A 72,089-nucleotide genomic window follows, 5' to 3' on the forward strand; every position below is an offset into this window, starting at 1 on the left:
CTGGGTCACTGGTTCAGACTCCTCCTCACTCATGGTGAGTTTTTATGGCCAAGGGTGGGGTGGGCCTGGACAGAATTCTAGGCTCCTTTTTTACCAGCTAACCTCAGTCAGGCCTACACCAATCCATCAGAGATGTTCTAATATTGAACCTCAAAGAATAACAGCCAAGTACTCAGTCTCTTTCCTCTTTGGAAGTTCTGAAAAAGTATTCACTTCCTGCTGCTCAGATGTCCTAAAACCTGTGGAGAGGGACCATATTTGTCAAGCAGCAACAGCAAAAAGAGTCCTACTAACTAATCCCTTCTCACAGACTATGTGACAAGGACCACTAAAATGATTCTCCCTAAGGTGTCACAGCTGCTTAAAATAGAGGCAGCTCAAAACTTTTGAATATCATCTTAACTAAAAAGTATGGATTTAAATTATTTTTTTAATGATAAAAAGGACTCTTTACCTTATCTTTTCTACCACTCCCAAATCCTGAATATTGGTAATAAAAAATGTTTCAATTATAATTTTTTTCCAAGGCAGCCTCTTAAAGGTAATACTCCTAAGGCTAAACGTGGCCAGCATTGTAATTTGTCTCTCTTACCTCCCTGCTCTATTCCTTCCCCCTGTTTCAGCCTCTGTCCATCCCCAGGCTACAGGGATGTTGGTCTCCCTCCCAAGTCTCTGTTCTAGAAGCAATTATTTGATAAAAACCAACTTACTCTGATAAATACCAACTACTGACAAGATTTTATGAATTTCCCATCAGAAGAGCATTTTTAATTTTATTTTTAAATTATATTTTTATTGATTTCAAAGAGGCAGGTAGAGAGAGGGGAGAGAGAGAGATAAACATCAATGATAGAGAATCATTGATCTGCTGCCTCCTGCATGCCCCCTACTGGGGATAAAGCCTGCAACCTGGGCATGTGCCCTGACCAGGAATCGAACCACCATGACTTCCTGGTTCATAGGTCAACACTCAACCACTGAGCCACGCTGGCTGGGCAGAAGAGCATTTTAAAAGAGAATAAGAGAGAGAGAGAGAGAGAGAGAGAGAGAGAGAGAGAGAGAGAGAGAGAGAGAGAGAGAGAGAGAGAGGAGAGAGAGAGAGAGAAATAGTTAGTACCAAGAATGAATCACAAATGATGGCATTCATCATCTGTGGGGTAAACAGCTTTTAACATCCTTCCAATCATACCTTATGGTTGGATGCCTAGCTGCTCTGCTCTGCTGGAGGCCAGCCCCGAATACTGTCAGCCTGCTGGAAAATTACAATAAGAGTTTAGCGTGGGCACGCTAAGGTGGGCTATTTAAGATGGACAAGAAGATTCATAATAGATGAAGCTGAATGATGGGTACATGGAGGTTCATTATACTATTTTGTGGATGTTTGAAAATTTCCATAATAAGAAGTTTTAAAATGCTCTTTAACCTAAAACTAGGGGTGGTGATTATGTTGGGCTTTTGACTGTGTGTAGATTGAAGGAGTGAATAAAAAGATCCTGTTGATTTTGATATATATCATTCCATTTGGTCAGCTCATAGCCAACAGATTCATATTGAACATGGGAAATTAAGTTAAGTCATTGCACAAAAATATGCCACAAATCCAATTTCTTCCTCTTTAGTAAAATAATATTTTTATGACCCAGGAAGTAAAGTATCATTATGCAAAAAGGGAGGGATCGTTGTACACAGTCCAAGTCCTCCAAAAAGAGAGTCGTGGTGTATGCAAAATAACCACAGTCCTGAGCTGGCTCCTGCTCTTGCCAGAATCAGTCATGAAACCTGTACTAGCAGAAATTCAGGGTCTCCTAAAATAGTCATACTTGCGCTAGAGATTCATGCAGTTGAAGCTATTAGTGTGTCATAATCTGAGAACTTGTCCCTGGATGATATACAATTATGATTAGCAGAAACCAGTGACAGTGTGACTTATCTCTGGGATAAGTTATATGTAAATACACAAAGTAAAACTTGGCCATCTAGAAATCTTGGGGAATGAGTCATTTTTGCTATCTTGGTGTTACTGATATCCTTCAGGCAATACAACTTTAGCCATTATTTATAGGAATTCCATGAAAAAGTTGTGAACCTCTTCATCTTGTTACGGTTGATCATGGTCTGTCCTTGTCTTGGTGACTTAGTGACATGATGATGAGCAAGTTACTGTGTTTCTTAATGTCAGGGAAGCTGTGGACAGGTTGTAACTTCCTCACTAACTTCTCGTATACATGTACCTTGTAAAGCTCTTTTTCCTTTTGTCCAGGTACCAGCTACCTCTTCTATCCACTCTCAGATGAAGGTTTCTAGCAACTTTTCCTCTGGCTCTGCCTTTTGACTTGTTGTAGTCTTCTGGAGACTGGAAAGCAGATATCTGGCCCTTTTTTTGAATTGTGTAGAAAGGAAGAGTAAATAGAACTGAAATGACTCTGAAAGAGGGGCTCGACGAATGAGCCAAGTACTGGGTTTTAGGACTGAACTTTTATGAAACCCTTTCTGGTGGATCAGAGGCCAGTATTCTGAATGGATAAGTCTTCATCAAAATAACGTATATGGTTTTAGTAGGTATAACATTTCTGTGCTATGTTTTGAGCTCTATGTCAGCTTATTAAAGGGCGTTAATATTCATAGATCCAAATTATATCAGATAAATTATTTTTTAATTTAAGAGTGTTGTGTGTGTGTGTGTGTGTGTGTGTGTGTGTGTGTGTGTGTGTGTGTGTTAATTGGCCAAGAAGTGATTTGGCAGCATATAGGTGGTGAGAGGCAGAGGAGCACAATATTAAGAGCCAGACCACCTCCATGGTAAAACGGGGATGAGCATACTGTTGTTGGGTGTTATATGAATTGGTATTGATAAAGCATTTGGCAGGGAGAAGAATGAGCCAGAACTGAAGACTGGTTTAGGATCAGAACAAAAATAGCCCCCTTCCCCCCACCTTCTTTCTGATTCAGGGGAAGGGGGGAGAGAGAAAGAGAAAGAGAAAAAGATAGAGATAGATAGAGATAGGGATAGAGATAGAGATAGAGAGAGATAGAGAGAGAGAGAGAGAGAGAGAGAGAATAGGGAAAATTGAGAAGGAAAGAAGCCAGGGAGATCATTGGTGACTATTTGTGTCTATTCATAAAATGACCATTACCTAAAACAGAACTATAATGTAAATACTGATGGCAGCTCAATGATCTGCTCATATCTGGCAAATAAAAATGTAGAAAAAACAATGGTAGAGCAAGAGGATAGTGAAAATAGTTATGGGGATGGGCCAACAAGGAAAATACTCCAAATGTGGCAGGTGCAGCAGTGAGGACTTGCTGTCCCTTCTGGGATACCTTGTCTATAGGGACGTCGAGAGAGAAAGAGTTGGAAATGAAAGTCATCAGGGTTGGGCCAGGGACAAGGACTGGTGAACACTGAGCTTGGCCGACTTCTTTAATTTTATGATCTCATGAAACACAAACTCTTCTGCAAGGAAGTGCAGTTTTGAATTGTTAATTAAACATCGATTCAATCAATGGAAGGACAAAGCCTGAAGATGTGGCATAGTTAATTTAGTGGCTCCGTTTTACTCCCCAATCTGTTAGTTGAGTCATTTCCAAAGACAGACAAGCAGGACCCCTGAGCTCTGGCTGGAAATAAAGAATGAAGATTAGCTTACGTACTGACATGTTTTTATCCATCAAGACCTGGGACACCAGACAGACCGAAGAACTTTCAAAGCTTTCAATGAAAGCCAAACAATAATCCAGAAAAGTCTCTCCTCAGTAGGAATGGAGAGGCCCTCTCCCTGCTGCTCCATTTCCGGTATATCAAAACATGAAAAGACAAGATGGTTGGTGGTTTTCACTGTAAACAGTCAGCTCCAAACAAACACCTTAATTCGTCAAGCAGTTGGACGAGAAGGATGATCCATTTTGAGTCATGCTGCCTAGGTGGCGGAAGTCCCACTGAAAACAGCAGGAGGAATTAGATGAGACTAAATTAGCTCAGGTGTCTGTGGAAATGGGTGGGAAGAGGCAGTGATTCATGGTAGGACAAAGATAAGCTGGTTCTTGTTCTCGTAAACTCCAAGTCCAGAGTCCATTTTCTGAAGTCATTATAAAAAGTAAATTCATTTTAGTAAATGGAAAGTCAAAGGTGTCAGAGCGACAGAGTTGGGACTTCGGCAGGGTTAGAGGTCAGCGTCTAGGAGTGATGACCTCATCTGCCAACCTGAGCCAGTGAGCTCTGATGCCCAGAGACTTAACTCGATCCCACAGAGACAGGGGACTCACAGACAGAAAAAAGAGAAGTGGTATTGAACTTGGGAGGTCATTTGGCTCATATATATATATATATATATATATATATATATATATATATATATGCCAAATTAAGTTAGTACAATTACTGAGGTTTTATTTTATTTTATTTTATTTTTACCTATGGAAAAGAGGCAGGAGTTGTCTATCTTCCTTACTGCTTTAGTCCTAAAGTATGGTTTCCAGATCTAAGACTGTAGGGGGCGTTTTAGAACCCATCACTGATAAAAAATTGATAGAAGATACATTTTTGGTTGGAATTTGTGATGCCGGAACATCTCGGTTGGACTTGATCTATGGTGGGGGATGGGGTCAGGCATCCTGAAGATTACTGATCCTACCTGTTCGCTGGGAGGTCTGTGTGATCCCCCACATTCTCTCCAGCAGGAGCAGGGAACACCCTGTTCCCATTTCCAAACCTGTCTCAGCAGCCTGGGCTTAGGGAACACTGAACCCAACTTGGTGATTTTGCCCTCAGAGTGTTCAATCATTTTTGGAGGAATAGCTGACGTTAGCATTGCCCCTACTGAAAATCCAAGGGGACTGTGACTGTATGTAATGTCATAAAAAGAACACTGGACTTAGAAGACTGAGGGTGTAGTCCCAGCTTCGCACCTGATGCCTGATGTGTCCATGGGCGGGTCACTCTTCCCTATGGCCTGACTGCAAGATGAGTTTACCGAGGATAATTTCCAGAGTCCTTCCTACGTCTAAGATTCTACTGGTCTACGAAGTGCTATCATCCATGGTAACAGAGATCTGATTAACTGCCATACCCTCTGGGAATGTACCAGGAAGAACTTGGAACCAAGAAAACATGACCCACCTTATGACAGGAACCACGTGTCCACATGACAAAGGACACCCATGAGCGTGACAGAGTCAGCAAGGGATCTCAGGGAAGGAAGAATCTTCTACTCACAGTACTTCTGATTTGCTTTCCTGTGTTCCCCACATTCCCTCCCTCAATGCTGTCTCACATCCTTTTGAATAATCATGTTGAAACAGTGACCTAAAACCCCAAGCCCAATGAGGTTATATGCTCCATGTGTCAGAAGCATCAGATTGGAACTGTCTTGAAAGGTACAAGACAGTAGAATTTCCAGTGGAAGTTCTATTTCAAAACCACTTGCAGAGCATTCACTCCATGTGTCAGACCTCTATGAAAAAATTCTGTTTTTCTCTCATTTAATGTTTACCAGGACTCACTGTGGAGAGCTAATCAGAGGATTAAGGCACATTTTAAATATTGCTTTTTTATTTAAAAATTTGTGATATATGTACCTGGTGCAAAATTCCAAGGAGACTAGAGAATATTAAAGGCAACGTAAGTCTTCCTTCTTCCCCATTATTTAGCCGTCCATCTCTTCCTTACAGACATTCACCTTTTCTAGGTTCTTGTGTATCTGTTCAAAGACATTCAATATATATGTAAGACTTTGCATACATCTATTTTTTTTCTTTTCATAAACAGTAGCATAGCACACACTATTACCCACACTTGCTTTTTTCCCTTAAAGCTATTCTTTGGAATTCTTCCATGTTAGTACATGTATAGCCACCCCATTCTTTTAAATAGCTGCATAGTATTTCCATTGTATAAATCATCATAATGTGTTTAACCAGACTTTTATTAATAGACATTTAGATGGTTTCCAACGTGATGTTATAACAAACAATGCTGCAGTGAATATCCTTGTACAGATAACATTGTCTTTTTGGCATCATCATGTATCATCATGTATTTATAGATGTATAAATATCTGTCTTTTCAATTAGGTTGTAAATGTCTAGAGAACAGCAGATATTGTGCTGTCCTGTGACTCTAGCAACACAAAATGCAGCATCATTTGGGTTTCATAAATATTGAATAAATGAATTAAAGATCCTCAATTGTGCCCATGATCCTTTAGAAAAAAGTAAATGCTAATTCAAATGTTAAATGACTTGCCTAAAATCACAGAGAATCAGTCAGTCAACAGAAACAGAAATAAAATAAAATAGGTGACAATAAAGGCAGATATTTAGAATATGTTCCAAAAGTAGAATAGTTTTCCAAGTTTTCATGCACACTTAAGGGAGATAACTCCATTGGCTAACTCTGCAAGGTGAGTAAACAACTCCTCTGAAAATATTGGTCATCTTGGGAGGCAGGCAGATGGCTCTAGCTATTGGAATTCCACTTGGTCAGTGTTGACTCCAGTTCACCAAACGGTGTCCCAGTGACCTGGAAAAGTTAAGCATCACCCAAACTGGTCAATAAGGAGACATTTCCTCAGTGAAGAAATCTCATTCAGCCCAGAGGAAGATAATAAAGGAGAAAGAAGAGAAGAAAACAATAAAGAGGAGAAAAAAATGTTCTTTGACCATATGACAGCTTTGGAGTAAATCAGGAAAAAGAGGGAATGAGTGGATGACTTTAATTGTGCCACATCAGCTGTCACCAGTGATACATGAACAGAATGCCCCTTTGTTAGCAAACAAGGAGGGCGTTGTTATCATGATGCTTAATGAACACTCATTATAATCTGGTAGGACGAAATGTGGTCTGATTGGTTGATCTCAAAACAATTATGTCGACATCTCATAGCTTAAAGATTATACAGCTTTGTAGTTTCACAATTTATCACCCCCTAAAAACAAAAGTTTTCCATACAAATAAGTGTTGTATTAATCTTTATGAATGTTTTCCAGGATTTCCAAGACCCCTACCTACCTAGAGTGACTCTGGTATTAACACCAGTGCTTTTGAGGTAGGTAGTTTCACTTGCCCTCAAATTGGGAAAGGTGTTGGATTGCTTGTTTTCTTTGCTCTTTCTCTCTTTTCTCTTTAGTGACCTGAAAGAGCAGACCCATTGGGTCTAGGAAGAATATCCACATTCACTCTTATCCCTAACCCCTCAACCAATAAAAGCCTTAGTTGGAAGACAACAAGCAAACTCTACACAACACCACGGAATAGGAAGTGTGGATGCCATGCAACACTGTAATGCAAGGATAATTTGAGGAGCACAATTATCCAAGGTGGCAGTTGATGAAAGGATGGCGGTTGACACTCCTAAGCTTGAGTAAAGTGTCTTGGAATCCGAGTGGTTTTAAATGGTCCACATTTCAAGTTCCTGCCTCGCCCCAAAGTGCTGGCAGCTCCCTCATAACAAGGCTCACCTGAGCACCTGCAGCCCTGGTCCTCCAGGGAGAGAGCCGCATGCTGAGTCATCAATACCTCCCAAAGCTCTGAGCCAAGAGCTACAGGGCAAGGCCACCCTGTTTTCCTTTGCTGCCCTGATCAAAACATGTGCTGGGCAAAGTGGCTAGAAGGGAGCACCACCAGCTGAGGCTTCAGCAAGACCTTTGAATGTTAATACAGCCTTATTAAAGTGAGCAACAAGCTTCTACATTCATTGATTTGTAGAAATGGCCTTAGAGGTCATCTGGTTTAACTGCTGCATTTTACAGGTGTGGAAACAGACCCAGGGAGGTTACACCTCTTGCTAAAGTCACTCAGCTGGCTGGACCAGGAATAAGCCTAGGACTCTTGACGACCTGTCCCCCCAACCACCCCTTAGTAGAGAGCTCTTTCCATTTCATGACATCACCCCCCATCATTCCTATTGTTCTGGGAGTGCAGTCTTTTGAAATAAAATAATAACCTGACATGATGTGATGAATCCTTATGAGATACTTGGATGGTTAAAGGTAAAACCTAGAATATCTTAGCATAGAGTGTTTTATATAATGTTAAAAAAAACTTAGAGTTCTTTTTGTTTATGATCTTACCCAGAAATTCACATTTCTGAAGAACTTCTGAAGATCTAGTTAGAAATGATACTGCAGTCCCATTTCAAGGAACCAACCGCCTACTTCTAAATTATCAAAATTTATAACAAAAATTAAAATTTTTTCCTTGCAGACATAGCTAGACTTAACAATGTGTTGTCTTGATATTCTGTGCTAGTCAATAAAACAAACGTAATAGATGAACATGAAATTCTCTCCTGAACATCTAGATCCAAATACAGTCAGAATGTACACTGCTCTTAATTAATCTTTTTGAGCCACAGGTGAATTACATGCAGAAGAAACCCAACATACCTGTAAAGTTAAATGCTACAAAATGAGAGCTTGATCCCTCTTAGCAGATAATAATAGAACGAATTCACTTAGAAGAGGTCAATAACATCAAATTGTACATAGCTCTCTCTCCCTCCACAGGCAAGTAACTCTTTGAGATCAGTGTCTTGGTCTTATCCTCACAGCCAGCCTGGCCCAATGTTTGAAGTATAATTGGCAGCCAACACGTGTTTGTTGAATGAACAGATGAGTGAATGCATAAGTAAAAATGCTGGTTTTATCTTTCACTATTAGGATGAAAACCCCACAATTAGAGACAAACCCTCCCCACAAATCTCAGGGCTCATGTGTTGGATCAAACTATCTGATGAAAGGATTTAAAAGTAAGAGGAATAGTAGAGAGGACTTCCTAAGCGTTCCCCCCCCCCCACCCCCCACCCCAGGGGAAATAGGTCAAAATAACTTAAGGCTAGGTGAATTACACTTAGTGAATCTTTAATAAACTCTATAATTTTATAGCTAATACGTGACAAAGTGGAGGTTCCAGAGTGTAGTTAAAATTCTATCTCTTGTATTTTGTGGACTAAGGCTCCTAGCCTGAGGTTTAGGGAGAAGTTATCAGACATGTTTTGGGAAGGTTCCAGTCAGAGTTACTAGTTGGGTGACATTAAGCAAGTTACTTGGGAATGGTTACCATTTTGGAGTACTTTCTATATGCTCTGTGCTAAGGTTCTTTTCCTGCATCATCTAATTTATTTGATCTCTCTGGGCCTCTGTTTCCTGGTATATAAAGTAGGGTAACAGAAACTACCTCAAAGGGTATCTGTGAGGATAAAATGAGAAAATGGCTGTGACAGGTTGATATATGGCTAATATGCAAAGTGTCCCCTCAGGAGTTCGACCGGGAGACTTGGAGTTCGATCGCTCACTATGACATGTGCTGACCACCAGGGGGTGGCACGGAATGAAGAAAGGCCCTGGCTGGCAGCAGGAAGGCCCTGATCGGCCCTGATTGCCGGCCAAGCCTAGGGACCCTACCATACACAAATTTCATGCACTGGGCCTCTAATACAGTATAAGTCATATGGGAGGCATTATTTTCATAATTTTGATTGTATTACAGAGGCAGCCAAATCACTACTTAAGGTGGATTTTTACTTTCTGTTTCTTCTATTGGAACAATGCCATTTAAAATGAATACTGCAGGGCAAAAATAGACATGACTCATGAATCATATGTTCTTTGGAACCTTTATCTGTCGCTCTCTTCAATAATCTCATGAAGGAAGTGAACCGAAGAAGGAAAAAGTCAAGGTAAGAGTGAGGAAGACAGAAAGTGACTCTAAGAAGTGCCCACCTAATTTCTAGAAAGCTTATCTGCAAAGAGTCTGGTCAAATTGTTCAGTGTGTTCTAAAGCATCTGCACCATTGGTGTGTGCTTTGTAATCTAGTCATGTATTTCCCTACTCCTGAATTTCTGCTCTCTTAGAAGTCTCTGAGCAAGAAGTGCGTTCTGGAAGCTTTGTTCTGGGTGGGAGAAAATGGGCTCTTGAAAAACAAGGCCACCTCCTTCTGGGCCTTGAAGCTTGACAGTGTCATTTATGGAGTGACCCAGTCAGGCTGTAAATGACCAGAGACATTCCAGAGTTCATGACTGTTGTGTAAGACAGCACTTGGAGGGTGGCTGCAGGCATGAGGCACCACCCTCCACAGTGACTTGCAGAAGAGCCACGCCCCCTGGAATGTGGCTTCCAGCAAGGAGGTCCCCCCTCCCCCTTCTGTCCCCACACCAGGCGCTGGGGGCGGGAACTGGACGGACTGGAGGGACAACTCTATTTTCAGGGAATGACGAATTGCCTGTGCTCATTGGTTGAGAGTACTTACCTGCCTGCTGGAGTGACTTGTAGGAGGAAGTGTTGCGGAGCAACCGAATCCAAACAGCCAGCCACCAGAGATGATTGCAACCCAGGCTCCATTAGAAAATTGGAGGCGAAGGGCCTTCTCCTCCCATAGTCCTAGAGTCAGCAGGTTGCTGGAGAGGACATTCCATCCCACTAAGGGAGAGGAGACAAGATGGCAGCTCTAAATTACATGTGCCATAGGCCAGGAGGCTTGTAAACATCCCAGGGGTTGATTGTTATTTTCATTCCTGACTGGTTCGGTGGTGCAAATAACAATGCTATAAACTGCTGGAGCCCAGCTGGAGTGCTGAGGACATGCATTTGTCAACCAGATCAGAGCAAGTGATGAATATTCATGGCAGAGTGAATCTGCTCCCCAAACAGGCCGGCTGATGCGTGAACTGGAAACAGGTCTCAGTATGGAAATCAAGGTTATAGGTTTAACCAAAGAAAAACACTCAGAGTTAGTGGCGTGATCAGGAAATGGCACTACACGGAGGCTGAGGGGGAGAAGGAAGGGGGAGGCGGCAACCAGTGGGCACTGAGCTCAGCTTTGCAAGGTGGAAACATTCTAGAGATCTGTGGCACACGGTGTGCACAGAGTTCATGCTACTGAACAAAGTAGCAAACACTTGCCACTTAAAAATGGTCAAGACATGGCAGAGTTTGTTATTGTTTAAATCGGAGTTAAAAAATAAAAGGACAGAAATGTCACTTCAGAGACTGCCTAAAACAGCTCAAACCAAATATGTGACTGCGCCCCCACCTCTCTCCGTGTCCTTCTAACCCGTGGGAACAGGCGCTAAGGAGTCAGGTATAAGCTGGTCTCAAGCTACACAGAAGTAACTGTGGCCACCCCTCGGGCTTCCCAGAAACACAGAGCTCTTGAACTACATGTTCTTTCCTGTGTCTAATGATCTCGTCCCCATCGCCCTGAAACGATCAGGGGCATAAAAAGATATGCATTGCTGCTCTGACGATGGGAGAGTCTGGCCAGGGTGGGTGCCCCGTCTAGGCCAGAGAGGAAACCATAATGATCTCTCCTCTCCCCTCTCCCACCACCCCCCTGCCAGGCCCCCAACACCTTCTACCCCCACAGGCACCATTGAAAGGGACTTTCCCTCTCTAACCACCAGGGTCTCCAGTGGTGAGCAAAGACAGTGACAAAAGACGTGATGTGGTTTCTGCTCAGCTAGAAGCACAGGAAAAACTTTCAAACACCCCTTAGAAGGGAGAAGCGCCCAACACGGAAGGAAGTCTGTGCACCCTTAGTCTTTTTTTTCTTTTCTTTTTTCTTGTCTTGCAGAAACATATGCCTCTCTTTTGGAGAAGCCCACAAGTGCCATGGAGGGTGAAGCCGAGCATTTGCTCACTTCCCTCAGGTGAACAAGATTTGGAGCTGAATTTGAGACACTTCTCTTGTTTCTAAGTAATACAGCTAGTTTTTAAAGACTTTCTTTCTTTCTTTCTTTCTTTCTTTCTTTCTTTCTTTCTTTCTTTCTTTCTTTCTTTCTTTCCAACCCTCTTAAGGGCATATAATTCTTTAGGCTATATATAGATGAACAATAATATATTATGCGATTACACTAACGTTGGAGGGGAGATTGAAACAGCTGTAACCTATCTAAGATGGGCTGAATGGTTTGCTTCAGATAATGTACGTTTCAGTCTGGAATCCACGTGTAGGTCAAAACTAGAGAAGACAAAAACTACCAATTTGAAGCGATCCATCTATAAATTGTGCAGGGTTTCTGGTGGTTGCAAAAGCTGTATAGCAGGTGGGCTTGCTGAAAGCCTACAGATAATTCCTAGAGGAATCGTGCCTTTTGGGATTACATTGCCTGGGAACAAAAGGGTAGAACAGACTGCTCTTTCTCAACTTTCATCTCTGCCTCCAGGTACTAGTACATTGGTTAACTATATATGGGCAATATTTAAAACAGAGAACATACCTTCTTTAACTCAGAAGTAACAAAGCTTTTTTTTAAAAAAATGTGTACTTGAAGCAGAAAATATTCCATTTATACGTTTCCTCTTCTTTGTAGAAAACACAGACCCTCCATGCTTTAAAGTGGAATGAACCTAAAGCCACTTTATCTAAAATAGCATCTGAATTTTTGCCGTTGCCCAACGCCTTCTATCTGAGGATCACCGTGCCCTTCAGCTGCAGCTGCCAGGTCTCTGAGGCATGCTCTGACAGGGTGGAGTTATCTCTGTGCCTCAGTTTCCTTTCTGGGACGCTGCTGACCTGTGGCTGACACAGAGCTACTGAAGTCTGACACCCACGCTTTCGCTAACACACAGAAACAGTCGATGTGGCACTTTGAGGGGGACCGGCCACCCCCAGAGTGATGAACATCTTTCCGTAAAGGGTCACCTGGAAGCAGCTGGGCTTCAGAGACCTGACAGGGGTGTGGAGTTCTGAGTGGGATAGATTCCAAATGAGGGGCTCTAGTGGCCACAGTTCCCCAAGACTCTGTCTGCTCCTTGCTTTCTCGAAATGTCTGCAGAACTAGTTAAGAGTTGAGCTCCTGCAGCAAAGACAGTAATGTAATGCTATGAGACGCTGCTGTTTTGGCAAGCCTGCCTGAAGTACAAACATCAGTGGCTGCCAGGGGCCCTGCCCAGCTCGGCAATAGCAGCATTGTCTAGCCTGCTAATGTAGGAAGCAGAGGCAGGAAGCGGGGCTTTGGTTCCCAGGTCGAGCTGCAGCTCATCGGGTAGCTCGGGCATCTGGGCATCTCTCCTGACCTCCCATGCTTTAATATTCCCGTTTCCAGGATGGAGATACTCAAAGCCCAACTACCTACCTCCTTCAAGCAAAAAAAACCCCCCAAAAAACAAACAAAAAAAACAGCTCAAGGAGGAAAGCATATCGTCTTAAACCTTCTACCAGCACGAGGCCAGGTACCTTTTGCAGCAACAGCAAGAGCAGACACCAGGATCTGTTTTGAGGAAAATCTCAGCCCATCAGCCAGATGTACAAAACTACACAGTTGTACCCTGGTTATTAAAAATGAAACAGATTCATTAAAATGGAGCCTCTGTCTTTGATTGTACAGCCAGCTGTACGCATGGGGGCTAGCTGCTTCACGGGTCACTTGGGTCAAATGCTCCCCCGTGGGCCACCTGCCTCCCCGGAGTCTGCCAGAGACAGGGGTGTGCTCAGGGAGGATGAGCGCTGACCTACAAAGCAGTCCCAAGACAGTGACCCCGGGATCTGGGGCCACCCATTCCCCACCGCCTTTCTGTTGAAGCAGACAGTCAGACGTTAGCTGAGTGCCGGCAGTGCCGACACAGAAGTGCGTTCCATGCTTGGAATGGGAAGAGGAGCTGCCCTGCCACTTTGGAAATAGCTGTACCATCTGTATGAGCCATTCCTCAGGACGCGTGACCTGCCTTCTGCTGGGTGCCCGAGCACTTCCGTTCCTCAGGGCTCTTGCTGGAGGCTGGGAGGGCGAGGCCAGGCTGGGAGACCTGATTCACTTCCCAGTGCTCCCAGTGCTTCCTCAAGTCTGCGTGGGGCGGAGGCAGTGCTGCTATGGTTGGCATTTGATTTGCTAGCCCTGCGTCCAGATGTTTTCCCCAGAAGGATATTCCATCGGGTCTTGGCACAGAAGACCCTGTATCCCTGTGGGAACATATCACCGAGAGGACAGGGAGCACTGAGCATGAAATCACAGTCTCAATTTCAGAAAGAGGCAGGGACAGGCCGAAGATTCAGGCTTCACTAACTCGCGGGCTTCTCCTTCCCTCAGAAGGGTTGCTCGCCTTCCCCTGGCCCTACTTGGTTTGTCTGTGTCCTGTTTGTCCTCCGAGGGTGTCACCGGCCTTGTTAGTGTCAGCAGGTTGGAGAGATGACCAAGTCATGGCTTTTGTGCTCAAGGAGAGGCGGCAAAACGGCCCACATTCCGTTTGTGATGGAGGGTAATCACAATGAAACTGACACTCAAGTAGAAAACGGCGACCGCCCACGGAAGGGCCCTGCACCAGCTGCTGCGCGCAGGTTAAGTGTGGAGTCGCTGCTCAGGTCAGCCTCTGGCCTCCACGAGCTTGTGATTCAGTAATAACTGGAAGCACAATTGCTTTTTCACTCACTATTTTTTAACGGTTTATTCATAAAGTAATTTTTCACTTTTCACTTATTTTCAGCCCCTTTCACATCTATCTACTCACAGTTTCTGTCTTGGTTTAACCTTTCCCTCTCTCCTCCTCCCTCTCTCTGCTTCATTTTTCTTTATTCCTTTTTTAAAACCTTGAACCGTTAGAATGCTATTAAAGCCTCGATTGCTTTGCTAACCAAAACGTTTCTTGGGTTCTGATTCTCTTCTTTAGCTACCAGTCATGTTGTCTCCCTTTTCTTTTTGTGGCAACAAACTTAAATCTTTCCTATAAGCATGCCTTTGCTTAAAAACTATGAAGAACCCCTCTCCCCTTGAACCCACTAAACTAAACAGCCTAGAATTCATGCAGAAGCTTAGCAGAGGTCTGACTTCAGCACAACCCATTATGTCCATGAAAAGAATATTGATTCCTTTCAGATGAGCATATTAGTTCCTGGGGAAAGTTCCTGGTCCTCACAAATTAGCAGGACCTTCGTAAGCCCAATTTCTTTTGCCAAAAGAAGCTGCAATATTTCTCTCCATACAAGCCTCCCCCCATTTACATTTCCTCTGACATCTCTCTCTGCTTCATCTGTCTAAATTACTATCTGCCATAGCAACAATCAGAGTTCCAAGAACAAATCCAAAGGAAATAAGAGAAAACGATGGGATCTTTGCATCTGAGAGATGTAGTACTTCCCGAAGAGCAGGAAGACAACTTACAGTAGGAATGACTCCTTCATTTTATGGATCAAGAAACAGAGGCCCAGGGAAGTTCCAGGACTTTCTTGAGAGCACACAGGTATCAAGGCTCTGAACCAGGACTAGAATGAAGTGTCTGCACCCCTGGTTCGCTGCTCTTCCCACTACAGGGAGAGCTCATGATCTCAGCTCCCACCTCAGGTTGGGTGTATTTTTAGACTCTGGCCCAGGGAACCATGGAAGGAGTGAAATCACCCCATTAATGATCCTTAGTTGGTTGGTCTCAACAACTCACTATCTGTTACTTGTACTAAAACTTGGAGGCAAAGAAGGGTTACATGGAAGGGGACCAGTGTTCCCCCTTGCCTGTGTGGATGGGAAACAGCACTCAAGAGAAGCCATGCTGATGGGAGGAGGCAAGGTGAGGAGCACCCCTTCTTTTCCCACAGAATAACTGCACTGAAAGGCTGCTAGTTCAGAGGTTGCTTTGCAGAATGCCAGATGCCAGGTGAGAGTGGCACCATGCTCCCTTTCGGGATCCTTGGAAAGAACTCAAATGTGGAATAATTTTTATTTTATTTTATTGATTTATATAGAGGAAGGTGGGGGAGAGAGAGGGGGGGGGAGAGAGAGAGAGAGAGAGAGAGAGTGAGAGAGAGAGAAACATTGATGTGAGAAGCATTAATCGGCTGCTGCCCACAAGAGCCCCAACCTGAGATGGAGCCTGCAAGCTAGGTATGTGCCCTGATCGGGAATTGAACCCACAGCCTTTTAGAAATCATTGAATTATAGAACTAGGAAGGGCTTGCCAGAGCATCTGGTACATCTGTGCTTCCAAACAACCTGACTCCTCTCTAAGGCCTCCCAGGAAGGAGACCCTACTCCCTCCAGGGAAAGGAAAAAGCCCAAAAGATAGGTGTCAGTGTTTGCGATTTAAACCAAAGTCCTAGGGTTTCCTTTCCTTTCCTTTGCTCTGCCCCTCACCAGCAATGTAGGACAGCTGCTTGCCACCATCCATAGGTGAAACCTCCAGATAGCCAAAGATGGGAAGCTTAGTCACAATCCCATGAGAACAACCCCCTCCTGTTAACACCGGGGAGAATTTCTTCCCAAAGTCACTCATTGGCTCTTACCGATCACCTCCTCTTCCTTTCTGGTTGGGGTGGGAGAAAACCACAAGGTGACTGCATTTGAGTTTATGTTAAATTAAAGCTTCTATCTTAAATCCAGGGAGGAGGAAATGTGTGCCTGGCCAATTTGGGTTCATTACTTTTAAACCTGGGAGAAGGAGTTAACTAGGAGAGAGTTTGTTAGTTTATAGTATTCTGTGAAACCGGGCATAGAGAGTACTTGCATAAATCAGGTTAAAAATACCTTTTTGAAATCTTGCTAAGGTTTTTTTTGCTTAAATTACATGATTAAGGCTGTATGGAGATTAAAATCACTTCTAATTTAAGGAGCAGCACTCAGCAGCACTTTGAGCGAATGGACGTGAGGTTTCGGAGGACTTGAAGCTTGAAAAAGGATGTGGTGGAAGGCTCACCCCCAGGTCTTGAAACATTTCTTGTAGCTGCTATGTACCCATAAGTAGACGCTGAAGGGGTAGCCAGAGTTCAGAATAATCAGACTTGTTATTAATGGCCAGAAGTTGATAATGGACATGTTGTGGGCAAAGAACTCTATGGTCTCCTAAAGAAAAAAGGTCTTCCGAATTGGCTCAGTAATCACATTCTATGTAAATTCTCTCTTATTAACTTTTTTAGCTGCCATCCTCTGTGGTTCAACCTTCCTTTCTATTCCAGATCGCCCTAAAGGCCTGTTTTTACCTTATTTTCATTTTCTCTGCTCTGGCCTTTCCCCATTCTCTCCTTTAAAAAAAAGTCTAGACACACACACACACACACACACACACACACACACGGAAAATTAGATAAATTGGTTTCCCAATTCCCAAAGGGGGGAAAAATCTAGAAATGTGCCCATAAACTCCCATGCCACCATATATCCATTTATTCTATACTAGAGGCTCGTTGCAGCAAGATTCCTGCAAGAATAGGGCTTCCTGTGGCTGGAGCAAAGCTGAGGCGGGCTTCGCTCCCTTCTCTGCTGCCTCCCTCCCTCCCATCTCCGCTGCCTGGACTCTGCTCCCATGTCTGCTGCCTCGGCTCCCTCCCTTCTCCACTGCTTCACTCCCTTCTGCAGTGCTTCGCTTCCTTCTACACTGTCTTCAGTCTTCGCTCTGTGCCTGCGTATGCAAATTAACCGCCATCTTTGTTGGGTTAATTTGCATAATTGCTCTGATTGGCTGGTGGGTGTAGCAGAGTGACACCAATTTGCATGTTTCTCTTTTATTAGTGTAGATATTCCTTTATAGTGGAGAATTGAATGCATCATTTCTGAACAAAGATTTTATTTTAAGGAAAGACTCAGAAAATGATGATTTCTTCAGTCTTGTCCTTGCCCTACAAACAGCTGCATGAAGCCTCGACCCAACTGTGTGGAGGCCGGCAGGGTAGACGTGTGCTCCTAGTGAATGTTAGCTTTTTATGTAATGTTTCATTCAACAGCCAAGTGCACAAGTGTTCCCAAGATATATAACTCTCCAGAAAAAAAGACATGCTCTGCCAAGTAAAGAACTATGATTTATGACAGTAACTGTTACACTCTGGGTCTTATTGGGTTTTGTTTTGAAAAATTATTACCACAATGGTTCTGCAGAATTTAGTAGTGCAACCAGCACCATTTGGCACGTTTATGACAATAGGGTTCTGGTTTTCTTAACCCCACAGTTACATGTTGGCAGCATTTCAAGTTCTTGGCACAGATGTTTAAGTGGATATAAAGAAGAAACATTAAAAAAATCAGGCAGTTTCGAGTGTCCACATGTAAGAAGGAGCGTTACTTTCTGAACATGCAGTTGGTGGGCATGGGACCATGAACTTGGAAATGGATGACATGGCAAGCACGAAAACCACTTGCAAAGAGCTTTTAGATTTTTTTCCATGGAAGGCAGTAACACTTTTCTAGAAGCATCTCCTATTCACATCTATCAAATGAGACTCGAATTTATTTGTGCCTGAAGATAGGTTAGTTTCTGGAGCATCAGTGGACAAGCAAATAGGTCCCTTCACCACCATATGACCCCTGGGGCCACATGGTCACACTGCCATGAACCCTGGGTTTCACACTAACAATGCCTGGCTTCTGGTAAAACAGCTTTCTTGAATTGAATTACACAAGTGGCAATCCTATTTCCCAAGTTGTGAAGAAAAAAAATACCATAGGAGGTAGGGCAGGAAGACCATGCAGAGCACAAAAAGGCCTTATTCTCGGTGGCGCCCTCAGTGCTAGCTACTGAAGCGAAAGTGACTGTCACCAATGGGCAAGGTGTTCCTTGACTCAGCTTCCTGGGGACTCCCCGAGGCCCCCCACCCATGAGTGGGCTGGGTCTACACACACACACACCAGCCCCCCCTCCATGCCCATCAACAAAGTAAAACAAATAAACAAAAATCCAGTAAAAACAAACAAAGCTTCCCCCATTTACTGGCTAATGCTTGAAAATTTTCCTTAAGAGACACTTTTATAGCTCATAATTAAAGAAAAAGCTTACACCATTGAGTTATGAGAAATATAACAGATCAACTCTTCCCATCACTGCCACGTGCTGTCCCTGATGGAGATATGAGGAAATCCTTGCTTGGGGGTGGGGGTCGGGAGAGAGACCAATTGTGTCACGTTTAAAATCTGTTCTAGGGCCATGTTTGTAGGGTGTGAAGATGTCGCTCACTGGCCCCTCACTCAAGACGCTAGACAAGCATTGGTAGAGCATGAACATTTATATTTAATTTACATTTTGACAACTTGCACATAAATAACAATGTAAACCAGTAAGTAAACATAAGATAGTTTGTTGTCCTAGCAAAGTAAAAAGCCAGTAACTTTGGTCAGTTTTGACTTTGAGGGGGAAAAAAATAGAACCACTGCTGATTGTGGGCTCAACATTCACATGTAAGAGGCCGTGGAGGGAAAGTCAGACACTACAGAGAAGCAGGAAGTCTCAGCCACTGCGCAGGTCTTGGTAAAAACTCCCCCATGTAAGCAAGCACAGAAGCGGGAGAGGACAGATGAGTGGTTGGGAATAGAAAGCATTTGGTGTCGATGTCAGTGTGATGCTTTGGTTTACCTGTAGTTAAGGACAGCGTTTGTCAAATACTGATACATAATAAACTGCCGGTTTCACTCCTTATGGGAACAGATCACTAAGGCTCGTGGGTTTCCCTGGATTACCCTATATTTGTTGTTCTCTTCTGCAAGTTGGCATTAGTTGCCATGAACAAAATGCTGCATATACATATATAAACCGCATTGACGAGTGATACACCAGCTATTTAGGAAGGAGGGAGAGGAAGAGAGAAAAAATTGCAATAGTAAAGGAGTAATAATGGAATTTTTATTTCCATAATTGGGTATGACCACATAATCATAATGTGGCAAAACAAAAATAAAGCCATCTTAGATTGTCCTTAATATTAAAAAAGCAATCTCTTTTCCCCTGGTTATGATGCAGTCCCCACCTTTGTACCAAGGCTTTAGGGTCTTTTACAAATAGTGAGGGGTGCCCAAGCTCATCAATATGATTGTGAGGTCATTGAGGGCTAAAGAAAGTCTCAGAAAGGGGTTTTTTTTGTCTGTTTGTTTTTTGGTCTTTTCTTGCCCTTAGGAAAAATAGGTTCTTTTACATGGTTTGGCTCACAATTTAAGTGGTTATAAATATATTATATATACATGGTATAGTGGTATAAATAGATTTATAAATATACATCATTCTTTGCTACACCTTGAATGCCGACATGTAATCTTTGGGCTAAGCAGAGTAAGAGATAGAATGGCCTTGTCCTATCTTTCCGGAGCACACTTAGTTTCGTCTGGAGTAGCAAATCATTAGATAAGCCATCATTTCCTACACGACTGGACACACTCAATGAGGTAATTGTTGTTGAACAACTTTGCAATGCCCTTTCATCTTCAATTAAATTAACCATAAAATGTAAAAACACAAATACTGAGGAAAATCGGAGTTTTACAGAAAGAATACAATTGATGTGTTGGGGATAGGAATGCTCATTACCCGCTTTGACCCTAAGACAACGAGAATACCCGTTTTTGGTTGTTTTTTTTTTTTGTTTTTTTTTAAGTGTGGCCTGAGCCTATCTACCTCAAATCCTTCCTGGTGGAGCACCATATTTGTGCAATTTTAACATGACAAATAAAACAAAAACCCAACAACAAAAACATCACCCAGACTCAAGCCCCTAAACCTCACACACACAAAACCATCTGTGCTTTGGAAATGCTTCGCAGTGGTTTTAAACATGGCATTTTGTCTTCACATTTTCAGATAATAAGGTGGGAATGCAAAAGTCATGGGGCCACTCTGAATGGTCACATGACTCTGGGGGTGCGGTGACCCTGCTTTTTGGAGAGGGAGACAGGTTGTCACCTTTCTAGTAACTCTGTGGCTAGGGGGGAAATAAATGCACTATCTACAGAAACATACAAGATTCCTTTTCTTGTTTATTCTACTGGAAGTTATTACCGGGTAATTCTGCACACATACCCCCAAGTTATGCAATGCTGTTCAAATGACATGATCCTATGAATTAACACATCAACTGTCTATTTTTGGCAATACCAAAACCTCATTTTCAAACCATTATTACAGAAGGAGGTTGACTGAAGTCATGTATTTGATTACTAAATCTTAGGTACTTTAACAGATGTGCAGAGATTGTTTAACAAAGAATGGCCACAAGACAAACATATATAACATCTATACTCAAATTACAAGGAATTTTTCCAGTCATTGTAAACGTTTTTTAATTATTGCTTTTTAAATGGTAAATTGTATAATAAATTATGAAGGATTAATATCATTGAAAAAATAATTATGGCTAGGCAATATTCTTAGCAATGGGAAGGCTATGCAAACATATTCACACAAAATATTCAAAATACACAGGTTCAAATATATATATATATGGGGGTAAATAAGTATATATAATATGTATAATATATTGTCTTTGCTCATTTATGCCCTGAGATTTCAGTAACTCTGGAGCTCCTTCTTCAATTCCAGACAGGTGAGGGAGAGCTTTGTGGCCCTGGGTCTATGTACAAGGAATCTGCTACAGGCACCCTGACTCGCCACGTCGTAAGATAAGAAACAAAATAAGACACTTTCTGTTTCCTGAAAATCTTAAGGATCCACTGGTTCGACTGTTTCTTGTTTGACCTTGACAGGTCCCAGAGGTAGTGGGTTGCTGGGAGGCAACTTCATGAGGGACAGGTCTGATGACTCATAGAGGTTACACCCTGAGAGGAGTCCATTCCCCAGGTTTCTTTGCAAAGACACTTTCAGGCCAGTATCTTCTTTCTCCTTCCTGACCACGGCCAGGATTTCCTTCTCCACCACAGAGGAGGTCACATCGATGTTGTCCTCCATGTCCTCGAGCCGGTCGGCATTGTCACTGATGTCAAACTTCTCAATCTCTTCGTTGATTCGAGTCAGGTCCTCCAAAGGCAGCCCTGTGGTTGGGGCCAGAGGACAGTTCCCCTTCAGGTGGACCTTGAGGCTGCAGAGATGGATGTAGCTCTTGTGGCAATGGGCGCACTTGTGGGGCCGCTCCCGGGTGTGTAGGCGCTTGTGGAGTTTCAGGTGCACGAACTGGGTGAACTTGGCGGGGCACACCTTGCATTGGTAAGGTTTCTCTCCGGAGTGGAGTCGCAGGTGGGTCTTGAGATTGCTGGTGCTGCTGAACCGCTTGTGGCAAACCTGCAGTGTGGGGAGAGGGGAAGACCAGAAAAGATTAAGAGTTGCCAGTGGGAGGGGCAAGCTTACAGATGATGCCCAGCAGCCCGGGAGGGGAGAAGCCTCCCTGTGGCATTAAGCAAACAGGGCGATGTGGCCACACTGCACATGAGGTGGTGTTTATTTCCCCTACCATTTTCCACCCACTGGGAGCTGGCTGTGTCATCATCTACCTTGCACCAGGGCTGCCAGCCCGTGCCAAGGCCGAGTTCTTGCGTTGGCTAACCTATGGGCTGCATGGCCTGGGGAGGGCAACTCCTCAGATATTTCCTACAAAGGTCAAAAGTGCTACCCCCCAAAGACTGCCCACCTGGCATTCATGTGGCTTTTCTCCCGTGTGGACCAGGTAGTGTTTCTGCAGGTGGGCGAGCTGAGTAAAGCCTTTGTTGCAAGTCTGACATTTGAAAGGCCGTTCTCCACTGTGCACTCGGAGGTGGACCTGGGAAGAAGCCACATGTGTTAGCTCGGCTCGCAGTGGCCCGGAGGACCCGGCATATATGATGCAGAGATCTTCAGAAAAGCATTGCGATGAAGTCTTATACAGAGCAGATAAAGCCCGAGGCTTTCAGGAGGCTTTGTTTTGTTTGTGCTAAAGGAACAGAAGCTACAGGCCAGCAGGGACTTTCAGCTGATCTTCTAGCGCAAACCCCGTGTTTTCGTCATTCAGAAGAAACTTGGGAGAGGGGAAGCCACTTGCCCAAAGCCACACAGGCCAGAAGCGCCAAGAGCAAAGTCAAACCCACCTCAACGATTCCCGACCCGGGTCTCACGCTATTGAAAATGAAAATTGATAAGCTGTGGAAAGCGAGCTAAATACAAACATGCCTAACACAGGTACAGACACTAGCAGACAGGCAGACTGCTCTGCTGGGAGGCCTACCTTCAGGTTTGAGAGCTGGCCAAAAGTCTTGGAGCAGACATTGCATTCATACTTAATCTTGCCATTCTGCTTCTTGAGGGGGTAGGGGAGTGTCTTGTAGCCAGTCATGTTCCTTTTATTTTTTATGAGATTCATGGCCTCGTCACTGCTGGGGGCTGCTGCCATCGCTGCTGAGGTAGCTTTGGGCTGCACCACGTGTTCCGCCGTGGCAGCTGTGCCCGCAGTGGGCGACCCGCTGGTGGGGCTGCACACCTTGTCCTTCATGCTGGCGGCGGCCCCGGTGAGGGAGAAGGCACTGCGGGGCGTTGGGACCAGCACCTCTCCGGGATGTTCCGGCTGCAGCAACCTCCGAGCTCCTTCCGAGGGCAGCGAGCTGGGCAGAGTGGGCGGGTTGAGCATGGGGTGAGGCAGGCTGCCCCCACCGAGGAGGTTACTGTAGACGGGGTACAGCCTGGGGAAGAGGCCGAAGTTGCTGATGCCATTGATGCTGCCCATGGTGCTCAGGCCATTACAATTCATGCCGTAGGGGGGCAAGAGGAACCTGGGGTAGTGGGCGTTGTAGGAGGGGATGAAGGCTGGCGGGAGGTGGTGGGGAGGCGTGTATCCAGGGTAAGCACCCAGACCTTCAGAGCCGTAGGGCGCCTTCAAGTAGGAGTAGGAGTCCCGGTGATCTTGAGGCCCCGGAGCCAGAGGCGACATGGTGTTCCCTGGGCTGCTGTGAGGACTGGAGCTTTTGAGGCTTTGGTCCGGGCTGCTTCTTGCTGAGGGACTGGGCGTCGTGGAGGACGGGATGGGGGAGTGAGGGATGTACGTTGGCCTCTCCATCCCATAAGCCAGGGAAGCTTTCAAAAAGTCTTCCGGGAGAGGGGCCCGGATCGGGTACACGACCCGGGGGTAGAAGGGCATTTCGGGGCTCCCATTCTTCCTGAAGTCGTCCGTGTCCTTTTCTGAAGTGAGGGGTGAAATGTTCGAACGGTAGAAGTCCTTTTTTTTGGAGGGGCTGGAGTCCAATTTTAGGATTTCTTTCACGCTGTACTCTCTCTTTGGGGCGTTCCTTGGGCAAAGGTCATTTTTCTCAGTGCTCTGCTGCTTTGGATGGCTCTGTGCTTGTGCTGAAACAGAGAAGAAGGGACGATTACTCAGAGGGGTACAGAGAACTGAAGTGAAATTGCCCAGGTGGCTCTCTCCCTGAGAAAACCTGAGCACCAGCTGGCCACGCGCGAGACACCTGGTTTCTCGGCGCCTCTCATTCTAGAGGGCCCGGCCCCTCGAAGCGCCGCTCCATTTCCTCCTCAGCACCGTGGGCACTGGCAGCATCGGTGGATGGAGCGAACAGCACCCTTTAGGTTACTTTGTTTCCACTGACAAAAAACACCCCCTTATGATGGAAAAGTGCTGTGCAGGCTAGAACCGGAGAGCTCCCATTAAAATGGGGTGGAAAAATACTGGGGTGGGGGATGTCGTAGGTTAATAAATGCCATTCTGAGAAAGTCAGCACACCCTGCGAACTAGATGTGAAAGATTAAGACTCATTTCAAGTAATAAGCAGTCATCAATTTTCACCTTCGTTCTTATTTAATACGAATTTGATAAAACCCTGTTCAAAACTGTCGGTGCCAAATAGACAGATTAGAAACACAGATGCCACCCCTTCCCCTCGATTTGCTGACACAAGAATTTCACCACGGCTCTGTCTGGTCTACCCAGGCTCCCAGCCACGCTGTCCCCTGGAATCACAAGGCACGACACAGTGCTCCTGCCAAACCACAACAGGCACTTCCCGAGCCAGTCCAATTACTTCGAGCACCAAAGAAAACAGGCAGCCAAGATGAAAGCATTTATTCCCAAAGCTGGCACACTATGACTCGGTAAATATACTATTTAGGGACAGCAGCCACGAGGAGGACACTTCCAGACTCCCCAGGCCCTCGCCAGCCCTGCCTCCAAACACACAGCACAGACGGTGCCTTCAGGAAAGCACCCGTCGGAGCAGGGAAACCAAAAATTCCCTGCTCGGCCTGCCTTGGAAAGCAAAAGTAAAACATATGCTGCTGAGCTGGAGCTCAGGTTCTTGGAGGGCAGCCACTCACTCCAGCGTGAACACCTGCCGCAGCAGTGGCAGCAGACTGAAGGCATCACCACGAGAGGCAGGAGAGCTGGTGGGGATCAGGCTGAGGCCTCCGTAAAGTATCATTCATCATCTTTAAAAAAAAAAAAAAAAAAAAGGTCCCTGTTTGATTTAACTGAGAAGGAACTCCAGGCTTGACACCCGATAGGTCTAGAAATGAGCTCTGTGGAACTCCAGATTCTGAGCTCTTCAAATCCATTCTCTAGGTTGACAGGCTGGAGGGATTCGATTCCCGCGTGAGAGCCCCTCGGAGAATGTTATCTGCGGCTGGCTGTTATCAGTTACTCCGGGTGAGCCAGCGGCCCCAGAGTAAACACAGCCAAGACACTATCGGGGAAGATGCTGATGGGGGCAGTGATGGAAAGCTTGTTGAGAGAGAGGGATTTCTGAAGCCACTAACCCAAAATAAATAGCCCCTTATCAGGCCAATATCGATCTTTCAGTGAGGCCCAGCAGGCAGGAAGTTCAAATTGTCACTTTTGTTTTTTAAAGCCTAAATGGTAAAGGAAGATAGACAACGGAGTGGGAAAACTGATAGGCGAGACATCTATCTCTCAGCCACAGGAAGGAATGTTAGGCAGGCTGAGAAAGAGCGACTCAGAGGCATCCCCTAGGCCCACGTTAACAAAAAACGCCATCCGAATAAAATGAAATACAGACACTTCACCATCATCATTTTCTGCCATTTTTACGTGGCAAATTACATCTAAGTCTCTTCCTTTTTCCGGCGGCTTCAATACTCCCTCAATTCTAAAATTCAATAAATTAAAGCGAAAGCAAAACGTTTAGTCCAACCATAGCCTTGTTCTTCCTATTTAGTTAGGTGTTCTTACTAAGCGCTTCAACAATTCGTTTACTGAATTGAAAGAAGCTAATGATTTGGCCAACAAACAAGAAAGTCGTAATTCATCATTTTCTAGGTAAAATATTTAACACAGTGTCCGGCATATAGTAAATCCGCAATAAATGTTTGCTATCTCTCATGCCTTTCTAAAAACAAATTTATGTCTTACTCCAAAACAATATCCAGAGGGCAGGGTAGCCCCTCCTGAGGAGTTGTGAGGTGGACATCATGCCATCCACAGAAGGCACATTTTTAAAATCATCCTTAGCAGCTGAGTAATCAGGGGAGCTGGTGTCATTTCTGAATCTCCCACTCAGCAGCAGCTTGAGTTAACATGAAAAGGAAAATCAAGATCTGTTTTTGTTCTTAAATCTTACATGGCTGTAGGCGTACAGAGTCATTTCAAGAGTGAACTGCTTCTGAAGGCTCTGAATGGCTTAATTATGCCGACTCACATTTTCGATCTATAATAAGAACCCCCAAGACTACAAGAAAGAACCTAGAAGTTCTGCAATAGGCAAAACAAAGTCTGTTTTCAACTGAAACTGAGAAAGCAGATGAACATTTAGAAGTCTATAATTTGGTCAACTGTTTTCTAGATGGGTTAGTAAGATAGATAGAAAAAAATACCAAAAAAACTTGGGAGGGGTAGGAGTTAAACTTAATAGTTCCAACTCCTTTTATTTTGTTTGTTTTTTTAAAAATGCCAATTTGTGATTTCTGAATACTTATTTTTCTTGACCTCAGTTTGCATCAAATCTCTTCTCAACATTCTACCGGTTGAGCCATCACTGCCATTTACAGCCCTCATGGGGATTCTGGCATGGACCTTTTTTATGCTTGAAGCATGGAAACCCAACACAACTCACTTGCAGACACAGTCTACCTGTTAGGCCTGATGAAATAGTGGAAATTTTCCTGATCAGAGTCTCAATCATCAGTTACCACGCCTAAGACAACTGGTTTCACAATCGGCAGTACGAGTCTTGGCTTAATGTGACTAGTATTGTTACCTCTCATTCTCTACTATGAATACTGGACAATAAAAGGGAACTTGGGAATGTTAGACCATCATTTAGGAAAAAATTCTGCATAAACAATAAGGGATATTTGAGGGAAGAAAGGTGTCATTTCACAGTACACAAGAATGTTGCTTCAGAACACAAAGGGTATGCCCGAGTCTTAAAATACTGTCCAAAACTTTTCAGTGGGGGATAAAAATGCAAGACCTTAAAAACCTTTCTTTGACTGGCAGAGAGTGAGGGAGGTATGCAAAATCACTGGTTGGTACAAAAACCCTGGGATGCATCACCTCAAATGGAGTCACTGTTTAAATAGAAGAAATCAAAGTATTTCTCTGAACCCATGAGTAATTTAGCCCAAGGACTGTAAGGAGACCCCCAAGAAGAAGTGACTTGTTGTGCTGAGAAAGTTAGGAGGAGACTGCCTATCTTCCCATGAGATGCCCTGCTGGAACATACGTTGTCTTTTACCACCAGGCCCTGAGTACTAGGCCTGGCACGTACAGATGGTGAAAAAGCTGAGTATCTCCTTAGATGCTTGGCTCTGGGACAGGACAGCGATTCTTGGGAGCAGTGAAGAGAAATGAGGGAAAAGAATGGCCACCTTCGCCTAGGACCTGATTATACCCATCATGCTTATGTTGGAAGCCAGTTTATTTCCAAACATTCTAAGACTTCTTCATGAAGCTCAAGGTGCATTGTGTGTGTGCGTGGACACGTGTGTATCAATGGGCCACAGACACAAGCCTGTGGGGAGGAGATCCATAATCTTTTATATTCCCCGTTTTTCAGCAAACTATAAATAGTCTTGAGATCATACGGAGATGAAGTAGACTCTGTGGATGAGCACTAAATAGCTACAGAGTTGGATTATACCTGACTAGGATAAGTTGGTCCTAGAACTGAAGTAAAAAATTCTAATTTATGCTAATATTAATATTATTCCAAAAGTCTCAAAGATGAAAGTGTGAACTAAAACAATTTAGCCTTCATATAAAGCAAAAGGGAAACCATATCAATGATTGATGAATCTGGGTAAAGTGTATCTGGGAATTCTTTGTTCTATTCTTGCAACTCCCCCTTAAGTTTGAAATGATGTCAAGTTACAAAAATTTCAGCATTTAGATGTTAAAACTTTTAAACCAAAGGTCTAAAATTTTACTTTAAAAATTTAAACTTAACTTAAGAAACTGCTTTATTATGTAGCAGTGTAACTGAGAACACACACGCATAGTTACAACAGGTTGGAATGTTATGGTAATTCTTAAATCATTCATAGAGGTCACCTGAGGAGGACTAAAATGAAGTAGACCTTTGCAGAGAGGGAAGGACAGCAACTCCCACCAAATAAAAAAGTAAAGGCTTATAAATCTAAGGAATTGAGAATTTGTTACGATAAAGTGATAAGTGGCTACTTTAATACTGATCAGGTGATCAGATAAAAGGAAGCTAAAATATAAAACCTGTTATTCATTTAGAATATTTGAAAAATTACAGCTGCGAGTTTTTCTAGAATCAATCTCCTATGTTCCACATCAGACCATAACTTAATAACCAAATGGGCATCTCTACAAGATTTCAATGCATATTTTAAGCACGAACAATTTACCACAAACAAGGGGCGGGGGGGCGTGCCTTTTCCCTGCCAAGTCAGCCTGTCAGAACCAATCTCTATCTAACTCCTCCCTGCCCCCTTTCGGATAGATTAGAATTGGACATATATTTCTTCTTGTGACTTTCTGAATTAAAGACTCAAAGTAGCTCTTAATATTTTTTTAAATGATCAAGTTTTATAATAGGAAATAGGCACTAAAATTCATCCCTCCCCTCCTTCTGAGGGCCTGGTGTACGCCACCTACTTGGCCCAACCGATGAAGCCATATAATTAAACAACATGTTATTAGCTCAGAGGGGCAGGACTGACAGGACTGGCATTTAACATTTTTTTTGTTCTGTAATCCACTTACTGAGATTCACCACTGTCAGCTCTCCAGGATAAGGGTAGTGCAGCCTTTCTGCGAAGTCCCGACAATACCACACAAGCAGCTCCTGGTCGGCAGGAATGGGCTTAATGGTGTAGAAGTAGATGTTCATCCCATTCTGGCACGCAGCCAGGTTTTGCTCTTGGGCAGAGTGCGCCGGGTTCACGTAGCGCATCCAGTTGCTTTTCTCCTCGTTAAAGCCATCGATGAAGTGGTGAAGCTCCCCTCCGGAATAGATCTGTCCGAAAGAGAAGACAGACGGGTTGGAGAGTCAGCCCCCGGCACCTCTTAAGAATCAACACAGCAAGCACCTGTGTGACTCCTGGTCCCCTATCGCCTAGCTAGAAAAAGAAGCAAGTCAGTTTGGCCCGAGTCGTCTTGAAACAGCAGAAATAAGGGCAGAAACAGGTAAGGCACACTGTCAGTTACCTTTTCCATCTCGGTTTTATCGTCTTTTCACGTATGGGGGGAAAATAACAAAGGGGTGAAACACAACATTTAAGGAGCTGCCTCAGATGAATGAAAACAGCCGAGTCCTACTTTTGCCACAGCAGCGAATGACAAATGGGTGATGCTACAAACTGCAGTTCCGATTATGCTGACTTTTAATGCTTTGAGTCACTGCGTAGAAGACAAGCCGACTGAGTACGTCAAACCGAGTCTCTCCACTTTTTCTATGGCCTCTGTACTTGCCATTTCCTACACCCCCGCCCAAGGCTTAAACTATGCAAACATCCTCCACCCCCAAGCCTCGGAGTCCAGAAGTAACACTTGTTCATATAAATACTTGGAACCTTGCCTTTTTGTGGAAGCACTGGGTGGGGCAAAGGTGAACTTCACCTGGCATAACAAAGTGAAGGCTGGGACAGGAGCCAGAATCTGACAGTCTCCCAAGGAGTCACTTTTCCTCTTGATAAACATGTTCAGCCTTGCCAAAGGAGGGGAGAGGGAACCCTCTTATCTGTGAGGAGGTTGGCTGAAATGCCACTCACAGAGCCATAGGCGTGTGCTTTTGGGAAAAGAACAGGAAGACACCATGTCGTTCTTTAAAGGCAACGCATAAAGCAGATTTCAAAGTTTGCCTCGTAGTAACACTACTTCTGTTTAACAGATGCACACAGGCCACTCGGGGGGAAAAGGCAGAGGTAAGAACAGGAAAAATCAAAATATACATCCTTACTGAAACTGCTCCATCATGAAACTCCTTACCCTTCCACAGAAAGCTGCTCTCTCTCCCTCTTTTTAACCTGTACCACCCCTTTCTTTCAGACCTAAGACATTTCCTTACACAGCTACAATCAATACCTGGTCATCTGCGACTTGTAGTCTCCAAGCAGTGGGCCACGGCTCGGACCGGAGAGCAGGTTACTGCTTTGTTCTCAGTCACATACTATGTGAGTCTGTAAATTGATTCTATATTTCGCTCAAACGTTATCAGAGATAAAAAGGAACTCTGTCCCTTTAACACGGGCAGTAAACACCAGAATCACTTTCTTTTAAGAGTAACTTCCTGTAAATTGTGAAGGGGGAAATACATGTGGCTTCATCAAAGCAGCTTGTGAGAGCGTTTGCGGTGTGTGTTGTTAAGAGAAAATGGAACAAGGCTGGGTGAATTCTGCTATCAAGAGGGGTTTTCAAGTTTGTTTACTCTGATGTGCAAACTTCCAGGAACATGGGGTTCCATCGCTCTTGCACTCTTCGTTGGGCGGAAACTGCTTTCTAAAGCTACGGGTATGTTGATTCCAGTTAGCCTTCCACAGATTACAATTTACTGTATCCTCATTTAAAAAAGAATTACTGATGCCATGAAGTCACACACAAACACACACACGCGAAAATATGCATACGTCAAGTGAACACTGCTCCCTGTCACCTCACTACATTTCCATACATTATCAAGAAGATTAAAAAGTGCTGACTCATAGTACAGTTACAAGAAATGTCACTGGTTTCTCAACTTGCACATCCCTTCTCTTCTCTTTGACTGTGTCATTTGCATGAAACTTTTTTTCTTTCCTCAAACAGATGTCCATATTCCTGCCAGCAAAATCAGGATGCTTTTAACAACATGTGGGGAGTCATCTCCTACAACATCCATTGTATGTGAAAGACTGATTCAAATAAATCCTCCCAAGGACAGCATTTTAGTTACTTAGAGTGAATCGTGAATGAACCAGGGAACTGGGAGAGTGATAGGAGGTTCTTAGGTGTTTCTTGCTTTTGTCAAAATGACCAGGCGTTAATGAGACTTATGCCAGCTTCTCTTCATTCAGACCTACGAATGCAGAATTATACACCTCTATGTTTCACTTCTGAAAAGATTTTATTGGCAATAAAGGCAATAATGCACTAAGATTTTTCCCATTGTAACTCATGCATTTTAAGCCTGAGAAAGTTATTAAATAAAAATGGTGAGCACACAACTCTCAGAGCTCTCATCTGCTTGGAAAATAGAATACTAGATTTCTAAAAACACAAAACTTCCAGGCTTTTGAAAAAAATCTTGTTTGTTAGGAACAGCTTCTGAATGATCCCCAAATAAGTGTTTTATCAAGATACTTGTCTAAAAGGTAGAAGTGTTCTAGATAAATACTGGCCAAACTAAGAGTAATCCAATTTTTATTGTTACCATGCAGCTGTTTCTGAAAATAATTCAAACAATGATTCCCCAATTGTTGTGTGCTTCTTATGCAAGTATGTATAAAAATTTGCTTTTAAATTTTGTAAGAATATCTTTATTTTCTAATTGAGGAAATGAAATATCCTGCAGAGAGCTATGGGAAGATGAAAAGCAGCCCAATTTTTTCTTGTTCACTCCTAATTCAGAGTCTTTTACTCAAGGATTTCATCTAATTAGTCCACCTCTGAGGTCCTTTCTAACCCTGATATTCCAAAGGAAATTGTATTGGCTAGACTTCTGGACTGGATGTTATAAGAAAGTTTATCATCTTGCATGATTGTAAGCATTTCCCCAAAGCTATGGACGTAATCTACCTACTGGCAAATCCAATAGTTTTATGATGCAGACAAATTTAATGTGTTTTTATTAATTTCAGAGAGAGGAGAGGAAGGGAGAGTGAGAGTGAGATAGAAACACCAATGATGAGAGAGAATCATTGATTGACTGCCTCCTGCACACTCCCCACTGGGGATCAAGCCCACAATCCGGGCATGTGCCCTGACCGGGAATCGAACCATGACCTCCTTGTTCATAGGTCAACACTCAACCACTGAGCCATGACGGCCAGGCTGGTGCAGATGAATTTAAACAGGACTAGTCCTGAGGTCCATCTCCATTCCCCTAGTGCTATCTTCTATGACTAGCCTTCCTGAATGGCATTTTTTTCAAGATTATTCATTTATAATTATTCTTCCACTCAATTAAAGTTAACTCAGCAAGAAATCAAGAAGAGGTGAAATCTAAGACTTGGTGACTCATTACTACTTCCTTGCAGAGAAATGCAAATGAGCCTACCCTTAAAGCAAGTAACAAACTGTTTCCTTTCTTCACATAGCTCAATGAATTGCAAAAATTAAGATTCACATATAGTCCATATCTCCATCCTAATCACCTATAACTGTTGTGTTTCTAGGGCCAAACGTTTAGCCAGTTTCATCACACTTGCTTAGGATTCACTATGTCCATGGGGACCTGAATACTTGTGGTGAGGCCCAGTACAAGTTGAAAAAGGAAGTGACCCAGCAATTCTAGCTCTACTTTTTCTTAATGAATCTGGAAAAATTTTCCATACTTACCCGCCAAAAATATTTCCTGTTGGCATTCTTGGGAACTGTATCGTTGGTGTAGATTTCACCTATTAGAGGTCCAAATCTTGTTCCCTTTGGTATATATTCTTTACTTACTACTCCAATAACCTAAAGGAGGTAAAGCATATGAAACAATTACTTTGACTGCAATATATTAATCAATCTTTTTATTTTTATGAGATGTCAAGTGGTAAATGCAACCAACAATGACAAAATTATGATATGGCGCCTATATAATTAATAACGTGCTTCACCTTACGGGAAGACCTTTTTTTGTGGGTGGGGGGGGGAGACCATTTTTAAACTCCCAGATCATAAACAAATATTCAACCAAGCATTAAAATAGTTGCAGCAGTTCTCAACCTGTGGGTCGCGAACAATGAAAATACATCCTGCATATCAGATATTTACATTACGATTCATAACAGTAGCAAAATTAGTTATGAAGTAGCAACGAAAATAATTTTATGGTTGGGGTCACAACATGAGGAACTGTATTAAAGGGTCGTGGCATTAGGAAGGTTGAGAACCACTTATTCTCCAGTGACTGAGGGTCTTTTATTTTTTATATTAGAAGAACAGAGAGGTAGCCATTCTGCTTTAGAACCGGAATCAGATAACACAGAATTAGATGGTCAAGGTTAGGCCAATTCAGCCCGCTCCTAGTTTCTTATTTCTCCTCTCCTTCAAACCATAAACACAGTGTGCTTGAGGGGAATAAAGTAGTTTTAACCTCAGAAACCAAAATAATGCTCTTTGGTTGTTCCACAAAGGCCTGAGGAACCAGAAACCAAACACATTCTATTTTTTTTTCAACCCAGATGAGGGTGTTGCTTTTTTATTTTTTTCCTTCGTAGCTTGTAAGTTCTCTTTATAAGAAAGATCTTTCAAAGTAACTTTTGTTCTTTTCTAGCATCTTCTACTCAACAGTGGTCAAAGTCCTCCTTTGAAATGAAATTTATACTGAGGAGAGTTGTGGGTTCTGAGAGCCTCGGGTTCTAAGATCAGAGGAAGTGACCTTCTCAGACTGGATGGATCACACATTCTGACTTTGTAGGGTTTTACTAAAGAAACATGTTAACTATGCCAGTTCCTCCTTGATCATAAATTTCTTTAAGGGGGTGAAAAAAAAAGTCACCAACCACGAATCAGGAAGCAATTCATCACTATTGACAAAACTCCTCTGTAAGTAGTTCTTTATAATTACATTTTGCAATTATAGTTTTGTTTTGGTTTTTATACACTCACTTTCCCATTTTTATTTTCTTCCCATCCAAAAAAAAAAGCCTACAAGTTAGTTACTAAATGCCATACTGAAATGGACCAAGATGGGAGGTAAAAGACAGTATTTGTTTCTAGTTTTTATTATCCCTGGTGGTTCCTGCTTAATTGTGTAACTGAAATGGAGGCCGGAATATGTAAATCAATAAATGTTCACAAAGAAATCTAAGATTTTGGTTATGATATGCACTGACACTTCATTAAATTGCATTAAGAGTTCAAACCTCTGTTTAAATGCATATAGAGTAGGCACACTTCTTTTTATATACATTTCTTATCAGCCAATAATTTTAAAATTTATTTGAATTTTATTTATTTATTATTTTTAATATTTTTATTATTCAATATATAAGCCAATGGAACATACACAGACTGGAAAGACAGAAAAAAATTTTCTACCCCTAACACAAGTTGAAACAAGGTTGGTCAGCTAGAATGTTATTTTTGGTCATTTATGAATTTCTGGCAGACAGGTGAAAAAAGCAGATGTTCATTTCATCCTCTTCCTCTGCCTTCATTTACATCCATCTGCCCTTTCAATCACAGTTCGTCATTATTGGTATTTGTTGGCAGTGCAACTACTGGAGACAGGAGGACCTCAGAACAGTCTTGAGATAAAAACATACACTAAAGCTTAAGTGGACTTACTTATTCAGAGGCTCATTGTTTATAATACATCATAGGACCTAATTAATTGGAAAAATTCATGGAATTGATTTCTATGACACGCAAACCATTTGGCATTCATGTTTGAGTGATTGTTCCATAATATTAAAATGACAAACAGGAAAAACAAATAATGTCATTTGTTGGTGAGCCAATAATTAGCAGCTGATATTTTCAACATATCCACTTTAAAGCAGTAATTTCAAGAAAGGTACTCAACTGGTTCATCAACTTTGTTTTAAATTATAGTCTCTCGCAGACAGTGTCTTAGGAGTCAGAGCGTGATTACCAACAAGGAGCCTTGCATTGAGGTCAGGGTTTTTCTTCCGAATTGCCATTCTTTTTAACCCCGGGCCTCTTGGTTTTCAGATACCAATCTCACATTAAGAAAACCCATCATGTTCTTATGGACAAAGGCCACCTAGAAATTTAAGGAAGATACAAGCCACCCAATACCTATTGGAGCAATATGGGCGAATCACTGGGGAAGCTATAAGGCACTATTAGGGGTAACTCTTCCCATCTGTAACTTTACCAATGCCATACAGCAGGCAAGACAGGAGAACAACTAGACAGAGGAAGGTGTGTGGTAGAAGAGAGATCTATGGAAATCCCTAAGCCCCAAACAAATAAAAGAACCTCGATATTAGATTAACTTTACAAGTGGGGCAGAGTCTTAATATTTTAATTACGTATAACACACAAAACTGTAGGATACAAATAAACTCATGTATGTAGATAAATAGAGACACAAGATCACAGAATTTTTAGGTGGGAAGGAATTGTGTAACTAATATGCCATCTATATCCGTGCTCAGTCCCATACTCTAATGCACAATAAAAACCTTCAAATCCATGTCTGAGACATTATTCAAAGAGGACGTAACAGCTGCAACTCCAAGATTACAGTACTCAGCCAGGTAACTAGGAAGGGGAATAGGAACTGAAGGTTTTTCTTAAACGGGAAGTGGAAGACTAGGTCACAGTCTGCCTCCCGCCCTGGAAAGATGTAGCCAGACGTGAAGCTTAGCCAACAGCATTCCATCCTTGGAGCAAGCACAAGACACAGAGGAGCCTGGTGTGTGCCCTAACCCTTGCAGTGCTAAGAAGACTAAGAATGTGTTCACCTCGCTCAGGAAGGAAACGTCACTGGAACTGACCAGGGTCCTAAAGAATTCCTGCTGGGGACAGGCTGCTGTTGGCCTTCCATAAACCTATCAGCGAGACCATGCTGGCCTCAACACTTCTTGCCCCCAGAAGCTCTTCAATGTCATGGGTTATGTGAGGAGCCGACCCCTCTGCCACATGAGCAGATGCATCTCTGTCAGTGGCCCCAGTCACAGAACACTCAGGTCGGTGACTACTAGACAAAAGGAAGATTTCACAAGTTAGGATGGATGGGGTGGGGGTGGGGGAGAAATAAAAATCTGATAGCAAGGAGAATGTGAGTTCTTTGTTTGTTGTTTAAAGCAATTCCTCCTTTAGGGGGTGTATACACACACACACAGTAGCGGGTTTTAACCAGAAACAGCATTCAGGTCTAAATGTGCTGTGAGCATCCTCAGCCCAGATGCCATTAAGATCATTTTAATTACTAGCTATCTCTCCCCTTCCTCACCCCCACCCCCATAAAATGCCTCATTCGATTACAATTATAAGGATTATCTGCAATGAGATGACTAGAACTGTTGTGGACCACGACTTCAGCCGGTAATGCACCTCATTTTTTTAAAAAAGGGGTGGAGCAAATGGAGATGTTTTTAGAAGGTTTCCTCCTTAATTATCTTTGTATTAAAGGAGAGGTGGTAATGCCTCAGTACATGTCTCCCAAATAAAAGGCAGTAGGAAGAAAAGAGAATTGCACGTTATGGCAAGACACTCTTTACAGATGGCCCGAGTGAATAAAGGACTTCAAGCCAAGTGGACACTGAGGGAGTCCCCATCGTCCACAGGGATGTTTGTCACCACATGGCTCTGGGAGGTCAGACTCGGAGGCACAGCGCTTCTAGAACACGAACGATTTCAGCACAGGCTACCACTTCTAAAATATAAATGTTTAAATGGACCTTTCTGTATTCAAATATTCATAGAAAATTATTTCAGGAGGACAAGGGGAAAATCCCCCTAAAAGAATAACCCACCAGTTAAAAAAGTTTAAACAGTTTTGAATACTACGTCTATATTTGGTTTGAGTTCTGGAAATAGGAAGTAAGAACAGCCTCATTAAAGATACAAAATGATTCTAAACCAACTCTAAAAATGAGGGTCAAGATCAGAAACACGGTTTGTATGTTTTGTTTTTAAACCAAAAGAAAAAAAAAAAGGTGCTGACACATAGCACAAATTCATAATGAAAAATGGTCTTGCTAAAAAAAAAAATCCCCAAGTATGTCAGCACAACAGTACATAATGTGGTATCTTCTGCTACTTAAATGAAAACATTTAAAGAAGGGCAAGTTAAATCGGTAAAATCAGTCAGATAAAAACTACATGTAGAAAGGCTTTTTTTTGCCTATTTCCACAGCTTGTGGGACTGAAAGGACTAACTGAATAATGACAGTGTAAATAGTTCATCAGTCCTAAAGGTCTGTTTGAGAACTGGTTTGCAGCAAGCACGTCCTCAATGGCCCAATCCCACAGTCCTCCTTCACCACCTTAAGGGAGCTGTCCTTCCCCAAAGTTCAAAAAGGGAGAAACAGAAAAACAGGTACAAATTCCAGAGTAAGCTTCAGACAGTATTGCATTTAAGTTGGTTTCCTGGTTGCTTTTAAGATTAGGAACTGAAGATGTACAATTTTAGTCAAGTGTTTCAGTTACATAAAATACGGGAAAATAGAATAAGAGAGCCCTGATCTCTTATTAGGTTAGTGTTGAAGGACCCTCTTTAGGAATACAGGCACAGCATTTTTCCTTTTTCTGTTTGTGTGTGTGTGTGTGTGTGTGTGTGTGTGTGTGTGAACATACTGAAGTAGGGAGTTAAATGTTCAGAGGAGAAAAGAAAAAGAGCCAAATCAGCTGAATAAAGGATTGGTCTGAAATATGTTCAGACTAAAAATAAAGCCACAGTGACACCAAGAGGGGCCAGTGTAGCATAATCAAAGAGCACTAGAGCACTGGCTGGGGAAGTCAGAACTTTGCTCTCTCCAAGTCTCGGCTCTGGCTCTAACTATCCACTTTGGGTAAGTGGCTATCTTTTCGAACCTTGGACTACATGGTCGAAGGGCATGACTAAATGTAGCTATGATTTTTAAGTCAAGTGATGGAAAATGAAAAACTTCAGCTGAGCGCTGAACTGAGGATAAGAACACTGTAGAATTAAACGGCAAAGATCACCCACAGAATAGAAATTTCTTTCAGTCCCAATGGGTGGACAGGGCAATACAGCACAAATGAACCCGGGAACAGACCAACATTTGGTCAAATATGATATGGGGGGGGGGGGGGGACACACTGCGCTTTTAAAGCCACAGCCAAACCTTAAATACCCAAACAAGTCCTACATTGATTCCCGGGGCCACATAGTAAGAGACTTTCTATTGAGAACAGTGTTTCCTGTAGAAAGAGGTATAATTAAGGCAGATCTCTGGGGTTACATTTTTAGGAATGTTCACGTACTGCTACCATTTAAATTTTGTTTTTTATAAAACCGGCCTCTGCTCTCCCAGCAGGGAAAAGAAAAAGCTTGCTTTATGATGAAACTCAAAAGCAGAGTTGCTCTATTTAATTTCAGACAGCTGTGTCTCCCCCTCACCAAAAACAGGGAACTCGGGCACAAACAGGAAAGAGACAAAGTATTTCCCAAACTGGCTCCCTGGATCCTTCCACGGCTGTTCCTTAGAGAAGGAAGAGGGGGACCGGCGATGGCTACCATGAAGAGTCCCAATACTGAACTGCGGATTCCTACAGCAAAGGATCCCCTTTTCACTGCTCTGTGGAGGCCATCACAGAACTAACAGTGGCTTGAGGTCATGCTGGTGGTGGGAAGTCTGTTGAGCTGTCGATTCCTTCCACTCAGCCCAGTATTGAGAGCAACTGCGCTAGCCCAACGCTCAAAACAAGAGGTGGTTCTGCAAGTTAATTCACAGCTACACATCACGCCTCGCTGTAATCGTCATATAAAAGGGTACCCACAAATCCTTTGCTCATTCCAAGTTGGGGTTTTCAGCCCCTTTGAAACAACAAAGAGTGTACCCACTTCAGAGGCCAGTAAGGAATCGGCCTGGCGGGTCGAGGCAGCCAGAGCCAAGGGCCGCCTCGGAGCCACAGTGGTGAGCGCTGAAGTCATCCGCACAGAGGACACTTTTACGTGACCCTCATCCCGGTTTATGCCATCCCTCCAGTTCATAAACACCTCCGGGTTTTGAGAATAATTTTAGAAACCCAGCCAATAAAGCTGGCTCGTTAAAAAGAATAAAGCCATCTAATGATCCAAAGGAGACAAAAGAAACACGGCCAAGTTTTTTTCTTAGAAAAAGTTTTCTCCCTCAAAAGCTGTTGTGCACCTTGGGGGACCGGGGCCCGTTGAGCCCAGAGTGGCCCGCAGCTCCCTGACAAACCCCACGCTGCAGCTGAGCTTTGCCAAGACATGTCAAGTTGCCAAAAGGTTTAACTGTTTACTAATTAGTATGGAACAGTGGAGGGCTGGAGGAAGTGAGCCAGGACTGACTTAGGGAAAGAGAAAGCAATGAAAGAAGTGGAGTGAGTGATCAATTACTTCCAGGCACTTAGAGATCCTCACAGATAGAGGAGGCCTCCAGAGCCCCTAGGGAGACTTGGCATCAGATGCCAATCTTCTTCAGCAATAAAGCATCAACTCACCTCTTTGCTGTTTGTGGTGTATTTGAAAAGCAGATTCCTGGGTAAGGATGCCTCTGCCTGAACTGAAGTCCCTCCGTCGGCTCCAGAATCCCAGGGCTGATCATTCACGATGTATGTACAATTCTCTTCAAACGCAGCCTCTGTCCACAGAGTCATGTCCGCGTCCTCCATGTCCATTTTCATGGTCCCCTCGGTCCCCTCTGCCAACCCTTGAAACCTCACAGCGCTGGAGTCACACTTCGGGGCAGCCTGGAAGAGAAGGGCAAGGCCTTTAATCCCCATTGTCCTGTGGCTCCTCCGGGAGGCTATGACTAATACAGTAGTCTGAAGACTTTAAAAGCAGATGCGGAGTGCTTGGTACAGTTGAGTAAGAGCCAAAAGGCAGTATAAAGAAGACTGCCTTAAAGAAGCAGGGTTTTAGAATGCTTCTCAAAGTTAAAAAAAAAAAAAGTGTGGCAACTTCATTGGGGGGGATAAAAAAAACAAAAAAAAACAACCACCTCTGAACAATCCCTGGCTTTACCTCTCACGGCAGAAAAATGTTGTGGGCGCTCAGTCCTGTGTCCCAGAACGCCTGGGGTCATGGCTGCCAGACCCTGGGCGCTGTGGAAAAGCTGCCTCAGAAGACTGTCACAAACAAGGAGAGGAAGAGGAAGGCGCTCTGTCTGCCTGTGAATGAAGCTAAAAATGGAAAGCGCGTGTGTTGCAGGAGCGGAACCCAGCCTGCCTTTTCCAAATGGGGAAGACTGAACTTTCCCACCAGCTCCCAATGCAAAACAACTTTCAAAACAACTGCCCCCCTGCCCCCCTCTGCTGAGGGATCTCTTTTATCCTCTGGAGTCTGGAAAGGATTGCATCCTGCCAGCATCACCGAGGTGCAGCTTTTCAGAAATTGTTTGGACCACAGGAAAGAGGAGGGAAGATGGGCGAGGGGTTCAAACGCCCCACAGTGCCTTTAGACTTGTGGGCATCCCACGCCAAGTGGAAAAGCAAAAACAAAACATAAAACTGTTCAATAGAATTCCCGGGAGAGAATTCCTTCAGGAGCCCTCAGCTACAAATAGCACTTTCCATTTAAATCTGAAAGTGTACAAATTCCCAGAAGTCACTGATGTGCTACAGTTTACTGTAACTAAAGTTATAATAAATAGAGGAGACTCAGAGCACTCGCTCTGCTTCCACTTAAAAATGTGGAAGTGTCTCCTCACCCGCAGATAGTATTTTCCAGAGAGAGAGAGAGAGAGAGAGAGAGAGAGAGAGAGAAGGTAGACTACTTCTGCGCTGTTTTCCCATATACACATGCTTGATAAAAAGTAAGAACATGCGTAAGAGCCCGTGCCCCTTAGAATGTACACATAACACCGGTAAGTCCTTCAGGGTGGCTTCCACATTCTTCTGTCTCCTTAAACATGATGCTTTTTTTTTTTTTTTTTTTAAAGAAAAGCCAGATGCAAAGTTGTCTTTCCCTCCAGTTACGATCTAAGCACTCTTGCTTACTTTTACGGAGTTGCAACATGCACAGTCATGATGCCGAATATGTGTTAAAAATAAAACAAAACTTAAAAAAGTAAGCCCACCCGGAATCGTTACTTTGTTGGAAGGGACCGGGCAGAAGCCAGTACTGCAATTTCAGTGACTTGACAATGACGCCTAGAACTGAAAGGGTTAATGATTCATAAGGAAAAAGCCTTATAAATGTTTGACAGTTCTAAGTGCCTTCAAGCAGGAGCCTTTCTGGTTTCTACTGCGACGAGAGCAAAAAAAAAAAAAAAAAAAGTTTTCAGATCAATTTCAGATTCACAGAGAAGATCCAAGTTCCTTACCGAGGTCGTACCCACACGTTTTTCCAAGCAAATATCCAACATCGGAGATCGGTGTCGCTCATCTCTACACAGTCCACATTTCCTCCGCGTCCCCTCGCGGCGCGGGCTGGAGACGGACGCGCACCGCGGCGGGTCCCTCGCGATCACGGCCGCCGGGCGCCGCGTCCCGGCTCTGGGCGGCGGACAGGTGCTGCGCGCTGCCCTCCTCCGCGAGCACTGAGGCCCGAGTGTCGCGGCGGCACTTTCAGTCTGCGCTAACCGCGCGGCGGCTCTCCCCTCCCAGCTGCAGATTTCCCATTTGTCTGATTGACTCAACACCAGCGCCTGAAGTGGGGGCGTGGCCTCACCTGCACCAGCGCAGCCTGGCCCAGCCCCGCGCTTTCCCCCATCCAGAGCCTCCGCGGCTCAGCTTCCTCGGTTCGCCTGTGATTTCAACATTCATCCTTCTTCCCTTTGAAGGCACTTACCCTCAGCGCTGACTCGGGCTGTTATTGTATTCTAAATATTCCAGACCGCCCTCCTTCCTGCTGAGGCTTTTTCGGGGGCGGGGAAGGGGAGCGGGGGGGGGGGGGGGGGGGGGCACGCACGCTTCTTAAATGAAGGGAAACCTAAAAATTACCTAAAAATTTTGTAGTTCCTCGGCTCAAATCCAGTTACAGATTACACGAAATTTATTTGGAAAGAGCAAGTGAAATTATTTTTTTAATCTAATTTAATAAAAGGTTGCTGTCTAGTCCTCAAGCTTTTACCTATGAAATACATCACACACACACACACACACACACACACACACACACACACACACACACACCTGTAAGCTTCCATTTCTCCTGTTAACTAAAATGCATTCAAATTTGGCAGAGCTAACTTCCCCTTTTCAACTATTTAGTAAATAGGGAAATAGGAAAAAGTCATCATCCTACAGATTAACGTGTTTTTGCCTTTTCTCTCCCCCCCAAACCCACAGCCAGACTTCTGAGAAGTGTGTAAGCATGTAGTGTATTAATCGTTTCCCAGTTAAAGGGAATGTTGTACAGGTCATTCCAAGTGGAGGGCAGACAGAGGCAGTAATTAGTGGGGCTCGCTGGAAGCCCTGTCGTTCATTCGGAGCCCGGCTTTTCCTCCAGCCCCACTCAGTCCTTAGTTGAAGGAAGGACATCCTGTGATGATGGCATACAATGTCCTGTTTGTTTATTATTAAGAGCGTAGACCTTGCATTCCTGCTTCTCATTACAAAACAAACCAGATGCTTTACTTCCTTCGATGGCCTTGTGCCTTCAGCAAGGAATCCTCTAATTCAGAGAAACAATGATGCATAGAGTCCGTTTACAGCAGGCACCCCCCTTTGCAATTACTGTGTAGATCACTGACACAGTCTCCCACTTTTCCTGCTTGCCTCATAGAGGTGGTTGTTTTTAAAACCATCTCTCCTTCCACCTTTGGCTGCAATGTCTTTTCTTTATTTTAAATACACGTGTGCCTACACACCCACGTCTCAAAACACACACACACACACACACACACACACACACACCCACGTACACACACCCAGTCTCAACATAATAATACCAACTTAGTCATACAATGAAGTGGACATCTGAGTATTTGTTTACAGGAAGAAACAAAACCAAGCAAAACAAAATCCCAACTCAATCATAAAAATATTGTCTGTTTATCTTTAAAATTTCTTTTCTCCTTTTCAGGATGCTTTTCTAGAATTTTTGGGGGGGAGTTAGGGAGAGGGGGTGGGAAGCCAAGATTATGTGCCAGGAAATGTTTTTTTGTGTCTAAAACCCTTCCACAACCTCTGTAGTACAGAATAATTAAATTCCCACTAGGGGACATAAGTAACACACTCTCTGCTTACAGCCTGGTGACGTGTTGTTGCACACTGTGCCAGAGGGGACGCTAGCACCAAGAGGAAACAGGACTTTTAGTTGGCAGATGTCTAAAACGGAATGAACAATTCCTAAGAGTTCTCAGAAAGCTCCAAGATGATAATTAAACAAGAGAAATCCAGCCTTCTTGAGAGGGCTTACTAACTGATGCTGAGTCAGCGCCACAATGGACAGAAAAACAATGTAGTCATACTGAAGGTCGGCCTGCTGTTCAAACAGTCTCGCCTGCAGATGTTCAAGAGGACCTCACTTCCCTTTCAGAATCCAGCTCTGCTCTTAGGCCACATATACCATGCAAGTCCTGGTGAGTCAACCAGGATGGAGTAAGGGAATAGGCAAAAAGTTGGATATTTGAGGTGGGAAGAGGCTATTTTAAGCCAAAATATTTACTTCAATGACTGGAAGATGCCAGTGAATCAACTCACTGTTAATTAATATCAGCCTGCACTCACCTTCAGAGGTGGTGAAATGGGCTTGAGTCTAAGGAGGACGCAAACTTCAAATACCAGTGTGGGGCTTAGCCGGGCAACCCTAAAATTAGTTCCAGGTGTTCCAGCTGAGCTGTCAAAGGCACGAGTGGAACCTTAAGGAAAGTAAATTTGGAGACACAGAGTGTTGGATTATAAAATTCTTCAAATCTTTTCTTCTTGTCTGAAATAATACCAAACAACAACAACCACACACCCCTAAACCAAACCATTTTTAAAAATTGCAATTATAGCAGTCAAGGATAGGCAATAATATAAATAAAACATGCCAAAAAGGAAGAAGGAATGAAGGAAAGGAAGCCTCCCCCATAATAAGAAAAAGCATGTTCATATAGTCATATTTAGGTATTGTCCAGCACAAAATAGTTAAAGGGGAAGGAAAGGGGGTGACCTGAACTTCACTCACCCCTTCAAGAAGGCCCAAGCATCACATTTAGAATGATGACGAAAGCAGGACGACGCTGGCATTGGTACAGCTGTGCAGAGAGGGCTATCTGAGGTTGCCACTGTCTGAGATCTCAAGCCTCAAAATGTTTGTTTCCAACTAATAATTTGGCCCATGTTTAGTCACTATATTATTTTTCTCCCTGTTAAAACACCGGGGAAAAAAACCAACCTCAGTTACCTTTATTAATCAGCACTTCACAGGCAGAGTTCTCTCATTAAGGCTGTTCCTAATAGCAGCAAATCATGAAGGATCTAAATAGCTGGCTCTCTGAAACCCCCATATGTTCCCTTTGATGGTATCATCACAACGGCTCAACAAAACCTTGCTACTCAGTTTCAGCTACTGGTCCCGGCCCAGTCCTTGGGTGGGTTGGGAACTGCAATATAAGGGGCAGATGACTGGAGGAGAAGACTATTGTAGAAAGAAAGGAGACTGAATACCAAATCTGGAGACCTGACTTCACTTGGGGGGGGAAAGATTATTTTTTTTTTCCTAAGGAAAGTAAAAGATGGGATGAAATGTGCCTGAGAAGAAACTCGTTTTCATTTTCTAATTCAACTCCTGCTTTAACCAAACAAGGTCAATGACAGACTAACCACATCAAGAGAACACCCCCCACCCTCTTCTCCCCACTCCCTACCCACCCACCCACCCTCACCCCCCACGCCCATTTCCCACTTCCTGTAAGTTAGGCATCTTCATGCTGGTAAACATTTGGGGACCAACTGTAAGCCTGAGCTCTCCGAGAGGGGCACCGCGGCTTTGAAGCGCTCCCACATGTCTCAAAGCCAGGCTGAGAACTAGGGGGACACTTGCTTTTTAAACGTTAACAGCCTTTTGAACGCGAATCACTGGGCCCGGCTTCCTGGCAGCCTTCCTTTTCTAACGCTGGACAAGAAGAGCGAGTATGTGTGAGTGAGGGAGAATGTATGTATGACACATGCTATGTTACAATGTAGCGTGTGTGTCATTGGTATGATATGTGTATGATGTTTCAGTGTGTTGCATCAATTTAAAAATAGCACAAGGCTTCCTTCTGGTGTCATAGCTCACCACCCAACACTTTTGACATACACCTTCAGGGCTTAACCCATGGGAAGATCCTAGGGGGGTTGGACGTTTTGAAATGAGGTCGGTGTTTTGACTTCCTAAATAAGAGAAACAAAAACTAAATACATTAAAGAATCCCAGTTGAGCTTCCTCCCTGTCTCTAGGAAACAAGATCTTGTACCTGCCACCCAGAGGACTTTATAAGACCCACACAATGTCTGAGGTCCCAGTATTTACCAGACCACTTAAGTGTCTTTTTCTTTTTTTTTTAGCCCTCCCTTCAGACAGGCAGTTGTGTTTTTATCGAATCATTTATACATTTTTAAATTGACTCGAGTTTGACATCCACCAACTTAATAAATAAGAATTATAATCACTTCCATATAAAGTATGGGGAAACCAAGATAGGTTTCCAGTATTTGTTTTTCTTCCTAATTATGTTTTTATTTTATAAGTGAATATTCAGAGAAAAGAGGGATTTAAATTTCTGAAAAGGCCGCGGGGAAGGGCACGGGAAGGCAGATTATTTCTGAACCCAGAAAACATTTCCTAATTGTACATTGGTGGGAAAAGGACTAAAACGAAACTAACCAACAGAAGGCAAAATGTGGACTGTAAGTGATAGAGAAAGAGAGCAGAAGGAAAGGTGTACATTCGGAAACTCTTCTCTTCATTTAGGGAAGAGGAAGACTAGCTTTCACACAACAGATGGAAGACGTGGGGCAAATGTTTGTTTCTCTCACCTTTCAGTGGGAGAAGAGGCCATGCTGAAAGAGGGGTGGACTCAAGGTGGAAATAAAGGGGGAGGTTATAGTTAGGAGCACTTTACTAGAGTAAGATGAAAGATGAGCAAGTTGGCTTACAAACAAAGGTGACCCAGGCCAAGTTGCTCAGTTAGTTAGAGCATCATCCTGATCTGCCAAGGTTGTGGGTTCAATCCCTGGTCAGGGCACATACAAGAATCAACCATGAATGCATAAATAAGTGAAACAACAAATCTATGCTTCAATCTCTCTCCCTCTCTATCTAAAATCAAGATATAAAAAACTTAAAACGAAGGTGAAGCGAAGAGCAGCTGTGAGGCGAGGAGAGCCATCGTAGGCCAGAGCAGGAATGAGTGCCCCACAGTTAAGCCTGTGTGCTTCCCTGAAATCACAGGATGTTAAACAAAGGGTCAAGGAGAATGATTTCTTCTTTAAAATGGGACTGCCGCCCAGCCGGTGTGGCTCAGTGGTTGAGCATCGACCTATAAACCAGGAGGTCATGGTTTGATTCCTGGTCAGGGCACATGCCCAGGATACAGGCTCCATCCCCAGCAGGGGGCGCACAGGAGGCAGCCAATCAATGATTCTCTCCCATCATTGATGATTCTATCTCTTTCCCGCTCTCTTGCTCTCTCTGAAATCAATAAAAATATATATTTTAAAAAATGGGACTGCCCTGGCTGGGTGGCTCAGCTGGTGGGAACGTCATTCCATACACCAAAAGGTTGTGGGTTCTATTCCTGCCCAGGGCACATACCTAGGTTGTAGATGAGTTTAGAGAGAAGAGACAGAATAAAGGTTAATAGTTGAAATCATCTGAATTCCTACCAAAGAGAGGGAATGGAAAAAAAAAAAAAAGAGGACCTTAGTAATTTGTTTAAAAACACACACACTTCAGCTCTGCTCCCAAGGCATTTAGCATATAGTCTCAGTTGAAGACCACAGATCTAGCCCAGCACCTCATTTTCCTGCTGAGAAACAGAGGGCCAAATAGGAAGCAGAAAGGGCATCTCTCCTGGTCGCCTTGATGTTTGGATCTTACAGACAGCTGTGAAACTGGCATGCCACAGACATGCCACTGCGCAGGCAGAGGGCAGAACCAGAATTTGGCTCTCTGGATTTCCAGCTGAGAGACTAGAGCAGGGGTGGGCAAACTTTTTGACTCGAGGGCCACAATGGGTTCTTAAACTGGACCGGAGGGCCGGAACAAAAGCATGGATGGAGTGTTTGTGTGAACTAATATAAATTCAAAGTAAACATCATTACATAAAAGGGTACGGTCTTTTTTTTCCCAATAGTTTTATTCATTTCAAACGGGCCGAATCCAGGGGCCGTAGTTTGCCCACGGCTGGACTAGAGTTTTATATTGAATCCTTATGTATTATTAAGCAAACACCTATTGGGCCTAAGGTACAGATAAGCTGAGAAAGGGGGAGGGAAGGGACCTGCCTATTGTAGAACCTTTTAAATGCTAAACTGGAGGCGATGTGACTAACATTAAACCCATCTAATTCAGTGCCAGACAGAGACCGGCCCCTTCAATGCCTTCTTCTCCACCTGAGGAGTTGAGAGGTGAGAAGGGAAGAGAAGGCAGCAGTAATACAATGACAAAACCTCATTTAATAGACACCTTATCTTTGGAAGAACTCTCTCACGTTGACTAAGAATAAACCAGGAAACCTTTTAACAAGAAGATAGTGTGAGATTCTGAAGCCATCAGCCCTGGCTTATCAGGTCTCCATCTACAGCCCATTGTTTCCTACAAGTACTCACCAGGGCAGCTGGGGCAGTGTTAATGTTCAATAGACATCTTCCCCATTAAGGTGCACCCCTGGGGACGGAAGGGCAACACTGCATTGCCCTAGAAGGGGGCCAATCACAGGGAACGCCACAGCTCGGTGTGCTTTAGGCTGGCTTCCCAACAGCTCCTTTTTAAAAGAGCAGGCTAAATAAATAAAAATAGATAAAAAAATAATAATAGAAGACCAGGCACTGTCTTTAGGAGAGCTAATCCCACAGTGCATGTCCATTAGAGGTATTAGGAGGCAGGAGACAATAGACAATTAAAGCTGATAAATCCAAGCTACTTGTTGCTGTTCTAATTCCTCCTAATTGTAGGCCACTTGTGCCGGAGCTCCCGCATTCGGGGATGAAGCACGCTACTCTAATCTCCAAAATACCTGACCTACTTCCTACAGGATCTTTCCAGCATCCCTTTCTTCCCATCTGGACCCCCTTTCCTCGTCTACTTTTCCCTTCTTCCTCAGAGCTTGAGAGGAGGAGAAGAAGGGGTCTTGGCAGGGGGAGGGGTGGTGCAACAGAAGGCTGCGTCCACATCAATAACTCCGGGGGCCTTAGACAGTTTACTAATCATAACAGCTAATCATGCTCCTGGGCACACCAGTGACTACATTGCACTTTGCATTAAGCTCAACAAGTGGCAAGGGACAACACCCTCAGCATCCAACTGTTAGATCATTGCTAGCTGCCAAATCTGCATGTGCTTCTGTGTGCCGAGTATATGCCTCAGTGATTCTATTTGTAGCTGTTGGCTCACTAATTATGCTGCCACCACCAGCAACTCAGAGAAAAGCATTCATTTCACCCAGCACCTCCTCAACCCATATAATTCTATCTAAACAACAGAGCGTTAAATGCCAGTTTGGTGCCTGCCTACATGTGTAGGCTCTCCTTCCAGAATCAACCAAAGGAGCAAAACTATCTTTGCAATCCAATTTTGGCCCCAAGAATATATTCTTTTATGCTAGGAAATCTTTATAAAGCCATCTCTTCCAAGCCTTCCCCACTTGGTAGCCTAAAGAGTGTGTCCTTAAAAAACACAGCTTTAGAATTAACAGTAATTCCAACCACCCACTAGAACAGCGGTTCTCAACCTGTGGGTCGAGAGGCCTTTGAAGGTCGAATGACCCTTTCACAGGGGTCGCCTAAGACCATCGAAAAACACATATATAATTACATATTGTTTTTGTGATTAATCACTATGCTTCAATTATGTTCAATTTGTAACAATGAAATTGGGGGTCACCACAACATGAGGAACTATATTAAGGGGTCGCGGCATTAGGAAGGTTGAGAACCACTGCACTAGAATGTGTTGTTGGTTGTTCAGGAAAGAAATCTTTGTATTTCAGATATACATACTGAAATATTTATGGATAAAATTATATGCTTTCTGGGATTTGCTGCAAAATCATCAGAGGTACCCCAGGTCTTGAGTTGGTTGTAATTGTTGAACTGGGCAATAGAGTTAGTTACACCATTCTCTTCAGTATTTTACAAAATATTTTATAATAAAAACATTTCAAAATAAAACTTTAAATTCCACTTGACCCACTCAAAGTTATTATGTTGTTTCACTCAAGTTTATCACCTTTCATTGGTATGAATGAACATCAAATAGAGAAGTGTTGGTATAAAATGAAGAAGGTGCCTGCCTCCTGAATTACCCCCATCCACAGAAACAGTCTCTGGGATTGCACTCATTTTGGGGACACGTTGTGTGTGTTTTTTCAGTGTTTGGCCAATCTAAGGCATTTTCAGTACCCTTCAGTGTCAAAAGTCTGATAACAACCACCAAATAGGTTCAATTTTGCCTCTCTGATAAAATTGAAAATTGTGTCTCATTTGATGCAAAGTTACAGTGACTTTATCAGGAAATGACGGGGAGCTTGTCTGAAACGTATGTGCTTCAGGAGGTAAAGCTGCTCACAGCCACCTGAATCTGTCCCTGAGTGGTGCACTCTTCTCCAGAGAGGAGGACTGGGAGCACGATATTGCACGTGGCTCACTTTTTCTCTGCAGTAGCCTGAGCAAGTGCTGGCAGCACCCAGCAGGGGCTCCACTGATAAAGTGTGTCAAACTCAAACCATTTGTCAGCTCCAAAGAGTGGAGAACAAGCTGAAAGGTGGGCTCAGGAAGTTAATTTATCTGGTGCAACACATTTACTAGTATAAATACCAGTGGAAAAAAGTAAACACACTTCCCCAGCACGAAAGGACTAATCACAGGTACCTCTCACCGCTAAACTCAATGTTCGCCCGAAGCTTTTCATTCGTCAGACAAATGACATCAATTCGTCTTGATGTCCTACCCAGAATATATTTAAACAAATCAAAGGTTTATTTCCTTATTGACCTCTATTTCATTGACAACTAGTTTACACTAATACAAAAAGGTCTGCCAGATTGAAGAAAAGTTTTCTCCAGCAATAATGTTCCTCCATTCCTTAGGAGGGAAGGTTTATCCAAAATACCATAATGAGCAAAATAACAGTGTGAAGTTATTCTTCAAATGGCTAAAGCATTTAACGTGCATTAAACTTGCATATTCATTCATACGGTTTTGGACATTCTTTGAACATTTCAAATCTCAGAAGTCCCAACCAGCAAAGATGAGCACCAGTGTCAATATACAATACCGGGGTATTGAAGTACATGCTTTGCCAGGAAGTTGCCTGAAAATGGCAACAGTGCCAGGTATGACCACGGACACCTGGCTTTTGGTCCACACCGTGCCTCTGCACTTTTTTGGCTCGTGCTCTACCAATGAGCCCGTTACCCACAAGGCTGTGAGCAATCCCAGGCATCTTTGCAAACCCAGCACTCAGCACAGTGCCTGGTGTGTATTAGATGGTTGATTAATATGCTGAGGGAATGGATTAAAAATGGTTCTCAGGTCCCACCTGTGAGTGAGGCCTGGCAGTCAGCTCTGGAGTTACTTCGTCTTTTTCTTGAGAAAGTGTATACTGCTTCTCAGCCCTTGTTCATGGAACCGGAGAAAATGTTCCATGGCCAAAAGCCACAGACATAAAAATGTGCATATGTATGGAAGAAGTGGGAACCTACCTCTGATAATAGCACTTGAAAACAGATCCACCCATTAAAAACAAATGGAACAGTTTTCCAAGCAAAAGTGATCTACTTAGCTGTTGTGAGGCCTGCCGTGGTCGACACTTGCACATGCGCCCATACATCCCAGCACTGGACCTCTTCCTGAAATATCCCCTGACAGTCTTAGGGCCTTCCTCCTCTTCAGAGTCACTCCACCCAACAGTAATTAGGCTTAACAAGAGCAATTAACAAAACAAACTCCTTGCTGCTTAGTGGGCTGATAATTCTGATTGCAAGATTGTTTGAGGATGTGCAAAGCAGTTTAAAAGAAAGATAAATAAGTTATGCAACCACTTTGCATATAATCCATTTGTTTGTATATAGGAAACAGAGTTCCACATCTGGAATAATGCAGTCTAGAATTACCATACATTACAGCTACATTTTTACTAGCATTATGGTTTCCTCATATATTCATCAAGATTTAATGAATTTAATTTGAATTATTTTTTCTAGTGTTATAGAGTTTTAAATGGCCCAGAGACAAATGTCTCATTTTTTCTACTAATAAAGTAATAGCTCTTATGTATTTTTTAAATGGAAGACTGATGTAAACATAACACCATCGAATTTCCTGAATGTCTTCTACATAAAATACTACCATTTCAAGTCTAATTTTTTCACCATCACTATTACTGAAAATTATTTTTCTGTACACAAAAAATGTAGCACAAGTCCAATGTTTTGCTTATTACTCAGTACTGGTGCCACATAAGATTTCAAGCATATATTTGGAGTTTTATATCTCTGATTTGATTTTACCTGCAGTGATTTTTACACTAACTCCCTTGACTTCTGGAATAAGAACATGGTGATGAAGAAAAAGGTTGTTCTCTACAACTATACCTGAAAAGGAAGAGTCTACATTCAATTAAAAGTACCATTTTCTTTCCACTAGAAGTCCCAGCATTTGACAGCAATAAAATTCTCAGTGTGTTAAAACTGGGATAATCTTACAGGAAAACAAACACAATAGCCTTGAGGGCTGGGGAAGAGACTTATTATATCCAAGGATATCTAATGGTTAACATAAGGCTATGTAAAGCTTGTTATCTCCTGGATTTCCCAAAAAGCTATGGTTGTTAAGTATTATGTCTTTATTCTGAATGACATACATCACTGGAAATAAAAACCCAGTTGTCTCAAAATATACTGAAGTGGTGAAGAGCCAGAGCTGAAACTGTGGCTAGAATATTGCTTTAGCTTCTAGAAATCTAAGTTTATAGGAAATGAATACTTCTGAAAATTGTTTGCTTCAGGAATGAAGGCATTTTTCACAGCAAACTGTCCTTGCTATAAAAATTTGGTTTTAGAGAAAATTTCTAAAAATGAGATTATTGATGTATTAAGAGATATTGATAATATAAATCAAGGTCTATTATGATGGTCATAAAATTAATATTTTTATCCCATTTGGTCAGTAGTCAATATAGTTGATGCTTTCTAATTCAATGCAATTGTGACCAACAGTTTTTTAGTTTCACAAACAGTTAAATCAGAGACTCATAAAAAAGGAAAAATACGAAGCTTAAATATTATATCTGAAATGTACACAATATATCAATGAATGTCAATTTCTCGGTCTCTGAAACAGGGCCAAGGCCTCTGTTTGAGAACGAACTTCTTCTGCATCTACAATGTCTTTACTGCACAGACCCTCCCTTTCTGCCCAAATAACCTGATTGCAAAATCCTCCTAGATTTCTATAATCCCCCCCTCCCCCCCAAATGTCATGCTTGTTTCACTCACACCTATTTCCGTTACAGGATTTTTCCAACTAGTACTTATTAAGTATTTTGAGTTTTAATGAAAAAAATATTTTCATATTTATGTGTCATTGGTTTACATAATATTTAATTAAATTACATAATTACAACTAGCATGATCAAGCTTGGGAGCAAATACAAACAACTCTTGGAAAACATACCAATCAGAAAATACAGAGCAGAAATGCCACGGATATTAGTGAGGAGCCAGCTAGAGAGGCGTGGGGGTAAAAGCCAGGGTGTTATATGGAGCACAAAGAGACTCTAAAGACAGGCAGCAGCTTGGTGAAGCAGTTAGCTAAGAGCCCTTGTGGGTGAGCAGCCAATAACTAAGAGTGTAAAGAACTAAGAAGGAGCTGCTATTTAAAAATATTATTCCATTTTTTTCTTATTGTTCACATTTCTTCTGAACTATAAAAAAAGGATTCTTTATAATTAGTAAACTTGAAAGATTGACTCCATAAAAGTAACCGTTCTGATGTGAAAAGCAAAAGGATATAATACAAAACTATAAAACCCAAGCTTAGTTAAGAGAGTATCAGACAGAAGTACGAACTTTTTCTCATATGTAGAGTTACCTGAGGCTCATTCATTAAATTTAACAACAAATAGTTACTGGAAGAACTACAACCAGAAGCAAGATATTTCTTAAATTTCTATTAAGGAATTGAATCAATGGCAATGCTGACAAAGGAAATATGCAGTTAGAAGTTTTTGAAAACTTATCTTTAAAAATACATTACTCTTATTTTAATACATAAGTAATCAGTGCTCGTGGTAAATTTCTATAAATAATGAAGAAATGAATATTTCCTTTAAAAATCACAGCATGTTCATTGCATTTGCCTTCAGATGTCCTTGAGATCATCTGGTGTGCCCAGTTCACAGATCCTCAGCGAAAGGCTTTCTACCTGAGACGGTAAATGGATGCATTCTTCCCTGCCACTAGGTGAGCCACAAGAAAACAATCGTTAGCCATTTCGTATATATTCTTGAGTCTGTTCAAGTAGCATTTTAAAATGGAATTCCATAAATAGTGCCTTACATCCCATTTTTCCCACTTATTACCATGAACATCTTCCCATGTATGCATCATTTTTAATTGCTATAGAGTATTCCATAGTACATATGTCATATCATGCTTTATTTAACCAATGATCAAAAACACACCACTAACATGCTTTTAAACGACTGTGCAGAATTCTGTGAGCAATTGGCAAGTGGAGTCTGAAGTCCAGGAGTGTTCAGTCCATGCAAAGTTTCAATCTCTAGAAATCTTAACTTCTTCATTTCCTAGGGGAAGAAACTGACTCCCCGATGGAGGAAGTCATTTGCTTTTGGTCACCTGGTTAGATTAGTAGTATTGGCTCACAATATTTTATCTGCAATCTCCAAATCCAAGACACTCTGAAAATAGAAAGTTGTTTCACTTTTTATTGCCAATTACCAAAGGTCAACTCTCATCACTGAAATACTACACTGATCTTCCAATTGCTTTCTCCATCTCCAGTTCCCCTCCTTTGCAATGTTCATCACACCACTGCCACCAGAATTATCACTCTCAGTCAGAGCCCTCCCCAGGTCCTGTCTCCTCTCAAACCTTGCAGGCTCCCATAGCTGCTGTCCAGAGATTGTCCTCTTTGCCTTAATCAGTGTGAAGCTTCATACTGTTTCCTGCTGCAGAATCACTAATGTTTGAATAAGAACACCGCCCTGAGTGTATAGGCATCAATATAACCTCTCCAAAATCTGGAAATTCCAAATTCAAAGTCACAAATTCAAAGGCCTTGAGGGATTCAAACAAGGAAGTGGGACCTGCATTGGGGTCAATCCTAGAGCCACGTCTCCTTCCTCAGATGGTTACTGGACCCGTGATCCCCTGTATAGTGGCTGATTGTGGCCCCACAAATCTATTTGTTAAAATGAGTTACTAAGTTTTAGTTCTTTCTCTTCTCACACAATCCTAAAACTCACAAATATTTTTTAAACAGTGATAAGATATTGAGCCACATATTATCTGGGCAAACACAATAAATGAAAATAATAGCTCTCTAACATTGTTCAGCGGACTAGCAGGGACAGTCGTTAAATCATTTTTTAGATTGAATAAGTATCATATACTATGATATTCCATTGCCCTTAACATAGGCAATCAAAAGGAAATGGAGAGATACTGTGGGTTTAGGATGGTGTATATGCACAACACATTCATCATTGGGATTGCAGATGTCTACTCCTATTGGTTTCCTCATGGTGAGGGGAACAGCCAGCAGCCTGTTCTCTGGTTTCCAATACGCCCTTGTAGCATCGCTACTTCCTCTTCCCCGGCCCACGGGAGTGAAATCTACACACAGCATAGGCTGCATCTTCCCGGGGAAGCTCAGAGGCCTGCTGGCATGAGGTTCCCTTCAAAGCATCCCCTGGAAGTCTGTGTGGGTGAGCAGTATTGAAACCATTCCCTTTCCAGGGAAGAGCTCGATCCGCCCACCATGTTTTCTGTTCTCATTACTCAAGGTTCAGGACATAAATGGTTAGGAGGTTGTTCCCCGGCTCCCCCATGCAGACTGCACCGCAGACAGGCAGGAGAAGCCACAGGCACATCTGGGCAGAAGCGTCTGAATGGGGCACGCTGAAATCTGGTTACCTGGTCCTGAGTGTTATTAGAGCTGGGTTGCAGAGAAAAGCCTAACAGTGGGACTAATTAACTGTTGGGGAAAAAAGAGGGAATTGTTCCTCTCTCTTTGCTTTCCCCCTTCTCTCCCTCCCTGAACAGGATCAATCTCAAACTCTGTACAAAAGAACAGGGGGAAAGTGAAATACCTTAGTCACAGGCGAGACACATGCAATTGCAGAAGGCACTCTAGTTCAGGGAAGACAAAGAAGGCCATGATTCCCAGGCTACCTCAATTATACCTGAAATCCTGCTTAAGATTTGCTATATACTACTCCCCAAGATATGCCTGCAGAATAATTTCCAGATTCGTTTGCTGCTGCCTTGCAGAATGTGAAGTTACTCCTCATTTCTCTCTTCTTTTTCTGTACCCCCAAAATAGCTAAGGTGGGCTTTTCCTCATAGTAGGCAAAGAAGGTTGATATCTATGGCTTGGTGTGAACATAAATGCAAAAGCTCAGGCAAGGGCATCAGTGAATGGAACACATTGATAGGTCATAGAACAGGGGAGGGCAAACTTTTTGACTCGAGGGCCACAATGGGTTCTTAAACTGGACCGGAGGGCCAGAACAAAAGCATGGATGGAGTGTTTGTGTGAACTAATATAAATTCAAAGTAAACATCATTACATAAAAGGGTACGGTCTTTTATTTCAATAGTTTTATTCATTTCAAGCAGGCTGTAGTTTGCCCACGGCTGTCATAGAACTATGCCCCACAAGAATCTTCAGTGGTCATCTGCATATTCAAATGGCCTGGGGAGGTGTTTTTTAAAATATATTTTACTGATTTTTTTACAGAGAGGAAGGGAGAGGGACAAAGAGTCAGAAACATCGATGAGAGAGAATCATCGATCAGCTACCTCCTGCACACCCCCCCTGGGGATGTGCCCACAACCAAGGTACATGCCCCTGACCGGAATCGAACCCAGGACCCTTCAGTCTGCAGGCCAACACTCTATCCACTGAGCCAAACCAGTCAGGGCGGCCTGGGGAGTTTTACACTGTCCTGAAGCTCAAGTCTCACCCACACGAGTTGAATCAGAATGCTGGTGTAGGAGCGGGCACTACTGCAATCTATTATTTTCATTTATTGCTTTGCCCAGATAATATGTGGTAACCAACTACTTTACTAAATCGGATGCCCACCTTGTAGGTTATATCTGAACTTAAAATACTGTCTTCCTTAATTCTCCCGTGGCAAAGAAGATGTAGTGTGACTATGGAACGTGCCTGAGAAAGCATCTGACTGTATGGCTTGAGCAGATCACCAAGTAATAGACAATCTGCCTCTGACATTAGCAAAGAACTGGGCAAGGAGGCCAGGGCTATAAGCTCTATACTCACAGGGGTCACTTAGGCTAAGGTGGGTCTGTGGCCACAGTTTTTGGCCCTAATTCCAATTATGGGGAAGAATGTACTGTAGATAGAAAGGAAACCAGGACCAAGAGTGTGGATGGTAAATACCGACGCAATACCTGAGACTGGAAAATCAACCTAGAATTCTACGTTCTACTGAAAGTGGGTCAGCATACTAGTAGTCAACTTTGTGTGTTTTTTGTTGGCCATTATATTACTACTCTTACCAAACTGGATTCTGATCATTCTCTGAATGAGAACATCAATCAATAAATTAAGATGCATTCTTAATGTAGATGGTTCTAACCTGTCATTACAAATCATGATTGGTCAAAGAAACAGTCTAGCAGATTGTCTTAAGAAAAAATATTTGACAGTAGCGAAAGTTACTGTTTGGAGTATGGCAGGATGCCTAGCACACAGTCAGAGCCCAATATGTTTGTCAAATGAACAAATGATAGAAGCACTATGCCACTGGGCAATGTTTCAAATATTAGTAATGCCACCAATATTTACATAGAGAAAAATATAAAAACATGAAAATTCTTGGAATTTTAAGTTAAATGTAAATGTCCAGATATTTACAGACCATACTTTGTTAGTATAACTTTTCTGGGAAGAAATTTAGCAATATGTACCAAGAGCCTTAAAGGTTCATAACCTTTGTTTAATGATTATACTATGGGAATATCTTGACAAAATAATTTGAGCAAAATTACATAAACATATTAATTGCGATGTTATGCACAATTATGACAAAATGGAAATAGCTTGAATAGTGAAATTGACAGATATTGCTAAATAGATTGTGATATGGCCATGTGACATGAGTATGTGATATGAGAGAAGGCTCACAATATATCACTGGATGAAAATAGCCAATGCTATGATATGACTCCACTTATATTCCTTTTAGAATTACTAAAATGTCCTATCTCTCATGTAAAAGAAAAACATCTAAAACAATAGAAGGGGATATCCGAATGCTGATTCCCAATTCTATTCCTCTAATTCAGTGGTTCTCAACCTTCTGGCCCTTTAATACAGCTCCTCATGTTGTGACCCAACCATAAAATTATTTTTGTTGCTATTTCATAACTGTAATGTTGCTACTGTTATGAATCGTAATGTAAATATCTGATATGCAGGATGGTCTTAGGCGACCCCTGTGAAAGGGCCGTTCGACTGCCAAAGGGGTCGCGACCCACAGGTTGAGAACCGCTGCTCTAATTAGTCTTAATAAAGTCAGCAGTTTTGTCATAAATTACAATTAATTATAATCCCCATCTGACACACACCGCTGGTCCATATGTTGGGCCTCTTAGTGGACCAAATGTAACAGCCTTTGAAAATTGATTTAGCTAAAAATCATGCAACAGACACAAAATGACAGCCACCTAGGAAATCTGAAAATATAATCATTAAAAACAAACGGAGGGGGAGGTGGTGGGAAGAAAAAGGGAAGAATTGCATTCAATCTACTTTCTACTTCCTGTAAGCATAAGTTAATCCAATCACAGCCCTTAAATAGCTTAGGGAAATTTTTTAAGGTAAAAAAACATACACAGGGTGTTGGGAGCCAATTCCTATTTTCCCAATTCTCCTCACGAAGGCAACCCTTTCCACTGAGTGTAGCACACAAGAGTGCATTTTTTATCCAGCAGAAATATTTAGCTTGGCTGTCAGCCAGGGAATGCTGGAAGAACGGACTGAATTAGGGGATTTACCTTCCACGTGTTTGGCACGTGTCACTGAGAGTATCTGAGAAGCTCCTCTCCCTTTCTCATGGCACCCGAGCAGTGGAGAGGGCTGCCAACTAAGGCAAAGGAATGTCGCCTCCGACTGCAGTAAGGTACCACATGATCTAATTCTGCAAACGGGGCATTTTGCTCAGGTTCCAATTTTCTTTCTTTCCACACCTGATCCAGCTATCGAAGGTCATTCTAGGCAACTATAACTGTAGGAAGAAAAAGCCCATATTATTTCCCCTAAATTCTGAAGATGCTCCGCGCCCCCTCCCCCCCAACTCCACTTTGGATTTGCATCCATCTATAAGCAATTTTTTGATAACCTTGACTTTTAAAAAATTCAGCATCATAAGGCAGTTTTAGCATCTTCATTTATGCACCATGAAGAACTATTTTTAGAAATATTTTTAAAATAGACATATAATCAAAGTCACTGGATTTGGTCAAAGCTGTATATATTTTAAGTTTTTTAATTAGTTAGACCCTGTGCTAAGCTACTAACCATGTAGTAGATTCTAGATGCCAAAAGAGAATCCTTTATTTTATGAGACCTAAGTGACCTGCCAAAAGTGTGTGTGGGAGGGGGCAGGGGAGGGGGGAGTAATGGCGGTGGAGCTGGTGCCAGATCTAAAGTCTTTACCTCCCCACCCCTGTGTGCTTTCTGCAAGCCCGTGACTCCAGCCCATCGGGCACTGAGATTGGTGAGCAAGGAAAGTCACTGTTGAGGAAGGTTCTGTCCATGCTGACAGCAATGGCCAAAGGTAGGGCGACATATCACAGCCTCCTAAAGAAATTGCCTATTTTCATCAGAAAACAAATTAGAGAAGATAATGTTACATCTTCGTGCAGGGAAAGAAAATGCCTGTTTGTCTTCTTTGCAGGGGGTGATATGAGGCTGTTACTGGACCTAGAGTTGGAACGGTTGCCCCCAGGCTGCACTGTTTCCAGACAAGGATGTCCATCTCTTGGCCCCAGACACCAGCTCAGTACAGACTGTTTAATAACAACACTCAATTGTATGACTGTGGGTGAGAGAGGAAAGCTTTAATCAGGCTGTAATAAGTGCATGAGTTGAAGTGGGAGAGGTTTCTATAAACGCCACATTTAAATGTAGATGAATGCTTTATGAGATACAATGTGAAAGGACGGAGAATATGCAGACTGCACACATATGGAAGGCTACACAAGAAGCTGAAAACAGTTGTTACCTCTGGACGTGTGTGTAGTTTTTATTGTATACCTTTTTTGAATTTTGAACCATGTGAATACACTTATTTACCCATGTAAAATGAATTAAATATAATTTAGATAAATTACATATAAATTGCTTTAAATTTTTAAAAATAATGTTGCTGAAGATGTGATAGGTAAAGCTTGATTTAGGGCAATTTGATAAACTTATCATATATTATTTTATTTTGGCAAAATATGTATAACAACATTTTCCATTTTCATTATTTTTAAGAATGAAATTCAGTGGCATTAATTACATTTACACTGTTATACAGCCATCACCACTATTTCCAAAACATTTCTATCACTGGAAACAGAAATTCTGTTCCTATTAAACAATATCTCCTCATTCTTTAGCTCCCCTCCACAGCCCAAGCCTCTGGTAACCTCTATTCTACTTTCTGTCTCTATGAATTTGCTTATTCTAGGTCCTTCATAAAAATGAAAACATATAGTATCAGTCCTTCTGTGTCTAGCTTATTTCACTTACCGTATGTTTCCAGGGTTCAGAACTTCATTCTTTTTCATTGCTGACTAATATTCCACTGTATTGCTATCACATTTTGTTTATCCATCTGTGTATACCATTTTGTTTATTCATCTGTTGATAGACACCTGTGTTGTTTCCATCTTTGGGCTATTGTTTATAATGCTGCTGTGAACATTGGTATACAGATATCTGAGTCCTGGCCCTGGCTGGGTAGCTCAGTTGGTTAGAGTATCATCCTGATACACCAAGGTTGGGGGTTTGATCCCCAGTCAGGGCACATACAAGAATCAACCAATGAAGCATAACTAAGTAGAAATAACAACTCTCTCTCTTTCTCTTTCCCCTGACTTCCCCCTCAAAAAACCAATTAAAAACAAAAATATCTGAGCCCATGTTTTCAATTCTTTTGAAATAACTAGGAATATAATTGCAGTGTCATATGGAAATTCTCTTTTAGCTTTTTGAGGAAGCAAACTCACATACATTTTAAATCCATAGCTTACTTTACTATAATGATTTGGGGTAGAAGTGTATGTAAATACAAAGAAAAAAGATTAGAAATACATACATAAAATATTAATTATAACTAGGTGGTAAAAATATTATTTATTTTCTCCTTTTCTGCATTTTTTCCAAATCTTTAAGAATGAATATTAGTTACTTTTATAATGAGAAAAAGTTAAAAATTAGATAAGGGAGGAGCAGTAGAACGCTAATTCTAGAATCCAACAGGCTTTGACGGAGAAGCACAAAGCAGAAAATTCTCCTTCTTAAAACCATCTACTTGATTAAAATTATCTAAAAATCTTTATTAAAATCTGGTAATCATCCTTGATGATAAAGTTCTAAGACCGACTTGACCAGGCGTCCCCCAAACCCCCTCCCCAGCTCCCTCCTGCCTTTTGCTATGGTCAGCTAGCTCTGCCTACCAGTGTGATGAATTAAATGTATGACAGATATGACAGGTGAGGGGTGCATGGAGGGGCTTAACCAGCAGGGATAAGATAAAGCCCCCATTTAAGAACAAAGCCCCCACTAAAGCTTGCCCATTAATGACCATGAACAGAATCTCTTCATTTGTCCCCTTTGCAAGGAGCAGGCGGAAACCATAGACAATGTGTGGTTAGGCAGGGCGGCTGTTTCTCCAAGGGCCTCTCAACCAACTAATTAACAATTCCTGATTTTTTGCTAAACACGTCTCTATGAGTGAGGATGCTTTTCAATGTTATATTATTACAATAGACTTAAACTTACAGCTGGACTAAGTGGAATTACTGTATATAAACCATAATATCTCTCTGCAGGGATCCAGCTAAGCCCTAGAGAGACAAGTCCAGGGGGGCAAATCCAAGGAATTTCGGAAGTCAATCCATTAGGATTACCAACGGCCCATGATTTTGGAAGTCACAGGCTCAATCTATAGAAGCAATGAGGTCTCAATCTCCTTTTATCCAAACCTCTTATCGAACGGCCTGTTGACCCAGTTTTTATTTAAAACAAACTGATAAGCTACAAATGACATGATAATCATTTGGTACAATATTGACATGACATTAGTGGGCAGGCAGCCTAGTCGAATACGAACTTTTGTGCAGTACTTAAAAACATACTTTTAAAAAACGATTTGTACAGCAAAAGTATAGCTCTCTTAATACATAATTACACTAACCTGGACATTAGTGATGATACATGATGCTAACAATACATGAAAGAAAAATGAAGCTTTTGGTTACAGTATCCTTCATGACTTTTAGCCACCACTCATCTCCACTTATTAACAACCCAAGGCATTATAAAAGGAGCTAAATGATAGAATTCTCTCTGAAAATGTACTATCATCTCTTGTGGATCGATTTGTGTGGGAGCAGGTCTATACACAGTGGATACTTAAGAAATACTTGTTGGATAACTATTATATAAGATCAACAAAAAGCCTTTAACAACACAGACATCCTGCAGGTATTCTGGGGAAGAGAATAAATTCGATGGCCTCCTCGGCCTGCAGCCTATGCAAGGTTGGTCACGTTAACAGCAGCCATGCTGGCGGAGGGCCTGCTGAGGAACAGAGCATCAGGGAACAGTGCCTCAGTGAAGCAACTGTTCCAAGTTCGAAGAGCAATTCAGTGACCAGTGAAAACCCCACTCTTATCTGTGAGACCCCAGAGGCGTTCCCTCCTGCTGTCCCTGTATTCCACCCCAGCGGAAAGTTCCTGATCACTGCTGCTGTCATTCAGCATCTGTGAAAGCTTTGGCTAAGTGTGCATTCTTTCCTTCTCACTAAGGAGAACCAGCTCTGGCAACATCTGAAATATCAGGACCCAACTGATGCTCACCCTGCCAAGAATGCAACAGAGAGAATTTTCCTGCTAATAGAGGTCAAGATACATTGGCACTGCCTGCTTGCTCTCGGAAGACTAGCACTCACCCTAGCATTGCTTCCTTTCTCCAGTTTCTTGAAGGAATAGAATTATGCAGATGTTCTTCAAAACATCAGATTCAAGTCACTTGGCAAATGCTCTTCAAGTCTCTGTAGTTGGATGCATCACAAAACCATCCATCCACCTGTGTTTTAACAGCCCAACAGCTTCCCTGCTAGCTAAGCATCTCACCAAGAACCCATGAAAGCAATCACCATCGGGCCGGGGAACAGGCCTGGCTTTTGTCTGTCTGCAGCTCAACACCCAGACAGGACATTTCGCAGAAGAGCCAAGCAGACGTTGAGGCAAACTTCTTTTGGGCCTTATCTGAATGGCAATACTTAACTTTCACCACCTGTGCTGGCCTTGCAGAAGAAACAGTCACACTCAATTATTATCTCTTTCTCCTAAACAACTACTGTTTAATCCTACCTCCAGCTGATGGTAACTGGTAAAAACACAATGCTATTTTTCGACAGGACAGTGCTTTCTCCCTTTCATTCGTGAGAAATGTACTTCCTCTCTTTAGCCAGGTCCATCCCAGATGCTGAATTTGGGGTAAAATTGTAACACACGGGCATTATTACTACCCGTTGCAAAGTGAGTGAATTTTGAACTTTCTATAAGATAGTTTTCATTTCAAAGCTACTCTCTATACTGCTCTGTTAAAACGTAGAAGGAAATAGAACATAGGCTAAATCTCTAAAAGCCACACTCTTGACACAATGACAAAAGATAATTTAGTTTAAATAATCATACCAGGGAGAAATGAACCAGCATAACAATGAAAAAGTTTGTTGACACATTTCTGCTTTCTACCCTCCTCCCCAGCAGTTACCATCACTTCACCTTTTTAAATCTCAGGCTAACAAGTTATCTGATCGAGAACTTGGTTCAGCTTCTAGTAAACTTAACGTGGAATTTCCACAACTGACCAATAAATGTTTTGAGGATTGATCATAATGCCTTTGTTTATATTTTCCTATTTTTCAGAAATTATTTTTCAAGGAGCAAGGAATTGCTGAAGTGACGCATTATCTTTATCTAGCAAGTTATGCCTTAAAGGAAAAAAAAATGTACCACAAAGAGCAGGCAATTATATTTAATTCTTAAATACCTAAAATCGAGGAGAAAAATCACTGCTTAACATGTTGGTAATTCCTGTTCTTGCTTTAAAATGTGACTGCTCATTTCTTGGGCGAGAGGGTGGGAGACATGTATAGGCAGACTATAGATTTAGATCAGGAAAACTCTACCAACTTGAAATCATACTATTGGTTCCAAGAGTACCTGATCTGTAGCCGAGACGTGAAAATATTAGGAGGGCAAAGACTGGGTGTACAAGGCAGTGGTTGAAAACGCAAGCACGTTACTTCCCTGGGTAATTTTTTGCCATTTGAAGAATGATCTTAAAGGAGGTGTTGAGTTAGTTTACATTTACCTCAGCCTGACCTGGAGGTAGAGGTTTTAAAAGCTGAGCAGGGGCCACATTCAGGAAGCCCCAGGAAAACAGCACGAGGGAAGGACTGCATTTGCGGGGACCCAAGAGTCACCCCGTCATTCTTATTGTAGACAGAGAGCATTCTCTTTGCCCTTTGGGGTGAGGAAACCCATCCATCTTCATTAGGCTTTGGGGGGCTGGGGAGGGGGTAGGAAGAGAGGACTGCCATTTCCTTTGGCTCTTAAAACAGAAGCCAGCAGTGATTATTCATTTCAGCCCTAGTGCCCTTTCCCAAACCCTCCTAGCAGGAGGCAGGGGAAGAATCAACATGGCCCAACACATTAGCGGCCCTCCTGTTTGTTAACCAAGTGCTGCAAGCTGTGCAGCAGCAAGCCACCACTTAGTCAAAACCTACATTTTAAAAAGGTGTGTGTATTGGGGGAGGGGAGGAGACACAGAAGAGGTTTTGAAAGTGATTCATAACTCTTACTCTACAGGAATAACTCCAGGTAGAGCAATTCCATATCAAGGCTATTTCACTTTTTGTAACAGTCAGGTGCAGCCAATGTCTCTTGTCACCCTAAAATTACTTCGAGGACTTCTGCTTTTCCACACTCCCATCAGCAATTGTGCTGGCAGCAGCATCTGAAGCCCTGGACAGGCACCTCAAATTGTTTTGTAGTATAAATCACTGGAAAAAAAAAATCAGTTTCAAAGTATGAACTTTCGTGCTATGCATTCACCTTATGAAGGAAGGGGCTACACATTTTCCTTCCCTGGGAGAAGAAAAAGAAAGAGCTTTAAAATGAACTCTACAGGACAAAGACAAGAGGAAATGACCGTTGGTGCTTAGAGCTTTAAAAAGAATCAAAAGAAATAATGTGCATTAGAGAGATGTGCTCCAATCTATGTAGCAACTATGTATTTTAACATTCTATAGTAAGTTCCACATTTGAAACCATCAAAGACCTCTTTATCCCAGTAGAGTGATAAAAACAAGCTGGTGGGAAGATGTAGGCCAGTGATGGCGAACCTATGACACGCGTGTCAGAGGTGACACGCGAACTCATTTTTTGGGTTGATTTTCCTTTGTTAAATGGCATTTAAAGATATAAAATAAATATCAAAAATATAAGTCTTTGTTTTACTGTGGTTGCAAATATCAAAAAATTTCTATGTGTGACATGGCACCAGAGTGAAGTTAGGGTTTTTCAAAATGCTGACACGCCAAGCTCAAAAGGTTCGCCATCACTGTAGGCAAAGAGGACTCCGCGGAGGCTACTGGTGTCTGTTACTTACGATCGGTTACAACCAAGGGCCATGCCCCTGCTAATTCAGCTGGGGTTTCTGTGCCATGTTTCCATTTCATTGGCAAGAAGGCTTCACCGGGAAATGCTAAATGCCCATTAATAGGTAGTTTGCACTAACAAAAGGAAGATTGCACCTAACGAGAGAGTGTGCCTCATTAATGGCTTGGAAATTAAGCTGTCTCCATCTAATCAATGCTAAGTCACTGTCCTTTGCAGAGACTGCAGCTCATTAATAGAATACACACAGATGGTAACATGCTCAAAAGTATTTAAAATACAGGTGAAGAAGAACTACACTAAGACAAACCTATCCCACTGTCCATGACGTGGCTCTATCCCTATGCTATCTGTATGTCATTTGGTATATTTATTTATGAGAATAAAATTGCCTGATAATATCTACAGTTTTCAAATTTCTATGTAGATTATGAATTATAATCAACATTTACAATAATATGTTTTCAGGAAAGAAGTCTATAGGAAGAATTGACTTACAATAACTGTTTTATTTGTTTAGTAACACCAATTATTAAGGATAATTGCCTCGAGGGAAAAATGGATTCCAAGCCTAATGCAATCAATGTTTATTTGGAGTTGCATCTGACTATTTCTTCTTTTTCTTTATTGTCAAATGCTTTCTCAAATGTGACTTGTGAATAAATTATTCCATGATCTCCAATGGCCTTGCTGAAGATGTTCGTACTGACATGTTCCATAAATATGCTTGAGTTCCTCTGACAGCAAGCCAGTATGACATCAGAGATGGCATTTGCTAGCTCTACCCTTATCCCTTACTTGCCAAGGTACTGCAAAAGCTCCAGGAGGTAATATATAATCTAATTTTTAAATCTTGTTGTTGTTTTCTTCACTCAGCCAACCTATCTCAAGAAGCATCTTGAAGACTGCAATGAGTTTTAATGACAGCAGACTCTCATGTCTTTTATTTACCTTGCCCATGCTTTAAGATTTCCTTTTCTAGTTCATTTCCCTCCTCAGAAATCCCTGGTTCTGGCATCTTCAGTGAAAGCAGCCAGATGAAGTGTTTATCAACTCCTAGGGCTTTTTAAAAGTTTTATTTAGATAAGACGCTCCCTAAGGGGAAGACCTTTACTTCTTATTTGGTGAAGTGCAACATTTGCTCACAGCTCTCTGCCCTTGATAAATAGAATTAGGAAATGTGTCTTGGAGTAGAGCCAAGCACTGCCGCAAGACATCCAGACAGCCTGCTTCCCAGGCCTTTGCTTAGGAGAGTGGTGCAGTGACAGTACAATGGCCCCGGGTCATTTGTAATTGCTTAAAGTCCAGAGGTAGAGGAATTTAAAAGTGTGAAAAGCAAAGTGCAAAATGGAAGTTGGCTCTTTGACGTGTTTTCCCAACCAAGATTGGCAGATTGTAAGATCTGCAAATGGTAAATAGTCCAAGATATCTACTGGCTTTTTAATTTGTAAGGCGGAAGAGTGATATTTATCTAACTATAGTAAACCAATAAAATTGGCAGGTAAGTAAATGGAATATTTTCTAGGAAATCATAAATTACAAAAACCGATTCAAGAAAAAGAGATATCCCTGGAAATTTCTGAAAAAGTAATGAAAATTCACCCACTTCAGAAAAATGGTGCCAATGATGTTCTGTTCCTGCTTCGGATGTAGAAAGCTGGAGTTTTGTTTTCACTTTAACAGCAATAAAAAATGTCTGTTAATCTACAAAATCATAATGTTCCTTAACTCCGTCAGATAGCTGAGGTTACAGAGAGAACAAACCGTCTGAAATCTAAGGAATGATAAGGTGGGGCGTAGCCCTGGTTCACCTCTGGGAGAGCGCAGAAGGGATGACGGGAGGAAGAGACGGAAAGTATCACACAAGCTGGTAAGAAGCAGCCAGCAAAAAATTTTAGTGAATTGTTAAATGCCAAATGGGCTAACTTGAGAGTCAGAACCACTGGAGGGGCAGACACAAGGAGAGTTTGCACCCACGTCTAGACTCTTTCCCTGGACCTTCACGAAGCTGCTACATAAAAGTCCAAGACCCCCCAGAATGCCATTAAGCTGCAGGTTGGGAAGAGAAGGGCAGTAGCCCTCTCCCCCCGGGAGCAGAGGGGGAACCATATGACTAGGGTAAGTGAAAAGAAAAAAAATCCTCTCCTTCTACGGGAGGGTCAGGAAACCTTCCCGAGGCCAGGCCATTAGAGGAGAAAGGGTAGGACCGCAGAGAAAACCCCCACCTCCATGACCCAGGACCACGGGGCCTGCCTAAGACAGAGAAAGCCCCTGAGCCCACTCCCCAGCGAGCAAGCACCAATAGCAGGCAGCAGCAGTCCAATGCCGAGGAAACGGGCATGCGTGAAGACTGCTTGCATGTGCACAATGAAGGTCTAAAGTTGAGAGTGGAGGAGAAACATTTTATGAGTGAGTTCTATCGAATCTTTGAGGCACACATCATTTTGCTATCATTTAAGTTATTCAAGAGTATTAAAAACTAAGGGGATGGGAAATTGAAAATGAATAGTAAAGAGAATTTCTTGAGTGGGACACAGGACCCATTTCATATTTACAAGTCATTGGCCATCATGACAACTAGTTTAAACTCAGGCAGCGAAAGTCTGCCCTGGCTTGGGGCTTCTGCTCGGGTCCACAGTGGCTACAGAAGTATAGTTTCCTTTCAGTTTTCCAAGGAGCCACGAAGAAATTAAATCTCTTCTGGCTTATTTGTGGTTTAAATTGGAAGCTGAGCTCTCTCTAGAACAGAATTTGTCTTCTTGTTTGGTCTACAGATAGGAACAAATTTCCTCACTAAAATTTTATTTACAGAAACAGGGGGACAGCCCATGAGCCATAGTTTGCCAATTCAGGCACTTCTGCGGATTGGTGAGGTTTTAGGACTGATCATTAGTAAATGCACTGATTGAAAAGCATTTCTTAGGTGGATCTCCTGTGGAGGGGATGGGCATTGGGACAGAAGGACTTTGGCTCGGCTTCCCCTGGGTCCCTGAATGTTTCTCACTAGAAGGTGGACCCTGGGTGCATACTTCTCCCAGATTATCCATTTTCCCATCAGTCCCATACTGTCTGTATGAACGTAGGTGAATCATCAATCTCTCTTTCTTGCAGTTGCTCCATCTTTAGATGGAGTCAGTATCAGTGACCCCTTACTCTCCCATGCAGTGTTGGGTAAGTGGTGAGGTGGAAAAAACAGGAAAGTTGTCTAGGAATGAAGACAGATCCAGGAGATAGGGCAGAGCCTAAGGAAGTCCAGCCAAAAGCCAAAGGTCTCCTGAAACTGACGCTGTAGGTGATTTTTTGGCGTTTGGCTCTTCATTGGATTCTTCTCATTTTTCCCCAGCCCAAGGATTTGGCCTGTTGTTTTCTTCTGTCATCGCAACTGTTGTCTGTTTGGGTGTCTGTCCCTTCACGACAGACAGAAACCAGGGTGCTTTCTCTCAGTGTTTGTGCTATTTCACCAGCACTGAAGCAAGCACACATCTACTTTCATTTTTCTTTTCAAAAGTTTTTTCACTGTTAGTGATTGTGTGGAGAAAGAGGGCTTTCAACAACACAAAATAACAGGAAAACCACAAGAAATATAATTTTTAAAAACTCAAAGTCCCTGGTTTTAGTTATCCTTGGCCATTTTTGAGGCATCAAAGGGGAATAATGCTCTGAGTGCCATGATGCATGTGGCTCAGAACTGAAGCAGTCACAGTAAAAAATTGTAATTATTTAGTACTTTATATGCTTAATAATAAACACAAACATGCAAAAATAACTTCAACATAAATCTTTCACTAGCATATCTCAATCATCATGGAAGAGACACATGGTTCCCAGCAATACTTCATATTTTTATATTGACCCCCCCCCCCATCTTCTCTCTCCACATACTACAGATTCTCCTGTACTTTCTCCCTGATGGCCCACCTCACCCCAGATAAAATCCTCAAATACTCGGAGCCCAGGAACTTGCTCTTTATTTTATGCAATGTAACTAAGTCCTCTCGTGCTCCTGCCACCTCCTGGATCTTGCTCTTTCCTACCCAGTTCTCACCAAAACAAACAAAAACCCAACAACAACCTAATGATGCACTGCTTTGGAATGACAGGAACCTCCTTAAAGGGCACTGGCAGGAGAGGAGGACCTGGAGCTGGAAGACAGAAAGCACAGATACTTACCTGCTCAGATATTTGTGTGATCACAGGAACTAGGGCTGACCTGCCCTAGTCTGATTCCAGTCTGATTCATTCCCCAAGTTTGATCTAAAGTAAAGAAGCCCAACCCTATGGCTGGGTGGTTCTCACTGAGAGTGCTGTCTTCTTACTCTAATACTGGTAGTAACTCTAGGGCTCTTCCATTTACCTGTTCTTGGGACCCAACTCCGAGCGCAGACCTTTCTGTTGGGACCCTGGGTCTCTCCCAGCATTTTTGAATTACAGTAACAATAACACAACAGTGGTGAGGATGATTGGAGCTTATTTTGATAGGGCACTTTCTATGTGCCAAGGTACTGTGTAAACACTGAGCACTGATTGTCTCCTCTGGTTTCCAAGTCCCAAAGAACTATTTTAGTTATTAATTGCTGCCTAACAAATTGCTACCAAACTTAGCAGCTTAAAACAGCACACACACACTTACTTCACAGTTTCTGTGGGTCAGGAGTCTGGGCATGATTTAGCTGGGTTCTTGGCTTCACGGTCTCTCAGTCAAGGTGTTGCTGGAGGTAGAGTCATTTCAAGGCTCAACTGGGAGATGATCTGATTCCAAGTTTACATGGTCATTGGCAAGACGCAGTTCCTCACTGGCTGCCCACGAAGGACCTCCGCTCTTCACTGAATTTTGGCCAGAAGTTGCCCTCAGTTCCTTGCCATATGAGTCCCTTCAATATGGCAGCTTCCTCTTCGAAGGATGCAAGCCATGAGGGCAACAAAGAGCGTCTGCCAGCAAGATGGAAGTCACAATCTTTTGTAACCTAATCACGGAAGTGGCATCGCCTCACCTTTGCCTTATTCTATTGGTTAGAATCAAGTCACTATGCCCAGCCCATGGATTCTAGGAGGCAGGGATCGTTGGGGGTCATCTTAGAAACCTGTTAACCTCAAGACCAAGTGGGGAAGGAGGGAGAAAGTGTTGTTTTAAGAATGCAAGGATAATATCAAGACTAAAAGATGGAACTGGGACAGAGTAATGACTGAAGCTAATATATGCAGAGATTAGGAAAGTGCCTTATGTCACTTTTGATCCAGTGTCTTTTGCACTCTCTCCTAGCCCATAACATGATGATAGAGCTGAAGTGATGATGGGCATGTGTCTGAAGGATGTACATGGAATTACAAGGACAGTGCACAAAGAACTGCTCTTTCTATTGGGACAGTAAAAGGAAAATAACAGTTATAAAGTAGTAGAGCTGAGGAGTAGCAAAAAGGAACTGAAGATAATCTCTCTGGACAAAAGTGACTCAGAGTCCCCTCTGGGCAGGGACATGTCAAAGCATCTAATGAAAAAGGAAGAAATTGGGGCAATGAACTAGACCTGGAAAAGATAGTCAAGAAGGAAGTAACAAGATGGACAGCTGGTTCTGGAAAGCTTTTTTGAGGCAATGCTACATTGGGCAATGGTGTAGGAGAGAGGATGGAACGTTTTTAACAAATTTCATTTTATGGGCATTTTATGAGACAAAAAAAGACTGCAGTACTTTTCAGAGCCTTTAATGTGTTAGTGTGCATTGTGACACCCTAAGGTGTCTTTGAGGGAGGGTGGGGATTGGATAGGCAGCACTTCTTACATGTATTTATTTGTTTTACATGAAGACGGAAACATGCTACACACTTCAGGGAATGCTCTTTCATCAAATACTTATGAAAGTAGAAAGGGAGAAATCTGGTTCAAATATTTCTAGGAACCCAAGAATTGTGTCCAGTGGTTGAACAATAAGTGAAAAATTTTAATCAAATACCTATGTGTTAACCAGAAATAACCCTAGGATCTCAACATTTGGGCCCAAACAATAGAAAAAATACAAAACCATAATTAGAGCAGAAGTCTTTACAACCATACCCAGAAATCCCCCCAAATTTCCAGAGCTCTATTACAATCCTTCTGTCCAGCACTCTCTTTCCCCCTCCTGCTGACCCTCCTCTTATCAATAGAGAAAGAATGTGAGTGTTTACCTCATGAGCTTTTCTCTTGGAATTTTTCCAATACCATGTGTAAGGGCCATAAAGGGAAATTCATTGAGAGAAGCAAGACAGACATGTTAAGAGCCTTCTAAAAATGTCTTTTTAGTACAAAGAAAGAAAGAAGAAATCAGTAAAGGACTTCTTGCCAAACCACAACTATTGGACACTGAGGCATTTCAAATGGTGTAATTGGACAGACCAAAGCAAAAACCTAGGAACCTCAAGATTCAGAACCAGGCTCATTGTTATGAAATGGCTAGAATAACACACTAAATACAATAGAGTGACTAAAATGATTTCTTGAAGAAGAATGCATTGCTGAAATTTAGATGAGACAAGCATTAGAGTAAATTACATAAGTAAATTATACAGTTGGAAGGAAGAACAGATGTTTTTAACATCTTACCATATGATATTTGCTAAGTTCTGCACTAAATGAAAGTGCACACACACATCTCAACAGTAAATATATTCTTTAATTTTGAAAAACTACAAGGCTTTATGAAAACACACACAAGTAGTACCACTGGTAGAGTTGTACTTTAAGTAGAATATTTTATACACACACACACACACACACACACACACACACACACACACAATGAGAGGCCCAGTGCATAAATTTGTGCACCAGTGGTGCCCCTTGGCATGGCCTGCAGGATCGAGCTGAAACCGGCTCTCCGACATCCCCCGAGGGGTCCCAGATTGCGAGAGGGCATAGGCCAGGCCGAGGGACCCCACTGGTGCACAATCGGGGCTGGGGAGGGACTGTGGGAGG

At 42.5% G+C, this 72,089-nt stretch overlaps 1 protein-coding gene across 2 annotated transcripts; it reads right to left on the reverse strand.

Moving 5' to 3' along the window:
• Positions 1-18,889: 18,889 nt before the first annotated feature.
• Positions 18,890-41,457, reverse strand: PRDM1 (PR/SET domain 1). Of its 2 annotated transcripts, XM_036317131.1 has the most exons (7): positions 41,153-41,457; positions 39,330-39,578; positions 32,553-32,672; positions 28,782-29,034; positions 22,821-23,932; positions 22,251-22,379; positions 18,890-21,904 (listed from the first exon to the last, which is right to left on the reverse strand). In XM_036317131.1, the coding sequence occupies exons 1-7, from the start codon at positions 41,192-41,194 to the stop codon at positions 21,329-21,331; spliced, it is 2,481 nt and encodes an 826-aa protein (XP_036173024.1). In that variant the 5' UTR covers positions 41,195-41,457; the 3' UTR covers positions 18,890-21,328. The 2 variants fall into 2 exon arrangements, with proteins under 2 accessions (XP_036173024.1, XP_036173026.1); XM_036317133.1 differs by lacking the exon at positions 22,251-22,379 and having other exon boundaries at positions 41,153-41,455.
• Between the last annotated feature and the right edge of the window lie 30,632 nt (positions 41,458-72,089).

The sequence above is a fragment of the Myotis myotis genome, unplaced genomic scaffold (assembly GCF_014108235.1).
Source record: "Myotis myotis isolate mMyoMyo1 unplaced genomic scaffold, mMyoMyo1.p scaffold_m19_p_7, whole genome shotgun sequence".
Classification (NCBI taxonomy): Eukaryota; Metazoa; Chordata; class Mammalia; order Chiroptera; family Vespertilionidae; genus Myotis; species Myotis myotis.

Excerpts from the sequence above, each read along its gene's own strand:
- PRDM1 (XM_036317131.1), bottom strand. The coding sequence starts at position 41,194 with ATGTTGGATATTTGCTTGGAAAAACGTGTGGGTACGACCTCG. Across the intron at positions 39,579-41,152 it reads AACGTGTGGGTACGACCTCG|GCTGCCCCGAAGTGTGACTC; the intron begins GTAAGGAACTTG and ends CTTCTCTTCCAG. Across the intron at positions 29,035-32,552 it reads ACAGGAAATATTTTTGGCGG|ATCTATTCCGGAGGGGAGCT; the intron begins GTAAGTATGGAA and ends TCTTTCGGACAG.